The sequence below is a fragment of the Patella vulgata genome, chromosome 7 (genome assembly GCF_932274485.2).
Source record: "Patella vulgata chromosome 7, xgPatVulg1.2, whole genome shotgun sequence".
NCBI lineage: Eukaryota > Metazoa > Mollusca > Gastropoda > Patellidae > Patella > Patella vulgata.
In genome coordinates this window covers 5,052,439-5,124,527 of record NC_065885.2, presented here as the reverse complement: position 1 = coordinate 5,124,527, position 72,089 = coordinate 5,052,439, and the positions used below count along the sequence as shown (strand labels likewise).

General features: G+C 38.1%; 2 protein-coding genes and 1 long non-coding RNA gene across 4 annotated transcripts; 2 read left to right on the top strand and 1 right to left on the bottom strand.

The window, feature by feature from the left end:
• Positions 1-32,441: 32,441 nt before the first annotated feature.
• LOC126827121 (ATP-binding cassette sub-family F member 3) lies at positions 32,442-56,174 on the bottom strand. Of its 2 annotated transcripts, none has more exons than XM_050556331.2 (19): positions 56,098-56,174; positions 54,347-54,500; positions 52,489-52,627; positions 51,187-51,287; positions 47,678-47,797; positions 46,789-46,893; positions 46,240-46,401; positions 45,535-45,684; positions 44,532-44,588; positions 44,086-44,108; positions 43,556-43,611; positions 42,325-42,525; positions 41,956-42,032; positions 40,942-40,986; positions 40,287-40,416; positions 39,317-39,497; positions 38,302-38,434; positions 36,937-37,024; positions 32,442-35,606 (listed from the first exon to the last, which is right to left on the bottom strand). In XM_050556331.2, exons 1-19 carry the CDS (start codon positions 56,168-56,170, stop codon positions 35,454-35,456), a joined length of 2,148 nt encoding a protein of 715 aa, XP_050412288.1. In that variant the 5' UTR covers positions 56,171-56,174; the 3' UTR covers positions 32,442-35,453. The 2 variants fall into 2 exon arrangements, with proteins under 2 accessions (XP_050412288.1, XP_050412289.1); XM_050556332.2 differs by having other exon boundaries at positions 45,535-45,681.
• A 416-nt stretch (positions 56,175-56,590) lies between these two features.
• Positions 56,591-67,578, top strand: LOC126828114 (phosphoinositide 3-kinase regulatory subunit 4). The gene is made up of 11 exons (XM_056102218.1): positions 56,591-56,754; positions 58,844-58,957; positions 59,720-59,844; positions 60,463-60,518; positions 61,616-61,765; positions 62,393-62,494; positions 63,315-63,505; positions 65,368-65,494; positions 66,371-66,543; positions 67,348-67,472; positions 67,562-67,578. Exons 2-11 carry the CDS (start codon positions 58,866-58,868, stop codon positions 67,576-67,578), a joined length of 1,158 nt encoding a protein of 385 aa, XP_055958193.1. The 5' UTR covers positions 56,591-56,754; positions 58,844-58,865.
• A 308-nt stretch (positions 67,579-67,886) lies between these two features.
• LOC130013648 (uncharacterized) lies at positions 67,887-69,714 on the top strand. Its single transcript, XR_008788858.1, has 3 exons — positions 67,887-67,990; positions 68,796-68,890; positions 69,675-69,714. It is a non-coding gene; the product is annotated as an uncharacterized LOC130013648 (long non-coding RNA).
• The last annotated feature ends 2,375 nt before the right edge of the window (positions 69,715-72,089 follow it).

Here is a 72,089-nt window from a genome sequence, read left to right as displayed (position 1 = left end):
AGGAACCAGCCTGACGTCATTTAGAGCAGGTTTTCCAGTCTATACGGTGTTCCTTACCAATTCCTCCATCCTGCACCACTGTCAAGAGGAAGTCACATCAGAAAATACCAATGAACTTCCACGGCCAACAACGGGACCGAATCCGAGACCCCATAGTTAGCGAACCAGCGTCTTACTCACTAATCCACTGAGGCTACCTAATGTTAGACTGGTAATGTCAGACTAGACTATTGCCTGTAGAAAACGGGTTCTTCTAATAATACCAGATTAGAGAGAGAGAGAGAGAGAGAGAGAGAGAGGGTGTTAACGTCCACTCAACACAAACTAGGTCATTTCGGGACTAACATATGATTCACTTTTATTTCAATAATTCGCTCATTAGGAACAAAGTTATTTCAGAAGGGCCTGTGAACACGAAGTGTCGCATGAAGATATTTCAGAAGGAGCAATGAACAAGCAGTGTCACGTGAAGATGCTTCAGAAGGAGCAGTGTCACATGAAGATACTTTAGAAGGAGCAGTGTAACATGAAGATACTTTAGAAGGAGCAGTGTAACATGAAGATACTTTAGAAGGAGCAATGAACAAGTAGTGTCACGTGAAGATGCTTCAGACGGGGCGATGAACAAGCAGTGTCACGTGAAGATACTTCAGAAGGAGCAATGAACAAGCAGTGTCACGTGAAGATGCTTCAGAAGGGCCTGTGAACACGAAGTGTCGCATGAAGATACTTCAGAAGGAGCAATGAACAAGTAGTGTCACGTGAAGATGCTTCAGAAGGAGCAATGAACAAGCAGTGTCACATGAAGATACTTTAGAAGGAGCAATGAACAAGTAGTGTCACTTGAAGATGCTTCAGACGGGGCGATGAACAAGCCGTGTCACATGAAGATACTTCAGAAGGAGCAATGAACAAGTAGTGTCACATGAAGATACTTTAGAAGATAGTGTCACCATGAAGATATTTCAGGAGGTAGTGTCACCATGAAGATACCATGAAGATATTTCAGGAGGTAGTGTCACCATGAAGATACTTCAGAAGGTAATGTCACCATGAAGATACTTCAGAAGGGGCAATGAACAAGTGGTGTCATCATGAAGATGCTTCAGACGGGGCAATGAACAAACAGTGTAACATGAAGATACTTCAGAAGGAGCGATGGATAAGTAATGTCACCAGGAAAATGCTCAATGACCCAGATACCCGGTAGATACTTCACAATGGACGATAGACCAGTATGGGCGCCTTGAAGATAACTCAAGGAGGAAATATGTAATCATATTGTTACCATGACAATAGCTTGAATTGGAAAAATGGACCAGCACAATGGAGATAGTTCCAGGAGAAATATTGAAGATACATCAGAAGCATGAGCTTAATATGGGGCTTTAAAGACACAAGGAATATACCAAATTGATCGTGTCCTTAATACAGGTCTCCTCTTTGTACCAGGAAACCTCCCGATAAAAAAAATGTTATAAATCATTTGCTTTCAGACGAAACCCTACTAAAAATCTTTTTACAGTAAAAAGGTTAATGGTAAAGCCTAACGGGCTGTTAATACATCTTGTAGAATTCTTTATCTCTTCCTGATATTAATAGAGTTTTTATACAATGTACTATTTGACAGATCAAAGGGTTATTATGAAGAAAGAGCGGTGTTAAAATAATATCTCCAGGGTTATTGTATCAGACGACTTATCTTTTACCAAACTTATCAATCCCACCAACTTTTCTATAAACAAATTAATACAAGAGACATATTTTACGGTGTTATAGCTTTTAGACTGAAGTAGATTATTTCTAAAACATTTTCATAAACCGCTTTAACATAACAAAAGGATTTACCCTTTCCTACATACTGATCAATGCTTTGAAGACATTTTAGGTTCAAAGGAGATTCCATTTTCAAAATCTTCCTGCCCATTATTAAATTTTGTTTGAAATATTAAACAAAACGTTTTCCTTTGTTCAGATGAGATTTTTAAGCTTTGTGTTATGAAGTAAGCGACTCGGAATAAGGTGTGTTATGGTGGCGTTACTATAAACAAATATGTCGTCAAAAACATATTGACGTTGTTGTTGGGGTGTACGGGAGGGGAGAAAGTAATTGGTGATTTTTTTCAAGGGGATGGGGTCTGACCAGGAACAGCGTCCAGTCATACAGACGAAAAGCTCAAATGCGGTACCGTGTACACGTTGGTCTGTGCGTACAAGAACCCTGGGATTGACGAAGGACAGACCCCGAGTACAATATTTCTCATAGCACACCGCTCATTAGTCCTGTCGGTACAGTAAAATAGGACGTTAAAACCCATTTGATTTTATCATCAACATTTTTCAAAACCAGTAGTTAAATCATCCACTTTAAGGGATTCATCGATACAATTGTATTTTCAAAGTAGAGGGGTTTTGCGTATTGGAAGTGAACCCCCAACCCCAAACAACCCCTCACGGAGTCTACTGGGGAAGAAATTATTAATTAATACCATATTAATTGACCCAGTTGTGTCCATTTCTAGGTCCCAAATATTAGCGATTTAGCTCCTTTAATTATCTGAAGCTATACTTATTTTAGTTAGTCGTTCGGATGGGACGATAAACCGAACTCCTGTGCACATTTTAATGCACGTAAATTCGAGTAGTATAGCGCCAATGTCCGGGCAATAGTTCCCTCATACTGCCATCTTCATTAACCCTTCTAGAGCCGAAAAGTAGGATGGTAAACCGCCATTTAATTGAATTTCGCTTTCTCTTAGAGAATTAAATATTGAAAAACAATCTAGACATATTTAAGTATTCGATCTTATGTCATAGCCGAATCAGACGTGCCTATATTAGGTTCTAACCGGGTTTCTTTCTTCCTTGTCGCGGACTCGAGTGGAGAATTTTTATTTGTTCTTAAAGACCACTTCAGCGAAAAGATTAATCATAAGTTTTTGGCTCGTCCGCTTACAGGAATAATTGTTACTTTATATTCAAATAGTGTAATAATGGATAATCAAATATACTTAATTCCGTATCGCATTATTACCACAATGTGCGGCAATTGATCGGCTATTAAATTATCAAGAAATCAATACGCACCACGTCGCTCGAAAGTGGAAGCGAAAAAAGTAGACGAAAACTTCATTTGTGTAATTGGACAATTGGGGTTCCAAATGCATTGTAAATCTTGTGGCAATACAAGAACTTGGAAGACCTTTGACATTATGGAGCAAAGATAATCGACCACAGTATGTTAACTATTATCATGGCGGCATAGATTTACAGCCTGAATTAGAATATGCAAATAACTCTAGCTATGGAAGGATTGCCAATACGTCTGATGCGATTTGGTTTAAATTGACTTGCAGTGATGGTCGTCGAGGGCTGCCGAGATGGTGGAAGGGTGGGTTGGTGAGATCTTCTTGCTTATTCTACCATTTCTGGGACCAGAAACGGCTAATCCCATTGAAGACTGGGTTGTAGTTTAATGAGGCTTGTTGGGGTGGGGGTGTGTACAGAGGGGTGGGATTGGGCGGGTCTTCAGATGCTTAATGCTATCGGTTCTAGCCACGAGACCGCTAATCTTATTGAAATTTTTTTAATTCACTTTAGATTTAGTCTGGATAGGGAGGGTTAAGTGAGGGAGCGTATATATATGCTACCAATTCTAAGCGGGGGTTGAAGGGGAAATCAGATCCCATTCCAATCACATTAGTTTTAGTCATTATCGGTTGGAATGAATAAGCAGGGGTTGGGTGGCTGTCTTTATGTTTATACTAACGAGTTTTAAGACAAGGGGGCGGGGGGTGGGGGTGGTCGGGGTCAGAGCCCCTTGAGAGCTGAATAGTAGCTTAGTTTGAATATGGACTAGATATTCTTTAAGGGGTTGGAAAACTTGGAAGGGAAACCAAATTCCATTCCGAACACATTAGTTTTAGTCGGTTGGATTGGGATTGGGTGGTTGATTTTTAAGACAAGGGGGCGGGGGTCAGACCCCATTGACAACTCAATATTATCTTAGTTTGAATGGCCTATAGACTAGATATTCTTTAAAAACAGAAAATATAGTCGTTGTCATCGTACATGGAGGATCTGACAATAATCCCGTACTGAAATAGTCTCTAACGTAATCTACACGTAAGTGGGATTCCACCAACAACCTTCCATCAAACCGCGACTGTTATAAGACTAAAATACCTAATACAAAAAAAATAGCATTTTATTAAGTTTTCCAGCCATTACTAAAAGACATGAACACTGAATCAAGCTGGTGGTGGTTAATTTTGTCATTGACATCCCACACACGCACGCAGTAAATGAAGATTACAAATGAAACCTCACATGTGCATGGTCTGGCTTTAACAGGATTATACTGACGGTATTAAGCTCTGGTGAAACTAATTCTAACCAACGTATGACGTAATGAGAGAATGACAGCTCTGTTCGGTGGCTGATATGTATGGACGTTTCATCAATATTCACATTGGATATTATTCTCTCCCAAATTCATAAACAGCAAGACATTTTCGCCGATAAAAGACAAACGAAAACTATACAATCGAGCATTTAAAGGATGCAGTCCACGATTTTACAGGGCGACAAATAAATAAAATAAATATAAATAGATTTAAGTGTCTAAATTAAACGCCAAAATATATGTGTGAAATAGCTTTATTTAAAATACAGATGTGACGTCATCCTTTGATATTGGCGGACCATTATTTCACATAATAGTACGGGCAATGTGCCAAGCGTACATTATTTATACTAGTTAAAATTTTGGACCCGCGTGACGTATTTCATTTCAAAGCAAGTGCGAGTGTCTGTATTTTAAGTTGTTTAATGATCTCGAGCTTAAAGGCTCAATACCACTCTTGTTGTAACTGAATAATATGTCCCAATCTTTATTCTGGTCAACAAATTGTACTATTTTACAATATTTCAATTAATTGATGATACAAATTTCATCTTAACACGCCTTATTTAAAATTTTTGAAAAATTCAACATAATGGTTTGAAACGTCTAACGTAAACCTTTTCAAATGAAACACAATGGACAAGTAAAATAGGATTTAATGGATAATTTACACCACAGGTAGGACACTAACACATCTAGTACTTAGAATAAGGCTATTTTTTATTTTCTGGAGCTGTCAAGCCAGCAAGAGTGTTATTGTCCCTTTAAGATATTGCTCTCGACTAGTAAACCACACCTAACGTCCGCTTCCACTGAAGTGAGCCGACAATTTCATTATTATATGAAATTTATTTACATGCGTGATTGATGGATATAAAAGATTGGTACATGTATTGGATAACCCTTATATAACACTGATGGAAACAGGAAAAAACAAACACTCACTAGAAATTACAGAAATGAAATGAAATGGGGTTACGTCCTACTGTTCTGTCCCGACTGGGCTAATAAGCCACCCCGGCTCCCAGTCTTTCACCTCGAATTATTCGGTTTTATTCACTAAAATATACTATTCAAAAAAAGTAGGGGATATTTGATTTTTAAGTGTTATTAAAGTCACCTAATGAAACTGACGAAGAAACAAATGACAAAATGAAATGAAGTTCACATTCATCGATTTATTCCAAATGATTTTTAGACTAAGTAAGGCACAGACTGACCATTATAAGGGTAAAATGATACCCGGGGTCAAACAGCAAAGTTACCACAGCATCACAACCAAGTCAGTAACGGGTAAATCCTCCTCTGTTTGCCAAACAAGCATTGATCCGACGTGGCATACTCCTAATGAGACGTCTAAGGTCATTTTGGTCCAGATTGTCCCATTCCTGTTGCAACGAAGCAGCAAGTTCTTGGACATTGGCAGGACGTTGTTGACGTTGACGTAACCTCTGTCCAAGCATGTCCCAGACATGCTCGATGGGGGAGAGGTCGGGACTCAGTGCTGGCCAAGGTAATGTGGTGATGTTCTGTTGTTGGAGGTAACCTGTAACGATCATGGCCCTGTGACATCTTGCGTTGTCATCCTGGAAGATGAAACGGCGGCCATGACGTCGTGCGAACGGCACAACATGGACTGCCAAGATGTTGTCCCGGTAATACTGACCTGTAACACGCCCTGCAACAACATGTAACGCCGTTCTTCCAGCAACAGTGATGCCTCCCACACCATAACAGAACCACCCCCAAATCGATCATGTCTGATGACGTTAACGTCTTGGAAGCGCTCGTTTCGACGACGCCACACCCTCCTACGTCTGTCCAAAAAATCAACAGTGAACCTTGACTCATCTGAAAACATCACATTGCTCCAGCGTCGATTATCCCAGTGTTGACGATCCCTACACCAACGACGTCTTGCCTGAATGTGATGATCTCTCAAACAAGGGATCACGCGAGGACGTCGGGCGCGAAGGTGACCCCTATGCAGTCGATTCCGAATCGTCTGGCCACTCACTCTCACACCAGTGTCTGTTTGAAGACGAGCGCTGATCTGATTTGCTGTGATGACACGATTTCTCAAGGCCAAGGTACGGATAAATCGATCCTGGGCTTGAGTTGTCGCCCTTGGTCGACCTGAGCGTGGTCTGTCCTGTACAGATTGTGTATCACGGTATCTGGACCATAGCCTGCTTATGACAGACTGAGAAACATTCATCGTCCGCGCCACAACCGCCTGTGTTGTGCCGATCTGTAGCATGCCAAGGGCACGTAACCTTTCATTTTGGGTAAGCCGACGCATATCAAAATTTGTTTTCTGGTCACTAAAACAATTAAACTGATGTTTCCACCCTGGAATTCAATGCCACAATGACTGTAACATTCAAAGTCAGAGTCGTGCAAATCTTGGGTTGGACCCCATGATGATCCCAAGCATCACATGCATTCCATGCGGTAGCTATTGGTGCGTTTGGGCGTCACATGTAACTGGAAATGTTTCTTCTGTTAGGTTCTATAGTGACTTTTTTCGTAGTCATTTGCATATTTTAGTATTATGCCCCCAAAATCAAATATCCCCTACTTTTTTTGAATAGTATATATCTTGTCCCAAGTTTACAAAACATTCTCAGGCTTGAATTAAGAATTTACTCAAAACTGTTTACTTTTTTTTAACTAAAATATAGCCCTTTATAAAACTTCTGCTGTTTTCATGCACCAAATACATCAATAAGAAACTAAGTGCAAAGTTTTGTGTACCTGGATCAAAGATATTTTTCATAAACAGTGATTGAAAATTGAGTAAATTCTTAACTTAAGTCTGAGAATGCTTTGTGAACTGGGGGCCTGGAACCGCTCCTTTAAATAGATGAAGGGAAATGAAGTTTGACGTCCTAATTTTCTACAAGATCTGTTGGTTCTGAAAAGTAGGGTCTTAAACCCTATTTCATAACATTTCTACTCGAGCACACGTCATACAAAAATGAAATGAAATGAAATAGGGTTTAACGTCCTACTGTTCTGCTCCGAACTCTGCTAATAAGGCGGCCATGCGCCATACAGTGTGCTATGAGAGAAATTTTGTCCGGATAGCGGTACTACGGCCTACTCTTATATCGAATTCCAACTGTCAAGGGATCTTTTACGTGCACACGGGACCTCCGGTTTTCGTCCCATCCGAACGACTAGACAGCTGCCCTTGTCAGGCCCTCCGACACGTCATACAGTGTGCTATGGTGGAAATAAAAGGCCCTATTTAAAGATACATTATGGAAGATTAGATAAAGAGCTGACAGTTCTCACTATATAAACTAGATAATGTAAAGGAAATATGCTGAAAATTTCAGTCAAATTGATCCACTCTGAACCGAGATATATAGCGTTTGAATTTTAGACCTAGCCTCGATCATCATTACTAAAGTCGGTACGATAAAAAAAATAGCTTCGAATATCCATTTTTGGATTAAAACATCAATGAGCGTTGAGCAGCAAATCTGATTCAAATCCAGGGAAAATCCGACACATAAGATGGCATCGAGAGTTGATTGAGGCCTTTTTATGTTAATAAATGTCTAATTATTAGTTTATTTACTATTTCAGGCCTAAAGAAAGACCTGCAATAGGCAGATTTAGATCTTGTATAATGTATGTTTAAGATTTCATTTGATTAACGTTTGGGTCGTCAAATACTATACATTATGTTATCCCCGCGTGGGAGGAATCGAGACTAGCAACACCTGTCATCAACATTTGGCCGTCCAAATAATATGTACTAATAACGCGCGTGCTATAAAAATGTGTCATAAAATACAGAGCTTGATTGTCTGGTATTTTAACAACAGATAAAATCAGCCTTGAAATTTCACCAACAATTAATTACACAATCGACGCTTTCATCAAACCAAAGGGCATTTTATTCTAACTCAACTCCTATAGCCTAGATTCAATCTACGTCTTAAACAACGTAATCGTCAAGACGACATTACATAGTCTTATAAGAAAATAAAAATCGATTGGAGAGAGGCTGCAAATATCAACTTATTACGACACACTCGCTACTTGTAAAAAAATAAAAATTAATTTACAGTAAAAGAGAGGATTGAAACCTAATGTTACCATGACAGTAAAGAGAGGTTTTTTAAACCGTCCATCACCGTTATTAAGTTGTTGTTTTGAATACGCTAGTGGGTCTACTTCAAATACGCTTGAGCAGTACAGAGGATATCGCTTTCCCCATTTGATTGTTGATTCCTTTTTATTTATGTCGTTGAATCATTATTTATATTTTTATAATTTAAAAGGATCCACGCTCAACAGAATCACAACAGACGTGGTAGAAGTAAAGATCGGTTAATATGACAACGTTTCGGCTATAAATAGTAAAGATTGTTTAATATGACGATGTTTCGGGTATAAATACTTCTACCAAGCCTGTTGTGATTCTGTTGAGACGGGGATCCTTTAAATTATATATTATTCTACTACTTCGCCCCGCCGGTATCATCATCTTTTGATCCAGTCTCCACACAGATGTATCAGCCTGTTCAGCTTTAACTACTTATTAAGGGAGTGTTGCCGTACCCTTTCCTGTTCCCTTATTTATATTTTTGTATGTCCAATAAAGAGGCGGGGATCACGTGGCTAAGTGGGTAAGGCGCTGGCTCGCTAGCCTGGAGGTCGGGTGTTCGATCCCTGCATTGGCCGAGAAAGTTCATCTCGATTTTCCGGCGTGGTTTCCCCTTGTCAGTGATGCAGAAAGGAGGGCCTGACAAGGACAGCTGCCTAGTCGTTCGGATGGGACGAAAAACCGAGGTCCCGTGTACACATTGGCGTGCACGTAAAAGATCCCTTGGCAGTTGGAATTCGATATAAGAGTAGGCCGTAGCGCCGCTGCCCGGGCAAAATTTCCCTCATAGCACACTGTATGGCGTATGCCCGTCTTCAATTAGCCCAGGTTAGGTGCAGAAGAGTAGGACGTTAAACCCCATTTCATTTCATTTCATTTCCAATAAAGAGGCATTTACGTTTTGGCGATCTTTTTTCCAGAATATTTACTGTCAAATAGTGGTCACATGGGTTATCCCACCTTTGACCACATATTGAATCTTGTGCAACATATTTACTGTTCTGTCAGTCAGTTTAGTCTATTTCAGAGAAATAGGTTATTCAAAATATGGATGCACTTAACAGACTAATGGAAACAGGCCTATGTTATTCATTGTGTTATGTGGGACATTTTGCTCGGACAGTGTCATCCCACCTACTCTTTCCATCGTCTAATGTTGTTTTACATGCTAGGTTGAAAGATACCCAAAACTCGAACCTAGAACTACTTAACAAAGTAGGGACAGCCACACCCATGACACTTTCTTTAGTAATTTTACCCCGTCGAATTATATAATATGTAATTCTACGCGAGAATGGTAAATGAACTTGCAGAAATATTGTTATTTGTTATGAGGTATAATTACACAGTATGTGTTTTTAATAAAAATAAATACACTTATATGGATATACTACTTCTGAATTTTATTAACATGCTACGTTTCGATACACATACAGATATCGTTATGTTTGGTTTCTACCTGTTGTCTATATATTACATCTTTCATCTTGTTAATCAATTTTGTTGTTATTGTTTTATCTGCTATATGGCTCCCCAGGTGTTCATCTATATATTGCATCACATTTTTGTTAATTAATCATTATTTGCTTGCTAACGATACCTGTATGTGTATTGAAACGTAGAATGTTAATAAAATTGAGAAGTAGTATATCCATATAAGTGTGTTTATTTTTAGTAAAATCTATTTCTGTATGTCTTATAAGGATTATGTTTTTTTAGTGTTATTTTACCAATTTATGTAAATTAATTTCATGGTAATTTTACATGTACTCATTTACAGACACATAAATTTACGTTGGATGTATAATAGCTAGTTACATTAGAGGTAAAGTTACATTATATACAGACAGTGAAATAACATGCATTGTTAAAATACAGTTATAACGATGGCAATATTTCTGCCAGCTTAAAAAGGGTAAAAATACATAATGATTTTTTACAGTGTAGTCGTCGAAAAAACGAGGTCCCGTGTACCGGTACATATTCTAGTGCATGCAAAAGAACCCTTGACGGTTGGAATTCGAAATTTAATTAAAACAAAGAACTACGTTGATACACCCGGGGTATTTTAAATTGGCATATATGCAGAATTGATCTATTTCTACAGGCCAACTCAATTTTCGTCACGGTCGCTGAGTATAGAGCACGTGATTGTTTGCGAGATTGGCCTTAAGGTTAGAGATAGGGTAAGCGTTTGGGCAAGGTCCACGGCTAGGGTTAGGGTTGGGATTAGTGCTAGCCCTGTTTACTTGTGACTTTTGAGCAAAATTAAAGTTGGCTTTATCAATTAGATCTACCCTGTATGCAGAATTTGGGACAGATCAGGAGCCCAGATGTATAAAATTAAAACAAGTGGTTTTTGCGGGGTTACGATAATTCTGTACGACTATGGATATTAAAACTGATTGCGGTTGGTTAAGGTTGATGTTGGTGAATCTTTAAAAAGATGAAGAGAAAATAAGAAGCTTTCGATCAAAAAACATTCCATGGGAAGTAGATTGCCTACTAGTTGTCAAGGAAACCAAATACATGCACATGCTTCTGCCCGAGGATGTGGTGAAAGATCACGATCCACTTTATGAGCTGGTTTAATAGTGAATATTATAAGAAAGTGTTACAAATGGCGACGAGCAATCAGACTGTTATATAATTTAGTTTAAACAATATTTTATTCAATGAGAGAGAGAGAGAGAGATCGGAGAGAGAGAGAGCGAGAGAGAGAGAGATTATCCCCGTCTATCTTCATATTCTTTAATAATGACGGTAAATCTCTTTTAATTCTGGAAACAAAAATTCAAATGTTATTCATAAAATCATTTCCGAAAATCAATCGTCTAGAGAAAGAGAGGGGGGGGGGGAGAGTGTGTTTTAAGGCCAACAAATCAGGTAATTTTGGGACTAACATATGTATCAAGTACAAGGCCTAGATCTAGGGGGGGGGGGCAACTTGTACAACATGTGAAGAAAGAATATCCTTAATATTATTTCCGTTTAATTGGATGCTCCCTATACAAGCGGTTTCGAATCCCCGGTTGTACGTGACAAGGAGTAGGGTTGCCTGTCCAACCTCGTGGGTTTTCTCCGGGTCCTCCAGTTTCCTCCCACTACTAAAGACCCCTACGCGCAAGCGAATTATTGAAATAAAATTAAACCATATATTAGTTCCGAAATGACCTAGTTTGTGTCAGGTGGACGTGAAATATCTCTCTCTCTCTTTCTCTCCCTCTCTCTCTCTCCCTTTCTATCTATCTATCTATCTATCTCTCTCGCTCTCTCTCTCTCTCTCTCTCTCTCTCTCTCTCTCTCTCTCTCTCCCTCCCTCCCCCCCACTCTACATGCCCCCCACCCCCGGACTCGTACGCTACTGTCTGTGGGTTTGTTTACATTACGTTATTGATTTTTAATGCTGACAGGTTAAACCTGGATCCGGACAAAATGCCCACGGACAAAATGGCTAATCACTAGATTAGTATTAAAACATCACTTCCCTGTTCGTCTTCTGACATTAAGTCTTGACTTCAAGTTCTAGTTTGGTCCTGAATGAAATATGTAACATGTGTGTGAAATAGCTTTATTTAACGTCCGCTTCCACCGAGTGATATCGCAGAACATAATATGTGACGTGCGTGAAAGGGCTTTATATAATGTCCGCTTCCATGTGTAACATGGTGTATGGTCGGATTATAATGCACATCGTGTAGTAATATCACATCAAGAGGTCCTTCCACCTGGAAATATAGGATTAAATATCTTTGGAACATGATTAAAGGATTATCGGCAGGTTGTAAGCAACATCAAAGTTTAATCTGGAGATAATCTGGATGACACGTGTGTGAGTGAGATTAAAGATAAGGCGAGATTGTATCTATTAGAAAATTAAAAAATAATACTCATAGAAACCATTCCATTCAATCATTGTGAAACGTAGAAAGATGTTGTGCTTGTAGTAAGGCGGGACGATTTACCCAAAACTAGCCAATACCACCCAATACCACCGGAATACCAATCAAATATCACCACATACTACCCACTACTACAACATAATGGTGCAAAATGAGCATATTACTTGATTCTTTTTAAAAAATAGTGAGATATATCGTGGGGAATGTACTGCAAATGTGATTAACGATGTCTGGCTCTTCTATTTGCCTTCCTATATCACCCAAATCAAGCAAATAATAACCCAAAACTACCAAATAATAACCAAAAAACTACCAAATATTATCAAATTCAAATCTAATATCGTCAATTAGCAGTACACCAGTAAATATTCGATAATTTGCAACCATTTAGCGCAGAAAGAATACCAGGCTTTCCACCGTCCATTTAATGCATATATTCCACAGGTAGGTTCGGCTTCCGGATTGAAGTAATAATAGACCTGAGAAGTCCACATGGTACTGGGAACCGCCGTGGCTTACTAACTAGGAGATTCAGGGTTCGCTCCAGCTGATAGCCGTATATATGGGACGTTCGGATGGGACGAAAACCTATATCTCAAAAGGCACCTTTAATCAAGGGGATGAAAGCAATTAATTCTCTTCCTTGCCCACCCATTCCAACCTTCTCTTCTCATCTTTTGTTTTTACCTTTCTCGTCCACTCATTTCCACCTTAATTCTCGCCTTTGCCCACCCATTCCCATCTTATTTATCTTCCTCGCCCACCCATTCCCATCTTATTAATCTTCCTCGCCCACCCATCCCCACCTTAATTCTCTTTCTCGCCCATCCATTCCCACCTTCTCTTCCTCGCCCATCCATTCCCACCTTAATTCTCCTCCTCGCCCATTCATTCCCACCTTAATTCTCCTCCTCGCCCATTCATTCCCCCCTTAATTCTCTTCCTCGCCCACTCATTCTCACCTTAATTCTCTTCCTCGCCCATCCATTCCCACCTTAATTCTCCTCCTCGCCCATCCATTCCCAGCTTAATTCTCCTCCTCGCCCATCCATTCCCACCTTAATTCTCTTCCTCGTCCACTCATTCCCACCTTAATTCTCTTCCTCGCCCATCCATTCCCACCTTAATTCTCTTCCTCGTCCACTCATTCCCACCTTAATTCTCCTCCTCGCCCATCCATTCCCACCTTAATTCTCTTCCTCGTCCACTCATTCCCACCTTAATTCTCTTCCTCGTCCACTCATTCCCACCTTAATTCTCTTCCTCGCCCACCCATTCCCACCTTAATTCTCCCCTTCGCCCATGTGGTCCATGTGGGATGGGTTCTTACAAATAAATACATGATGCATGTATTCCAAAATGCTACATATATATAATATACAGGAATTGAACATTTTAATCATTGTTTCTATGGTTACATGTGTAGTACGAGATAGAAGACTTTTGCCCGGTTAGCGGCGATTCTGCCAGCTCCCCTTGTGTCACTTGTGTGTAGGGATCTTTGACAGTGGAAAGAAATCAGGGGACCTGGAGAAAACCCACAATGTTTAATATCCACAAACTAGGTCATATCGGGACTAACATATGATTCTATTTTATTTCAATAATTCGCTTGCGCGTAAGAGATCTTTAGCAGTGGGAGGAAACCGGAAGACCCGGAGAAAACCCACGAGGTTGGAAGACGACCCTACGCCTTGTCACGTACAACCGGCTAATCGAAACCACGCCAGTTGACTCAATGACAGACCTTATGAAATAACGTACACGCACTAACCTTTCGGCCATCCACCCCCCCCCCCCACCCCAACAAACAAGAACAATAACAACAAGAACAAGATTACCGACTGCATGAAACCAGTTTTGGATTCAGAAACATCCTGGCGTGTTTAAACATTTAGTTTAGGGATAATGTAGGTGTCTGTAGACAACTATTGATAACCCACGTGCGTCTGACTTGACTATTCCTTTGAAGAAGTCTCTAGAATTCACTATCTGTTAAACATGCGTTATGCAAGAGGTAAATTTGCCTTTAGCGTTGGGAGGAAACCGGAGAACCCAGCGAAAACCCACAAGATTGGACAGGCAACCCTACTCCTTGTCATGTACAACCGGGGATTCGAAACCACAATGACAGGCCTTGTGATACAGCGCGCAATTAGTTTTTCTGCAGTGTTCTGCTATGTACTGGGCCCTGTTTCACGAAATTTTAACTAAAGATAAAATCCAAATTTTAGTAGATACTTCAATTTTGATTGGCTAAGCACTAAAATCAATCTAATATTATCCAATCAAATTATTAAAATTTGGATTTTATCTTAGCTAAAATTTCGTGAAACAGGTCCCTGGTTAATTGGGAATAATAAAATCGTGAGTCATGACGTACCGTTATGTAACATATTGGTCCAGTTTGGAGCTCTGTTTTAAGCGTAATGCTTTTGTAACGCAGTTAGCTATTGGTTGTTAATCGGACCATTGACCAGTCATAATTTGGAACAGAAATTTGCTTCCCTTAAAGCAGTGTTTAGTGGGATTAGGTATAATCAAATGAAACACTGCGAGGAGTACGTTGAGTGGCTGCTTAATACAAATTATACTGTACGTTTGTTGCTTGCAATGTTAGTGTAGTTCGTGTGTCATTGTCGAATCGGGTTTGTTTGTGTAGTGCGGTCCTCATGCACTTACTATAATAGTTCTCATTTCTAATTTATTTACTGACATTGCGTTTTTAAAATAAACTACGTAAATTGAAGAAGAGAAAACTGATCTGGCTATAAATAGAAGATACATTAAGGTGACTTCAAGGTGCAATCTTTAACGGAATTAATTGAATTGGACAGAACAGTTGTGTACGTAATTGGTAAATGAAATGAAAATAGAGTTTAACATACTATTTTCTGTACTAGGTTTGCTAATGAAGACAGGCATACGCAATGTAGTGAAATGAAATAAAATGAAATTGGGTTTAACGTCTTACTGTTCTGCTCCGACTGGGCTAATGAAGTTTCAATGACTCGATGACAGCCCTTGTGTTCGAAAATGTGTTAAACCAATCGACCACCTACTGCCCCTATAATTGTATTAAATGAAATGAAATGGGGTTTAACGTCCGAATGAGCAAATGATGACGGGCTTACGTCATACAGTGTGCTATGAGAGAAATATTGCCCGGGCAGCGGCACTACGGCCTACTCTTGTATCGAATTCCAACTGTCAAGGGATCTTTTACGTTCACGCCTATGTGTATACGGGGACCTCAGTGTTTCGTCCCACCCGAACGACTCGACAGCCAGCTGTTCTTGTCAGGCGCTCCGTCCTGCACCACTGCCAAGGGGGGGGGGGCACGCCGGAAAACTTTATCGGCCAAAACCGGGATCGAACACACGACCTACAGGCGTCTTATTCACTAAGCCACCATAATGTAGTGTGCTAGTGGGGTAATTTTGCCCAGATAGTGGCATTTTCGCGCTTTCTACTCATTGAAATCTGACTTTCGGCGGTTAATCGTACGGATGGGACGAAAAACTGAGGTTTAGTGTACTTGTTGGAGTGCACGTAAAAGAACCATTGGTACATCGATGAGGGAACACCACAGTTCACTGCATGACGTATGTCTATTTTCATTTTCCCGGTTGGTGCAGAAAGAAAGGCGTTAAACCCTATTTCATGTCTTATTATACATATGCGTCCAAAGAGGCTAAATTTATTTGTTAAGGCCAACTCAATTTTCGTCAAGGTCACTGAGATGTAAATACGGTTAGGGCACGTGATTTTAGGTTAGGTTTAAGAATTTGGGGGAGAGGTTAAGTCTTCACAAAAGCACTGACCTAGGATGATGAAAATTTGGTTCGTGATATTTCCAAATATCTTTGACCAAACTTATAGTTGGCCTTATCAATTAGATGTAACCCTTCCAAACAGCATGGGATGAGAGCTGGGGGGGGGGGTGTCCGAATGGATAGCACGAGCGCGCTGTATCATAAGGTCTGTCATTGAGTCAACTTGCGTGGTTTCGATTCCCCAGTTGTACGCGACAAGGAGTAGGGTCGCCTGTCCAACCTCGCGGGTTTCTCCTCCGGTTTCCTCCCACATCTAGAAACCCCTACGCGCAAGCGAATTAGTGAAATACAATTGAACCATATGTTAGTCCCGAAATGACCTAGCTTGTGTCGAGTTGACGTTAAACCCTCTCTCTCCCCCCCCCCCCTCTCTCTCTCCCCCCTCTCTCTCTCTCTCTCTCTCTCTCTCCAAAGATCATTGGCATGTCATATTTAAGATCACCGACGGCGCCGTCACTCGTTGTTCCTTCATTTAAAACTAGATACATCTGTTAATTTCATTAAGTTAATAGACGCTGTCAATCAAATCTCACGACGTCTTCCGTTTTAATTAAATGCCGCCTGAGACAACCTTTATTAAGGTGGCAAATTATGTCACTTCAGTAGTCAGAATTTCTAGTAAAGGTTCCCGGCGGTATTGATTTAAGGTTGTTATTTTGAACAGTTATGGCCATTTTCGTCTTTCACTGAAAATACTTCTCTTTTGGTGTCTCCTATATAAATCACTTCAGGCTCCACTACTAAATCTGTATGAATTATTTCGACATAAGTATTGTCAATGGGTCCGTGTGTGTTGAAGAAGATTTTTTATTTGTATTTAAATTACGGATTAAATTTATTTACATGTTTCGGACAATACTTAATTTTACACGATTGAATCCACTGATAAAACCTGGCACTTAGTATGACGTCATCGCCGCCATCTTAGAATAGAAGTACCTCAATCTATTTACAATTTACATGTTTCGGACAATAATTTTACAGGACTGAATCTACTGACAAAACCAGGCACTGAATAGGACGTCATCGCCACCATCTTAGAATTGTGAGGTCTTATCGAAAATAGAAGTACCTCAATTAATGCGCAATCATCCGAGGAACAAACATGCCAACTTTCATGTTCATGGTATCTGAATTGGAGGAGCCGTGGGATCTTTGCGAAGAGCTTCGCATCCAAGAAAAACAACAGCTGGTTCCAAAACAAAATAATAATATCCACAGTTTATACTTTCAAATATCATAATATCCACAGTTTATACTTTCAAATATAATTTTACCACAGAGAGCATTGCTACGATAGATGCGTAATGAAGGTTTCAACAATCGAAAGTGACGAACGCAAAAGGAAGACACGAGTTATCCCTCTATATAACTGACTGAAGTGAAGATTGATAACAGATACACAGGCCAATTTCTACTCACTAATAATTCCTTCTAATTATATAGAAGGATAACTCGTGTTTTTCCTTTTGCGTTCGTCACTTTCGATTGTTGAAACCGTCATTACGCATCTATCGAAGCAATGATCTCTGTGTTAAAATTATATTTGGAACGTGTTTAACGAGTTCTATCACATATGTGATAATGACTGACACCAATATAGTCCTTTAAAACAGTGATGGCAGACAGTTAGTATTTGTGCTGATCGTTCATTCATCTCTGCTGCTAACTTTATTTCAAACTCTTTACCACAAAGTATAAAAACGGTGACATTTAAAAGGAACTTAAAAACAGAACTATTCCGACAGTTATTCTGTTAATGACTTTAATGAAACTAATTTGCGTCAATGAGCAGCCATTTGGTTGGGATTCCAGCGCTATATAAAATGATGGTTATTATTATTATATGACTAAACGCCTTCCTTTGCCTAGTTCTCCATCCTGTCTTACTTACAAGGGGGAAACCACTCTGAAAACTGTCTCAAACCGAGAAGCCAGCGCCTTACTTACTATGCAATCGTGGCTCCCTTCCCTTTAAGCAAACAAAGTGGCTATTGTTACGAGTCTGAGCCAAGTTTAGAACGAATCCCAAAATGGCTGCCAATCTTCGAAAAAGGAGCAGTATTGTCAACGTTTTCAGAACTGAAGGCAGCAATTAAGAGATGGGAAGGGTTAGGGTTAGGACTATTTTTACGACTATTCAGTTTTTAACTTCGCCGATGGAGGGCTGTGAAAGCATCGTCGTAAAAATAGCCTGAGGACTATTTTTACGACTCGTCGTAACAAGAGCCACTGCCTTTAGCAAAACTAGACATAAATATCAATACCAGCAACTATGGCATAATCAAATTAATGAAAGCTCTAAAATGTGCAAACTATCTTTAAGTCTATGTTTGGATTCGAAAAGTATTTACTTCAACCTGCCATTGCTAACTTGATAATTCCAATTTGTAAATATCGTTGCAGAAGCCATAAGTTGCTAATCCAATTAGGTATTTTTCTTAAAAATCGCCAGAGAAGACCGGATTTTCACCTCTGTAACTACAACAACTTGAGAGACGAATATCATTATCCTTTTGAATGTCAGTTCTTTAAAACGGACAGAAGTAAATACATTGCTACAAAATATGTGATGCGTTGGATCGCCGTATCATAAGGTCTGTCATTAAGTCAACTGGTGTGGTTTCGATTCCCCGGTTGTACGTGACAAGGAGTAGGGTCACCTGTCCAACCTCGTGGGTTTTCTCCGGGTCCTCTGGTTTCCTACCACTGCTAAAGACCCCTACGCACAAGCGAATTATTGAAATAAAATTGAACCATGTGTTCGTCCCGAAATGACCTGGTTTGTGTCGTCGAGTGGACGTTAAACCCCATTTCTCTCTCTCACACAAAAATGTAAATAGACCACCATCTTTAAAGATGAGCAACTTATTCAATAATGAGGAGTAAATCTTAAATTTATGTCAATTTGTCAAACTTATTCTTAGACGTTTTAAATAAATGAAATGAAATGCGGTACCTCCGTCCTGCATCACTGACAAGGGGGTACGTTTTGAATAACCAGGTTATTATTCTGGACATGATTATATTGTATAATATACACTGTTTATTTCATTGTCGATAATATAATGTGAATATATCTTAAACATGCATTATGTCGACAGATGTCTAGTCCTTCGGATGAGACGAAAAACCGAGGTCCCGTGTATACATTGGAATGCACGTAAAAGATCCCTTGGCAGTTGGAATTCGATATAATAGTAGGCGATAGTGCCGCTGCTCGGGCAAAATTTCCCTCAGAGCACACTGTATGGCGTATGCCCGTCTTCATTAGCCAGTATAGGAGCAGAACAGTAGGACGTTAAACCCCATTTTATTTGCATTATGTCAGAGCTAAATCTGCCTATTGCATGTATTTCTTTAGCCCTGAAATGTTATCTAAATTATTTATTAGACATTAATTAACTTATCCAGACCATAATCAACTCTCGATGTCATCACTAACCTACGATATTTACTGGATTACAATCCGATCTGCTGCTCAACTCTCATTGGTGATTAAATCGAAAATGGATAATCGAGACTATGTTTTTTTTTAGTCGTACCGACTTTAGTAATGATGATCGAGGCTAGGCCTAAAATTCAATCACTAAATTCCCTTTACATTACATAGTTTTTAACTATTATAGTTAGAATTTCCGGCTCTTTATCTAAATATATCTTAATATTATTTATTGTAACTTGCTATTGTTAATACCATTCATGTAACTTCATAGAATTTTTTTTTTTTTTTTTTTGAATAAAGACCCCTACGCACAAGCGTGGTATCGAAATAAAATTGAACCATATGTTACTCCCGAGATGACCTAGAGTTTGTATCGAGTGGACGTTAAACCCCATTCTCCTGGACCTCTGGTTTCCCCCTACTGCTAAGGTCCCCCTACGCGCAAGCGAATTATTGAAATATAATGGTACCATATGCTAGTCCCAAAATGACTTGGTTTGTATCAAGTGGACACGAAAAACAATATTTCCGTCTCTATGGCTTACTCTTTTCGCAACACAACATTACTATAACACCAGCTGCTCTACGTCGAAGTAGACGTGTAATATTGTAATACTATGGTCCTTACGACCATATTTTATCTTTCACTAATTATTTGGTTCACACTTTCAAATCCCCAGGGGCGGATCCAGGAATTTTTGCAGGACGGGGTTTGCCAGGTTCCTGAGACAATGTATCTCCCCACCCCCCACATGGTCTCTATCGCCTTTTTGGCGTATATGCATACACATTGAGCTTTTTATTATGAATTAATACAATGACATTGTGATTCAATTTCATGGATGCAAAGCATTAATTGTGATATCACATAATGTCTATATCATTATCTCGTGCTTTGAGTGCCCATCCTATCCCACATCTGAGGATAAAGCACACGGCCGAGAAACTTTTCTCATAAAAAGTGTTGATTTACAAAAATATTTATGTAGCTGAGCAGGGGGTCGACCCCCCCCCCCCCCCCCCTCTGGATCCGCCCCTGGAATCCCACGTATGAATTGAATGATATATTTATATATATAAAAAACAGCGATATCTTGGTAAAATCCTTACCATTGCCAAAATATCCATCAAATACTATCTTGTTTATGACGTGTGTTTGGTAGACCAAATAAGGTAATGTTCTCCTCTGTCTTCGGGATATGGGGATGTTTCTTCCATATTTGGGAAGGAAATTAACGTCAAGGTCAGTCTATGAAATAAGGGGGTTATAAAAGAGGGTTTTGAGCGAAATTCAGCAGAACTCACCCAGATATTCCGAGCAGCTACCACCTATGCTTTATTGAGAACGAGGAACATAGAAGCCTTGCAAGCAGTTTAATAGTAAAGCTGTAGAAACAAACTAACGTGTAGTTTTATTTACGATCACAAAGAAAACACAACATGAAAGTCCGATATTATTACAGACGTGCGCTATTTTAGCCTTTTTATTTATTGTATTTACGGACTGCATGATTTTGATTGCCCTTTAGGATAGAAGCTCTATTCGTTTATATAACTATTTCAGTCTGAATTGCGATTGCATCTTCTTCTCGTCTAGGCCATATTGTTTAACATTCTCGAATCTTCAGCAAGCTACGTGATTGTCCTTAAATGCTAGCTTTATTAATTTGGTCTGAACTGAGATTCTATCTTTTCAGCAAATTCTATAGTTTAACATCCTGGATTCCAGAGAGAGAGAGAGAGATGGAGTTCAACGTCCACTCGACACAGGCTAGGTCATTTCGGGACTAACATATGGTTAAATTTTATTTCATTAATTCACTTGCACATAGGGGTCTTTAGCAGTGGGATGAATTCGGAGGACCTGGAGAAAACCCACGAGGTTGGACAGGCGACCCTACTCCTTGTCACATACAACCGGGGATCCACTCGACACAAACTATGTCATTTCGGGACTGACAATATTCGCTTGAACGTAGGAGGAATCGATGGACCCGGAGAAAACCCACGAGGTTAGACAGGCGACCCTACTCTTTGTCACGTATAACACGTCATTTGTTTCAATGACTCGCCTTAGACCTTTCGACCACCCACCCCCAAACATTCGAGAACGCGGAATCTATTTTATGATCTGAAATGAAATGGGGTTTAACGTCATATAGTGTGCTATTATGGAAATTATGCCCGGGTTGTGGCACTATGGCCTGCTCTTATATCGAATTCCAACTGTCAGGGGGTCTTTTACGTGCACGCCAATGTATAGACGGGACCTCGGTTTTTCGTCTCATCCGAATGACTAGACAGCTGTTTTTGTCATGCCCTCCGTCCTGCATCACTGGCAAGGGGGAACCACCTCAGAAATCCCGATGAACGCAATGCAGTGATCAAACACGTGACCTCCAGGCTAGGAGCCAGAGTCTTACCCACTTAGCCAATATTTTATGATCTGTTTTTTTTTACCCATGCATGAACTACCTACACATCCATATAGAATGGTGTCCATTCCATAGTCTTATTGTTATTCTTGGGGGGACAATTATTGTCCTATACCAATTCGAGTACGGTCGCCATGATACTTGGCAAGCTCGTACTATGGATAATTGCGCATCGATGTCTAATTATGATATTACGATTCCAAGATGGTGCCGATGACGCCACGAATATAACTTTCTGGTTTATAGGCCCACGGTTCTTCTTTTTCTATTAGTAATTAACGTCTGCTTGGTGATGTGAAGTAAAAATCACACGCTTTTTGGTGATGGAAAGTAACATAATAAGGCAAACATCGCACTTGTATCACACGGCGTTCATATCCCCAAACTCATATACGCTATGTCGCGATTCAAACCCTTTCTCTAGTCGGGGCGGTCTTCTTTATTAGCCCAGTCGGAGCAGAACATTTAAACCCCATTTCATTTCATTTCTCTAGTCGGGGAGGAAACCAACCTTCCCGACTGTCCAATGCCTGGTCGAAGCCGTTACCGGCCACCAAATATCCAGTTGATAATATACTTAAAGACGCTAAATCTATATTCCTTGGCAACTATTGTTAATATTGGTCACCTAGAAATGGACACAACACGTGGGTCGCAACGTAGATAATAATGTATTATAAATGTATATAAACCGATTTATATTATATCGTTTCTGTTTTAACTGTAATTTCTGGCGAAATACGCTAAGTGCGAATTGAATGACAGTCTACCGTCAGGTTATTCCTGTCTACACCGATAGTATTCTCATACATGGGATATGTTTAGTCTCGTTCATCGCGTCGCTTCATTACAAATGGCACCCGAAAGCATTCGTGTGCCAATTTTAAAATGTTCCCGGTAAGATAACAACATCAATGTTGATTTAAATTGACCAATACGTCGTGTTAGCAATGTCGAAGACTGGATGGTAATGAGGTAAAGCCTTGTCTCCTTTAAGGGGCCAATTCCGATAATATTTTGGAGAATAAAACTGCTTAATTTTGTGATAAAATCCCTTAAAATCCCCTACTTCAGGGCCAGGCAACTAACTCAATATATGTGATACGTTTTCAAACAACGTAATCCCGTCAGACTTCATCTGGAAATGGAGTGCGGTGTCTGGATAAAACCAGACTTTTATTTTATAAAATAATGTGTAGGTGAAATTTAAATTTACCTTTCGTTATCAAGTACAGCACATGGGTCATTTACCGTATAGACATCTAAAGGAACGGGAATCGATTATTAGGTCACCCAACGAAAAAATTGACACGAAATCTTAAAGGGGTTACGTGTCCTGATAAGCAGTTTTGACGTTCATGGATATTTTGAGTTAAAATTTTGAGACAGGGTAAATACACCATTCCTCTATATTTTGGGGCTTAAATTTCATACGTTCTTGGACTTTTATTTTTGAGACTCTGTTCAAATCGGGATAGTCCCTTTAATAGACCCCATATTAGGATAATTAATTAAGACATCATACTCGCTTTCTATAAATGATCTAAAGATACGTAAACCATGTGTAAATCTAGAATTACCTGCAATCCTTCTTATGAACATGAGATACACACGTGAAGCAAGCTGTATTTATATCCCAGGTGTAGAACGATCCACAGCTTATAATTGTATACAACTGTTTCATCCTTGACAAGGCATGAAATTAGATAATCCTTGTTAAGGCCTTAGCTAGGCTGTACATCCGTGAACATAAAATTATATATTTGTGTATCAATGAAATGAAATGAAATGTGGTTTAACGTTCTACTATTCTGCTCCGGCTGGGCTAATGAAGACGGGTATACGCCATACAGTGTGCTATGAGGGACATTTTGACCAGACACGGACGCTACGGCCTACTCTTATATCGAATTCCAACTGTCAAGGGATCTTTTACGTGCACGCCGATGTGTACACCGGACCCGTTTATCGTCGTGCCATCCGAGCGACTATACGTTGTTTCTGGCCAGGCCCTCCGTCCTGCATCATTGACAAGGGGTTACCACGCAGGAAAATCCCAATGAACTTTCTCCGCCAACGCAAGGATCGAACACGGAACCTCCAAGTCTTACACGCTGAGCCACCGTGGCAACCGGGCATGTGTATCGTCTGAAGGAATAACCACAGACTGTCGCAAAGTTCCATCACATGCGCCCAAACGAATATATCTCGACCAGCAGGCATTGATTAACCAATCAGCGTTGACGTTTCTAGTGGTTTACCCAAAGTTCCGTGCACCTCACGCCAAGAACTCGCTGTAACAAACCGTTTCATTGGCTAATCCGTCACATCAACCAGAACGCGAGTTATATAACAACTCTTCCAGATCCTAGTGTAGTAAAGACAAGTAAAACGAAATTTTAAACTATAAAAAATGAAACGAAATAGGATCTCTGTTTTAATCAGATTTTGTAAAAACGCTTAACATTAGAAATCATGGGATCGCGGTGGCTCGCTAGCCTGCAGGTCAGTGCATTTGCCGAGAAAGTTCATCCAGATTTTCCGGCGTGGTTCCCTCTTGTCAGTGACGCAGGGTGGAGGGCCTGACAAGGACAGCTGTCTAGTCGTTCAGATGGGACGAAAAACCTAGATCCCGTGTACACATTGCCGTGCACGTAAAAGATCCCTTGACAGTTGGAATTCGATATAACAGTAAGCAGTAGTGCTGCTGTTCGGGCAAAATTTTCCTCATAGCACACTGTATGGCGTATGCCCGTCTTCATTAGCCCAGTTCGGAGCAAAACAGTAGGACGTTAAACTCCATTTCATTTCATTTCATTTCATTAGAAATCATGGCATCCTCTCATGGCATCCTCTCTCCATCGTGTCTCTTTAATAATCTAGAACTTTTATATTGCGTCATGTTTTTCTTATTTATAAAAATACTTCTGACGACTTTTATCAAAAGGCTTTTAATCCTGATAATTGTATTTCATTGTCAAAATTCGTAAGAAAAATATCAATTAAAAAAAGCTGATCTCCATTTCTTTCATCTGCAGTACAAAGTTGAGGAAAATGTTCAATGAAGATGTAAATAGTCGAATGTTTTATACGATAAAAAGTATTTATCCCAAGAGAGAGAGAGAGAGGGGGGGGGGGGGGTAACAACCACTCGACACGAAATTTCGGGGATTGACAATATTATTTCAATAATGCGCTTGCGCGTGGGAGAAATCGATGGATCAGGAGAGAGAGGGGGGGGGGGGCGGAGAAAACCCACGAGGTTGGACAGGCGACCCTACTCCTTGTTACGTACAACCGTGAAATCGAAACTACGCAGGTTGACTCAGTGGCAGACCTTATGATGCAGCGCGCACGCACTAACCATTCGCCCCCCCCCCCCGTTATCCTAACAGGAAACTAAAGAGTTGAAATGGGTTTAACGCCCTAATGTTCTGCACCGATTGGGCTAATGAAGTCCGGATTACGCCATAAACTGTGCAGTGAGGGCAATTTTGCCCGGACGGTGGCACTCCGGTCTAGTCTTATTTCGAATTCCAACTGTCAAAGTTTCTTATCCGTGCAAGCTAATATATACGGGGGACCGTGGTTTCAATTCCACGGTTGTACGTGACAAGGAGTAGGATCGCATGTCCAACCTCGTGGGGCTTCTCCGGGTCCGCCGGTGTTCTCTCTACGCGCAAACGAAGTATTGAAATAAAATTGAACCATGTGTTAGTCCCGAAATGACCTAGTTTGTGTCGAGTGGACGATGCCCCCCCTCCCCCTCTCTTAAAGTAGCTAAATCTCTAACTCAATATCATCCAAGGTCTTCGACATTGAAAACATGAATTATTTGTCAATTGATATCAACATTGATGTTGCCATCTTACCGGGAAAAGATGGGCTTCTGATATTCAATATTTAAGATAAAACAAATATTTTACCATTGGTACACGATTACGATGGGTTTTAGCGCCATTTGTAACAAGGGACTCGAAGAACGAGGCTAGACATATTCCACATTCATATTACATTATTATATGCGTTGCGACCCATTTGTGTCCATTTCTGGGTCCGGGGGTGGATGGCTGAATGGTTAGCGTGTGCGCGCTGTATCATGAAGTCTGTCATTGAGTCAACTGGCGTGGTTTCGATTTACCGGTTGTACGTGACAAGGAGTAGGGTCGCCTGTCCAACCTCGTGGGTTTTCTCCGGGTCCTCGTACTGCTAAAGACCCCTACGCGCAAACGAATTATTAAAATAAAATTTAAACCATATGTATGTCCCGAAATGACCTAGTTTGTGTCGAGTGGATGTTAAACCCCATTTCTCTCTCTCTCTCTCTCTCTCTCTCTCTCATTTCTGGGTCCCAAATATTAGCGATTTAGCCCCTTTAATCAACGTGATAAATAATAATTCACGTAGAAAGCAATTTTAATACTTTTCACGTGTACACTATCTGGAATAAAAGGGTGTGATATTTGATTTAATAGAACACCTGCATTTCTTATAAACTAATTAACTTCAATCTGCACGTAATTTATATTGGAACATTTAAACTACACCTGCACATAATGGCCGATATATCCATGCCATGCGCATTTCTAAAAGGAAAAGAAAAAAAACAACCCAGAAGCAGAAACGATTGAATGTCTAACATATGATATCTAGGCCAATGCCCATAACACCACTCACACGATATATATACTGAATAATAGACCGCTAATACCTTCTTTAATTTGCATATAATCGGGTTAGCAAAATTCCCTTTACTATTACGTCCCTTTGAAAAGATACACGAATATCGTGTCGGTCTCGCCATGCCCGCAAACCAGAATGTTTACAGTGTTGCGTGCAGACGACATTTTGATATAATTGGGCAATATGGTTAGTGGCGTATGACAGGTTTAAAGGCTGGTATGCAGTCGTGTTGTAATAATTATACGGTGTACTATCATCTCCTGTATCGGTACAACACTTTAATAACAAACCCACGGATAACCTTCCAGGCAATGTACGCGTTTCGTGACTAAACAAGTCGCTAGGTTTTTTTTCTTCTTTCAAAACGGGAAACGAAGAAAAGATTGGCAGAACATATTCCAGACCTTGTACGACCTTCACGCAATTACATCATGTAATGTTTTTTTGTTTTTGTAGGAATTAAGCTCGTTTTCTTAACTAAAAGCAATCGTGATGCTGCAATTTCTTGAAACAGGAAGAAGAGGATGTGGTTGATGTCCGATGTTTAATGTACTATATTGATCAAATACCACAGCAATATTTTCTTCCGCAGTATCTCATCATCCATCAAATTTGGGAACTGTTTTAATTCTTCTTTTGATTTTAATTGAACAACATGGCGGTTATTGTTCCATGAAATCAGACATTTTTTACCCGATAATTTTAGAAAGCTCAGAATAGTATGACGTAGACTAACGACCAATGACGTCTTAATGGCGCTCAGAAGGAGGCGACTTCCTGTTTCTATTTCTGGAGCATGTCCATTGACGACCTTTTCTCATGTTCAAAATGAGTTGAGGGTGGTCTGCTTGACTCGCAAGCGTCTATAAATATATGACATCAATTGGTGACTCGTTTTAAATGCATTCCTTTTTACAACCAGACGAGCAATTTCAGCGAGACTGAAAAAAGGGACAATAACGAGCAAGGACAATAATTAACGTCGACGAGAATTGTTAGCGTAAAGAGTACTTGTAAGTCACAGGTGACAGCTCTGGTACCATCTGGACGAGAAGTACGGCAGCGAGGAGCCGACGGGCCTCAAGTTTTATACAATTCGATAATTTTCTTTTTTTTAGTTGTGGAGGGGGCGAATGGTTGTCATAAGGTCTATCATTGAATCAACTGGAATGGTTTTTGGTTTCGATTCCCCGGTTGTACGTGACAAGGAGCAGGGTCGCCTGTCCAACCTTGTGGGTTTTCTTTGGTTCCTCCGGTTTCCTCCCACTGCTAAAGAACCCTATGTGCAAGGGAATTATTGAAATAAAATTGAACCATATGTTAGTCCCGAAAGTGATGTCCCCCCCCCCTCTTTCTCTCTCTATCTCTCCTAAATCTTAGATAATCTGGCCACATTTTAATGTGATATTCTTATTCTGTAATTATATAGCACCACTTCCATAATACAACGTCGACAATCTGTTTTGAAATCTGTTTCACAGAGGATTACGAAAGAGGATTACGAAAGTCTTCTAATATCCCTGTAAAAGATGACTGCTTTCAACATATGACGTCACATCACGCGGCGTCAATCATTGGCTCAATGGCGCGTGAATTGTTTACATAAGACGTAACTGAATCGGGCAGAATGCTGCCTTTTACTTATTTTAATACCCATTTACACTAAAATAGGAAATAATTTTTACCTACAAATACTTCAAACATCTTTATTTGTTTTTCTAATACATAAAAAAATGTTTAGAATTTAATTTGTCGGAGGAAAAAAGTTAATATTTGGGCTCATTAAGCCGCATCGATTTCATCCTTATCAGTGATAGTAGCAGCCTAGCAGCAAATATTCACTGCTGATCAGTGTGTCTGTTTTGGTGTCTGCTTTTATCACACTGATCCGCAGTGAATATTCGCTTGGCCGCTACAATCACTGATAAGGATGACATCGATGCGACTTAATGACTAAAAAATATTAACTTTTTTTTTTCGACAAATTAAATTCTGAAACATTTTTTTTTAGTATTAGAAAAATAAATAAAGGTGTTTGAAGTATATCTTGATGAAAAAATATTCCATATTTAGCGTAAATAGGTACAGAAAATAGTACGCGGAGGCGTAAAATGGGTAAAACGATATAATTCTGCCCGTACCAGTTCATATTACTACGTTCGATGTAAACAACGCACGTGTGACCATCAATTTGACGTTTTTTCTGTTTGTTTACTCTGAATTCTTTCAGAAGTACATTTTTTACTGCCTAATCTGATTGACCTGCTCGTGTTTGTTTTAAAACAACAAAAACAAGCCACAGAAGTAATATTTTTTTGGCGTTATCGATGCCATCTTGCTTTGTTGGTAAACATTGTGATGTGACGTCACCCTTAGAACTACAGCGGTCTGATCTTTTAAAGGTCAGTCATCTTGGACAGAGATAAAAGACGGATGTCGAATTAGGTCTGTAAAACAGATTGTGCTTTTTTACTGGTAAATGCGCTTAAAGGGAGGTAACTATAAATAGGTGTATTCTCATCAGGGGTCAGACTAGTAATTCTCTTCCCATACATGACTGTAGTAACTGATAGGCCTACACACAAAGTGAATAAATCACTACAGGGCGATAAACCACTGACACATCAAAACTTGATCGAGGACATCTTTATTACCAGAAGCACATGTTACACTAAAGCACTATGAGTAAAACGAACATCAGAATATTCTACCGGTATGACGTCGTACATCACATAATAATAATAATACGAAACGTAGTCATAGGTAAAACTCGATTGAACATTCCGGAATTAAATTATCTCTATTCCCTAAATAGTGTCAATTGAGTGAATAGGAGAATTTCAGAGTACAACGCATGTGCCGACTGCATAAAAAATTTCTCAACCAATCATGGCAGCTGAAACATATTTGTTACTTAAAATACGTCACGATTCTACTCACACCACCTCAGCTGTCGGGACTGGCAGAACTGTGACAGGACTGAATTCCGTATCACTTGATTGCAATTCTGTCAATTCGGGACGTTCTGGCCTGACAATCGAGCACTCCCAAAAATACTACAATGACCAATCACATTTTTTTTTGAAACAACAAAGAGCCCAATCATCAGATAAAAATATTTCGTTGGCGATTTCCCCAATTCATGTGTGTTTAGTCCCTAATCCTCAAACTTATGAATATTCACCAAATTATAAATTCATGAATATTCACCAAATTATAAATTCATGAATATTCACCAAATTATAAAACCCTTTTTTTTTTATCTAGACCAAAAAGTCAGCAAAAATCCTCATGCAAAAGCCGCAAACAGGGGAAAAAGAATTGTCATAAATTCATAAACTACATAAGGGGTAGCAGTCCTTGTCCATCACATTGTCACATTTAAAACTTTACAAAATTGGTGGAATAAGTTACAATTCCCAGTAAAATTTTGACTCAATTTGATCTATATTTCGTTTCGTTTTTTTTTTATACTTTCAATGGCCTACACTACATGAAAATCTGACCAGTGTACTAGGAGCTCGCATCAGGGGTCATACGAGCGGCTTTTGACCCCATGATCTTATGGCTTTTGATCTTATGAAGCCAGACATTGATTAATTAATCAGTGATAACTTTTCTAGTGGTTTACCCACATTTCCGTGCAAAAAACGCCAAAAACTCTTAACAGACCGTTTCGTTGGCTAATTCCTCCAGCAACTAGAACGCCTGTTATATAACAACCCTTCCAGATCTCAGTGTTGTGAAGACAAGTAAAACAAAATTTTGAACTATAAAAAACGAAATGAAATAGGATCTGTGTTTTAATCAGATTAATTTTGACTAGTGTTATCTTGAGACCAACCCCAAATTTACTGGTACAAACATCAGTTAGCTCAGAGTTCAGACCCCTCTCCCAATGGTAAAAATAGTGGGGTTTTGTGCCCCCCCCCCCGACCTTGTGCCTCACGCAAAATCAGCAGTCACCAAGCCCCTAATCGAAACCAGAGACACCCCAACTTCATCAGTAATTTGTCTTTCACTGACTGCTGCTCATGAAGCGAAAATACAGAGGGAGAGATATCAATGGAGTTTTACACACGTTCGACATAAACTAGGTCATTTCAGGACTAACATATGAATCATTTTTATTGCGCATAGTGGTCTAAGCAGTGGGAGGAAACCTGGGGGAAACCTTTGAGATTGGACAGGTGACCCTATTCATTTACAGAGCTTACGATCTAAACCACACACATATGATCACTTGATCAGAGAGAGAGAGAGAAATGGGGTTTAACGTCCACTCAACACAAACTAGGTCATTTCGGGACCAACACATGGTTCAATTGTATTTCAATAATTCGCTTGCAGTAGGCATCTTTAGCAGTGGGAGAAAACCGGAGGACCCAGAGAAAACCTCTGAGGTTGGACAGGCGACCCTACTCCTTGTCACGTACAGCCGGGGATTCGAAACCACGCCAGTCGACTCAATGACAGGCCTTATGATACAGCGCGCGCACGCTAACCATTCTGCCATCCAACCCCCCTCACTTGATCAGAAAAACACGGAAAATTTCATCATCGTTAAGCATCATTTTTATTTTACAAAATTCATGATTTCACATTTAAATATAACATACACGTATTATATATACTATTTTACATGTGGAAGTTATTACTTGCAAAAATATACCATCCAAATATAAATTAAAATGGTGAAGAGTGTGGTCAAAAAAATTGAAATTTCGATAAGGTTCCTTCAAATGACAAATGAACTATACCATCAAATTTTAAAATATTCCATTGAAAACTTTTGTTTGGGTTTTTCATTATACCCTAAGGAACAACCTCATTACGGTTTAAAACATTTCATTGAGAACTTTGTCCTGTATCCTATGCATAAGTTTTCATAAGGGGAGGTAACTCTAAAATTTGCAATGGAAGTGTGGAATTACAATATGGTTGTTTCTGACCACTCAAAGGAACAATCGGATCCCAACAAAAATTGCCATCGAGAGGTGACGGCAGATTGCGACTACATCAAATATGGCACATCAACACAAGAATTCAGAATGAAAACACTCAAACACACCAGCAACATTCCTCAAACATGAAACATCTTTCACATCTCTGGATCATTTGAACATAATTCAAGGATTTTTCAGAATATAATTCCCATCTTTAAAGAGATTTTATAAGTGGATCTGAATTGAATTGAAATGGACTCCATATTTATAAACCAGTATTTGATTATTTCATCCACATTGTTCAGTATTCTTCCATTCATTATAAGGCCATATAAAACAATACTCTGGGGCCCTGTTTCTCGAAATCTTAACTAAAGAAACAATCCAAATTTTAGTAGATACTTCAAGTTTAATAGGCTCCGCACTAATATTAATCTAATATTATCCAATCAAATTACTAAAATTTGGATTTTATCTTAGTTAAAATTTCGTGAAACAGGCCCGTTTATATGCCTAATTCATTTAGAAGAGGACAAAATCTTATCGTCATTTTTGATCGTCACAATCTGATTAAAATACAGATCTATATTTCATTTCATTTTTTTTATACTTTCGATGGCCTACACTAAATGAAGATTTGACAGGCTGTACTGGAAGGTTGCGCCAGGGGTCGTACGAGCGGTTTTTTTTTACCTTGTTACGTCAGACATTGATTAATCAATCAGTGATGACGTTTCTAGTGGTTTACCCACAGTTCCATTAACTGGCTAATCCCTCATGCCATCCAAAAATGAAATGAAATGGGGTTTAACGTCCTACTGTTTTGCTCCGAACTGGGCTAATGAAGACGGGCATATGCCATACAGTGTGCTATGAGGGAAATTTTGCCCGGACAGCGGCACTACGGCCTACTCTTATATCGAATTCCAACTGCCAAGGGATCTTTTACGTGCACGCCAATGTGTACACGGGACCTCGGTTTTTCGTCTCATCCGAATGACTAGACAGCTGTCCTTGTCAGGCCCTCCGTCCTGCATCACTGACAAGGGGAAACCACGCCCGAAAATCTGGATGAACTTTCTCGGCCAATGCAGGGATCGAACACCCGACCTCCAGGCTAGCGAGCCAGCGCCTTACCCACTTAGCCACCGTGATCCCCCTCATGCCATCCAGAAAGCCTGTTATATTACAACTCTTCCAGATCCTATTATAGTACAGACAAATAAAACGAAATTTTGAACTATAAAAAACGAAATAAAATAGGATCTGTGTTTTAATCAGATTTTGATGTCATTGGTTGAATTCATGCAATATTTACACAGATACAATGAATTAAAATATCTTACAACATTTATCATAATCTGCAGTTCCAAAAAAATAAAGACAGAGAGAGAAATGAGGTTTAATGTCTACTGAACATAAACTAGGTCATTTCGAGACTAACATATGGTTCAATTTTATATCAACAATTCGTGTGTGCGTAGGGGTGTTTAAAAGAAACCGGAGAACCTAGAGAAAATCCACAGGGTTGGACAAGCGACCCTACTCCTTGTCACGTACAAGTGGGGAATCAAAACCACTCGACTTGAATCAATGACATACCTTCTGATCCAAGGAGCATGGATTAACCATTCAGCCCCCACCACCCCCCAAAAACCTCCCTATAAAAAATATTTTAATGGGCCTTTTCAAATTCGATTTTTTGGGAGCTGGTTTTACTGTTAATATTATAATTAAGGGTTAAATGTTAAATTATTTTAGCTTGGATTAATCCATGGAAAGTTAATATTGTTCTAAAAATACAAATAAGAATCAGCATCTATCACATATTTAAAGTTTAGATCTGAGACATATCAGCATTATTAACTTGAAAACATGACCAGTTATTAAATAACAGAGAAGCAGTTATATCTATATATACCTGGGTTGTCTTTTATTTCAGCATTTGTCACTTTAAATTCCTGAATGATTTAAAACCACAGATAAAACTATAAATGACATATATTGTGACATACATACATTGTAATATGACATACATACATTGTAATATGAAATAGACATTGTAATATGACATACAGACATTGTAATATGACATACAGACATTGTAATGTTGCATACACACATTGTAATGTGACATACACACATTGTAATGTGACATATACTCAGTGTAATATGGCATACATACATTGTAATATGACATACAGGCATTGTGATATGACATACATACATTGTGATATGACATAGACATTGTAATGTGACATACATACATTGTAATATGACATATATATTGTAATGTGACATATACATTGTAATGTGGCATACATATATTATAATGTGATATACATTGTAATGTGATATACATTGTAATGTGACATACATTGTAATATGGCATACATTGTGATGTGACATACATTGTAATATGACATACATTGTAATATGACATACATACATTGTAATGTGACATACAGACATTGTAATGTGACATACAGACATTTTAATGTGACATACATACATTGTTATACAGGGGAGTATCTAAGACCAATTTGGTTCTGAAAAACATACGGGCGCCCAAATTATTTTACGCCCAAATTCTATGCTGACAAAAGTCAATTATAGAGATGTTTACTCTTTATTTATTACCAAATTTTGCTTTTATAAGAAAACACAGCAACATGGTTCAAGTCTGCCTCAAATCTTATTTAAATTCGCTATACTATGCGGTAAATTGCTCTCGATGGTGCGACCCAATGTCGATATCAGCCAGGGCCTATGGCCTCCGGACCCAGTTTCAAGCAGCTAGGACTTAATAATTCGAGATCAGAACCTCTCAAAATTTTCTAGACCCCCCCTCTTCCCCGTCGGTAATATGACATACATTGCAATATGACTAACATTGTAATGTGACATACATTGTAATGTGACATACATGCATTGTAATGAGACATACATACATTGTAATAAAATGGGGTTTAACATCCTCATTGAAATATGACCTACATTGTAATGTGACATACTGTAATATCACATACATTGTAATGTGGCATATTATTATATTACATATATTGTAATGTGGCAAACATTGTAATGTGGCATACTGTAATATCACATAAATTATAATATGACATATACTGCAATATGCCATATACTGCAATATGCCATACATTGCAATGTGCCATACATCACAATATGACATATACTGCAATATGACATATACTGCAATATGACATATACTTCAATATGCTATACATTGCAATGTGCCATACATCACAATATGACATACACTGCAATATACCATATACTGCAATGTGACATACATTGTAATACGACATATGACAAACATTGTAATGTGATACAAAATATGACATGCATTGTAATGTAACACATATTGTAATATGACTAACATTGTAATGTGACATACATTATAATAGGACATACAAGGCCATATGACATAAATTGTAATATGACATACATTTCAATATGATATATGGATTGCAATGTGGCATACAATACTTCTAACATGACAAATAATGGCACATCATTTTGTGTAGTAATATTATACGATCCATCTTCTTCTTCTCCTTTAAAACATGTCCATATTTATATTAAATAGTTTATTTTATTTATAACTGTTCTATGTACACTATTTATAGAGTCATATTTCCTAAACGAATTTTATCATCAACTCTTGACAGCTAATTCTGCTTCTACTATTTTCTTGTACTCATCAATACCACCTTCAAGCGACGTCACAGTGCCGTTAGCTACTACCCATAATTCTTTACAAATCTTTCTAATCAGTCTCTCGTCGTGAGATACGAGTACGACACCTCCCTGTAATATTAATCATATCAATTTGTGTATCAGGCAACCGCTCTTGACATTTAATTACCTAAGGATATGAATTGGGAGGGGGGGGACGAGAGAGAGAGAGAGAGAGAGAGGGAGAGAGGGGGTGGGGGAGACTCAGGGAAAACCCAAGAGAGATTGGACCGGCAACCCTAATTGTCAGGTACAAACAGGGAATAGAACCCTGCCACTTGATGCAATGACAGATGTGTTAAACCACTAGACCCCCCCTAGTTACTATACTTGTTTGTTTAACGTTACAATTGATACAGTCTAAGAATCCTTACGCAAGTTCAAATAGGTTCAAACGCACAATTGTCAACACATATCATTACAGTTTGTATTGGAATAAGTAATTCTATGACAAATAGTGAAGACTTGGCCACTAAACAGTTACCGAACAGTTTTTCTTTGTGGTTATGCGTTCTACATTTGCATAGCAATGTTTCTTGTAATGACGTATTACACACAACAAGCCGCCATGGCGGCCATGACACGCCAGTTGAAATTTCGCGTAACAGTTGAGTTTCATCAAATCATATAATTATGCGGTAAGGATTCACCTTTTTTTCAATAGGAATTGATTTATTATATGTTAAGCTAGGTGCAGTACTGTTTTGGGTCAGTTTATGTGTAAATTAAGGGAGGTATAGGCCAATAACCTTTTTGTAGTGATTTCACTAAAAAACTTGAGCAAAGGAACTCTCGTAGGATGAGCCACTACTGTGGCTGGAGTAAGGCGGAAGACATCAGTAGTGGAACCATTTCTAGACCCCCCCCCACCCCACACACACACAGATGAAAAGGAGTTTGATGTCATGCTCTTCTGCTCTAACCCAGTTCTAGAAGATGGTTTAACGAGGGGAAAAATTGCCTGGACAGCAGTGTTACAATGATTTAAATGGGAGGTTGTTTTTTTACATCCCATCCGAAAGTTATGACAGTTTTCTTTGCAAATCCATCTATCCTGCACCACAGAAAGTCCTGAGAAACTTTCTCAGCCAACACCGGGCTCAAGGAGCTAGTAACAAAACTCAACAAGCCGACTTGGCTCTCTGTTGCATTACTAAATGGTATACAAAGAGAATGGTTTTGTTTATTCTCCCATTCTCCATTCCACATTCAAAACAGTTACTGCTGAATAAAAACATCAAGTTTATTCAAGTTGAGGATTACACAAACTGACAAACACAGAGATTACTCAAGCAGGAGATTACTCAAGTTAACAAACATTGAGGATTACTTAAATTGAGGATTATCCAATATGACATCGAGAACTACAAAACTTGACAAACATTAGTGAATATTTACTGACCTTGAATTTATTTAAAGCATGTCCTAAAGCTTCAATAGTTTCCATATCTAAATGATTTGTAGGTTCATCAAGTATAAAGAAATTCGGACTGAAAAATTAAAAAAAACAAATTCTCATAAGAATGAAATAACTGGGAAAATGAAGACGAGCATACACCATAAATTGTGTTATAAGGGATATGTTGACACGACAGCAGCTCTATGGCCTACTCTTACTCTGAAATCCAACTTTAAAGGGTTATTTTAAGGACCTCATGTTTTTGTCCCATCTGAACGACTAGACACTGTCCAAGGCCCTCCATCCAGCACCACTGAAACAGGAAAATGCTGAGAAACTTTCTCAGGCAGTGAACCTGTGATCTGGTTAGGGAAAGAGAGTTAGAAATGGGGTTTAATGTCCACTCGACACAAACCAGTTCATTTTAGAACTAACATATGGTTCAATTTTATTTCAATAATTCGCTTGCGCGTAGGGGTCTTTAGCAGTTGGAGGAAACCGGAGGACCCGGAGAAAACCTACGAGGTTGGACAGGCGACCCTACCCCTTGTCACGTACAACCGAGGAATCGAAACCAGGCCAGTTGACTCAATGACAGGCCTTATGATACAGCGCGCATGTGCTAACAAAACCATTCGGCCATCCAACCCCCCCGTGACCTGGTTGGCGCGAGTCACCATCTTACTTACTAGAGAGAGAGAGAGAGAGAAATGGGGTTTAACGTCCACTCGACACAAACTAGGTCATTTCGGGACTAACATATGGTTTAATTTTATTTCAATAATTCGCTTGCGCGTAGGGGTCTTTAGCAGTGGGAGGAAACCGGAGGACCCGGAGAAAACCCACGAAGTTGGACAGGCGACCCTACCCCTTGTCACGTACAACCGAGGAATCGAAACCAGGCCAGTTGACTCAATGACAGGCCTTATGATACAGCGCGCATGTGCTAACAAAAACCATTCGGCCATCCAACCCCCCGTGACCTGGTTAGCGCGAGTCACCATCTTACTTACTAGAGAGAGAGAGAGAGAGAAATGGGGTTTAACGTCCACTCGACACAAACTAGGTCATTTCGGGACTAACATATGGTTCAATTTTATTTCAATAATTCGCTTGCGCGTAGGGGTCTTTAGCAGTTGGAGGAAACCGGAGGACCCGGAGAAAACCCACGAGGTTGGACAGGCGACCCTACTCCTTGTCACGTACAACCGAGGAATCGAAACCAGGCCAGTTGACTCAATGACAGGCCTTATGATACAGCGCGCACGTGCTAACAAAACCATTGGGCCAACCAACCCGCCCCCCCGTGACCCGGTTAGCGCAAGTCACCATTTTAATTACTGACTCTCCATACAATTTAATACTTACTTGGCTAAACTCATAACAGCAAATGCTACACGACTCTTTTGTCCTCCAGACAGACTAGCTACAGGTCTCATGGCTAATTCACCACTCACACCAAATGATCCTAGTTGAGTTCTATATTGTTCTATTGGTTTACCTGAACAAACAATACAATATTTACAGATCGTATACATGTTGTTTAAATACAAATAAAATGGGGTTTAATGTCCTACATTTCTGCAAAAACTGGGCTATTGAAGACGGGTTCATTAGCCCAGTAGGAGCAAAACAGTAGGACGTAAAATCTCCCCATTTCATTTCATTTTGATTAGCACAGCTTTAAACACCATGAGCGAATAATAGTACGCGTAATGGGATAATGGTATATAACCCTTAACCGGTCATTGTCGACTATAATCACCACAACGTTATACAGCTAAGTGGTCACGGTCAACTAAAGTCGACCACAGCAAGAACCTTTTTATAAGCCCCATTTGAGTATTTAGTTTCGTACTTAATTGACATTTTTGGACAAAAACATAATTTAACGATGTCGAGAAGGTTAAAGACTCTCAAAGTGGTTGAAATGCTTATGAATGATTCCGACTCAATTCTGAAGACGATATTTCTGATGAAAATGATTTAGAATGATTTGCGAATTATACAACAACTTATCCACTTCAACTTTTTTATTGGGGTCAAGAGTCTATCACTTATAATTATCCGGCGGTATTCGATTGAAATAGGCATACAAAATATTTCACTTTAGCCTTTATTTAGCCTGACCACTTGACGTCATGACATTAAAATGATGTTGACCGGTTAATGGTTAAACTCTGCATGGGTTTTCTTTTGTGTTACAGTTGGATCGATCTAGCTTTTAGCCAGATGGCCTGAACTTTTTGAAACATATAAATAATACCTACCGGGAAACCTTGATGCTAACAGTTCTACTGAGCACATGTTCATCTAGCAATACAACATATTAATATAATAATACCTACCTGGAAACCTTGATGATTAATATAATAATACCTACCTGGAAACCTTGATGCTAACAGTTCTACTGAACACATGTTCATCTCAAGTTGATCCACGTGATGCTGACTAAAATAACCAATCCGTAAACTACGATGAGCGTGTCTTAAACCATTCACGGGAGATAACTCTCCTAATAAAATCTTTAATAACGTTGTTTTACCGGCTCCATTTTCACCAACCTAAATAAACAATAAAATAGATAGATTTAACATCCCATATAGTTCATTATATCTTTATAATTACTGGGACCTACGGTGGGTAAGTGGGTAAGATGCTGGCTCGCTAGCCTGGAGTTCGCGTGTTCGATACCGGCATTGGCCGAGAAAAGTTCATCAGGATTTTCCAACCTAGTTTCCCTTTGTTTATGGTGCAGGATGGAGGGCCTGACAAGGACAGCTGTCTAGTCATTCGGATCTGACAAAAAAAACCCTGAGGTTTTGTGTATGCATTGCCGTGCACGTAAAGATCCCTTGGCAGTTGGAATTCAATTTAAGAGTAGGCGATAATGCTGCTGCCCGGGCAAAAGTATCCTCATTGCACACTGTATGGCGTATGCCCGTCTTCATTAGTCCAACAGGAGCAGAACAGTAGGATGTTAAACCCCATTTCATTTTATAATTACTGCACGGAATTTAACCATTTTTGGGCTGATATCTCTATTAGAGATTCATCTTTCACAATATTGTAGTTTACATGGGATTGCTATTGCACAATGCACATTTAATTAATAGAAGACACAACCAATATCAACAATATTCTTCTGGTTTGGGTTCAATTGGGAGTGAGGGGGAGAGAGAGAGAGAGAGAGAGAGAGAGGGGTTTAATGTCCACTCGACACAAACTAGGTCATTTCAGGACTAACATATGGTTCAATTTTATTTCAATAATTCACTTGTGCGTAAGGGTCTTTAGCAGTGAGAGGAAACTGGACCACCCACTGCCCCTATAATTGTATTAAGTAATCTTACTATAGATATTCTGGAGTTCATCAATGCATTAACACAGATATTTTTAAATATTGGTTGATCTTTTGAATAATAAAATTCTACTTCATCTAGTTGTAATATTGGCGGAGAAAGAGATTCACATTCAGGAAATCTGAAATATATAATATAATAATAAAATAACAGCATGACAGGACATAGATCCCTTCAACACCATTAACTGTAACTTATTTAGTATGCAACAAACTGATCTTTCCTTAGAGGGAGAGAGAGTAGTCTGCTTGCACGTAGGTGTCTTTAGCAGTGGGCGGAAACTGGAGGACCCAGAGAAAACCCACAAGGTTGGACAGGCGACCCTACTCCTTGTCACATACAAACGGGGAATTGAAATATCGTTAGTTGACTCAATGACAGACCTTATGATACAACGCACATATGCTAACCATTCGGCCATGCCATCCAATCCCCAGGTGAGAGAGAGAGAGAGAGAGAGAGAGAGAGAGAGAGAGTCACTTGTGTGTAGGGATCTTTAACAGTGGATAGAAACCAGCAGACCTGGGAAAAACCCACAAGGTTCAGCAGGAAACCCTAGTCGTTGTCATTTACAAGCTGGGAATCAAAACCACACAGTATGACTCAATGACAGACCATATGTTCTAACACACATGCGTTAACATACCTTAATATTACTTCTGTTTCTTTTACTATAGGAACAAGTGGAGGTCTGAAAAAAAAACAAAAAAAATAAATAAATAAAATAACAAAACATTGAGAGAAAATTCAGTTTGGAGACAATATAATTCAAACACTGAGAGAAATCATTGTGTTTATAAAATGTCTACATGACTTGAATGGTTGTTTGTCTACTAAGAACCCCATGGGAAATTTCACTACAACCCAGGTATTATGTAGTTGTGTTGTTTTGGCAGGAGTTTCTGTATTTTTAATGTTTAGTTTGAAACCATTGTTAGAAAACTGATCAAATCCATTGAGAATTATAGAAAACTATTTAGTTTCTACTGTTGTTTAGTTTAAATGGTCTGTCTAGATTTGATAATGAGTGTTGGGTTTATAACTGTTTAGTTTCTACAGCAGTGTTGAGTAATCAACAGATTAATTTATTAATTTGGTTTGAAAAGTGCATATTGTGTAATTTTTGCTGGTTTGAAGAGTTATCCTTTAGAATCAGATCATTTGTTTCTTAGAATAATAAATGTTGTTGTTCTTAGTGTTTAATGTCCGCTTCAACCAAAGGTGATATCGTAGACAAGTCTTATTTTTCATTTTTAATAACTTAGCGCACTCGCAGGGGACTTTCCTGTGGGAGGAAACCGGAGTACCCAGAGTAAACCCACGAGGTTGAGAAGGCGCCCCTATCTCCAAGCCACATACGCTCACACCAGGGATCGAAACCACAACCGCAAGCCAGAGGTGACCGGCCAGCTAGAGGTCAAAGCGTGACACTCTAGACCACTAGGCCATCCCAACCCCCAATAATAAATAAATCTAGGTCAGTTTTTAACCACAAAGGCTGAGTTTGTTTAAGGTCTTGGTGATGTAGACTATATATAATGTCTTGGTGATCTAGACTACGAAAACAGAATTTAACCTGATTTACAATCTCAGGGGACGTTTTATTTCAAATTGTGTATCTAAATTTAACCAAATACAAGCCAGTGATTTAGTTACTTACAGTTTTTCTAATATCTTTAACTTGCTTTGTACTTGGGCAGCTCGGTTAGCATTATATCTAAATCTATCTATAAACACCTAAAAATACATATAAACAAAAAAAAAACATTATACAAAATACAAATCTTGGCCACGGCAGTTGACTCAATGACATACCGTATAATAGAGCGCGTGCATGCTAACCAATCGGCCAGTGCTACTAGATACACAAGATTAAATGATACCCGGGTTACAGTGTCCAAGGGCAGAACTACGTTATAAATCTGTATGCAGATACGATTCACACCAAACAAAGTAGGAGAGGGTGTTATCGTCTAAAAGATGATGAATTTAAGCCAATCAGAACCAAGATATCTTGCGATCACCGTACCTGTAAATGTTCTCTATAATCTTTCTGAGCTTCGTATTCCTTCATCTGGTTCTTTAATCTTTCTTCTCGAGTTCTCTTAAAGGCTTCAAAATCACCACGATATGTGTCTAATTTCGATGACTGTAAATGAACGATGTCTGTAGATACTGAATTTAAAAACATCTGGTCGTGGGAGACTACTAAAATAGTGGATGCCCATTGCTGGAAAAAAAAGAAATAAAAAAGAGCGTTAAGGGGTGAGGCTACCCGAACAATGTTTTCTGAAATTCTAAAGCTATTGAATTGAAAATGGCACAAGTAGTTAGGAAATGTAATAAACAAGGGAAAACTAACATAAAAAAAAAAGAAAAAAAAAGTTGTTGCTAGGGTAACACATTTTTGGGAAAAAGTATGAAAAACGTAGGTACACCAAATCTCTGATAATAATAAAGATAAATATCTCATTTTCGGACTGCTTATTCTTTAATGATAACCCTAAAACCAGACTGAGAGGTTTTCTCTATAATTTTTATAGTTTCTAGGAAAATGATGTTTAAAACATTTGCCTCACTACAATATTTTTGTCTTTGGGAGAAATATTTTGATAACTTTGGAAATATTATTCAAACTGCTTTCTGTCTGATTCTGTGGTAGATATTAGTTTATATACCCTGCAAATTTGATGAAGATATCTTAATTAGTTACAGAGATATAGCGTACCTATGTTTTTCATAATTTTTTCCCAAAAAATGTGTTACCCTGGCAACAACTTTTTCTTAATGCTAGTTTTCCCTTGTTTATTACATTTCCTAACTACTTGTACTATTTTCAATTCAATAGCTTTAAAAATTCAGAACAAACATTTTTGGATAGCCCCCCCCCCCCAAAGATACATTAGTTAAAAGGTAAATCTGCATATTGCAAGTCTTTATTTTGGCTTCAAATGTTATATTAACTATTATTTAGACATTTATTCACCTGACAAGCCTATAATAGACTATCTAGAACATTGGATGGCAGAGATTTAAATGGATTGAAATATGATTTAATTTATGAATGGTGAATAAAGGATTAGTCTTGATTAACAAGTATCGTTGTTACAATAATAAACAATCAATGCCACATCTTGTCAAAACTTAAATCAACATTAAATTAGCTATATTATAGAATGATTCAATTGATTGGGAGTGAAGGAAGTGACGGGAGGGGGTATGTTAATGGAGGAGGGGGAGATTATATTAAATAGACTAACCTGTAAATAATTCTCTAACCATATAATGGCTTTCATATCCAACATGTTTGTAGGTTCTGAAATAAACACAAGATATTATTTATTGTATATGTAAAAACTACATAGAGATCACTCTGGGACTAACATATGGCTCAATTTTATTTCAATAATTCGCTTTAGCAGTTGGGGGGGGGGGGGAACCACGTACAAGCAGGAAATCAAAACCCCGGCACTTGAATCATGACAGACCTTTTGACTGTATGTTTTATAGTGGGTTACCCACAGTTCCATGCACCTAAAGGCAAACACCGTTTTAGACTGTTTCATTGGCTAATCCCTCACATCATCCAGAATGCGGGTTATATAACAACTCTTCCAGATTCTAGTGTAGTAAAGATCTGTGTTTGACAGGTGACCCTACTTCTTATCACGTAAAACCGGGGAATCGATGACAGACCTTATGATACAGCAAGCACAAGCTAACCATTCAGCCATCCAGCCCCCAAGAAAAATAAACTCATGTTCTCTGTCAAGAAGAAAAGAAAACTTACCATCAAGTAAAAGTAAATCTGGCCTGAAAGAAAACAAAAACAAATTATAAAGTGAATTGATTGTCCATTTCGACAAAATTCAATAGTTTTACATTCCGTTATTGCAGCGTGACTATGTGTGCACTTGTGGCATCAAAAAATAATTACAATTGTTATGGGATGGGGTTTGGATTCTTGGCCAAACAATCCAATTTATATTTCCATCATAGTGCAATGTGAGATATGATAATATTGCCCGGACAGTAGCCTTCAATCTACTCTTCTTCAATTCCCAACAGTTCTTAACGCGCATGGGTGGATCAATGTTTTTCGTACGAACAGAATGGCTAGGCACAGTTACCTCCCCAGAGAAGTACTTCTCAGCCCACCAGATACATTCTCATCGTGAGATCAAGGGTGAACCTTGGTTTATCATCTCATACCGATAACTAGGTATTTAAACTTACTTGGTAAACAACGCTCTTGCTAATGCCAATCTCATTCTCCACCCACCAGAAAACTCTCTGTACAATAAAAGAACATTTATAATAGATTAACTCCAGTAAACTCTATGTATAATTAATAAAATAACAGATATGATGAATTACCACCAGCAAACTCTTGGTATAATAAAACAAGTCAACATTGGGGCTGATGTCCCCCGCCGAAATCCAAAATAAATAGATGACACATTTTACTTTATCGCATATTTTTTCTTTTTTTCAAAAGTATCAAGCAAACTATACACTAAGTTTCATCACTCTCTATCAGATAGAATCAAAGTTATCTTGTCCTAAAGCATTGACCAATGCAATTGCTTAGCTCTGCTTAGCGTTAGCTTGAAATGACAGACAGACAGACAGACAGAGACAATGACAGATATAGTGAATTACCACTATGGCTCTTGTTAGTGAATTATAATTAATTCTAACTTTAATAAAACACAATCAATACTGTTGAATTCAGTTTTTATAATTAAAAACACTGAAACACAATCAATACTGTTGAATTCACAGTTTTTATAATTAAAAACACTGAAATACAATCAATACTGTTGAATTCAGTTTTTATAATTAAAAACACTGAAACACAATCAATACTAATGAATACTTTTCTGCACCCACTGGGATAATGAAGACAGACTTTAGCTATGCGTGAAAATTTGCCTGGACTAGGATCGAACCCTAGACTCACTGAGTCACTGTGGCTCCCAATCAATTTAACTCCCAAGAAATTACTGGCCCTAAGTCCACAAAGCAAAATTGTTTGCCTTATTTTAACTAAAATAAAACCATTTATAAAACTTTTGTTTTAATGTATCAAATACATCAATAAGAAACTATGTGCAAAGTTTTGTGTTTCTGGATCAAAGATATTTCTCTTATAAACAGTGATTGAAAGTTGAGTAAAATCTGAGATTGCGTTGTGGACTCGGGGCCAGGTCATCAGTAAATGAAACTATAGACTTACTTGGTTGGTCTGTCTTGTGAACCTGGACTGAAACCTAAACCTGACATTATGACGGCAGCTCTAGCAGGTGCTCTATCTGCTTCTATAGCAGATAATTCATGATAAACTTCGGATAATTTATTACTTAAATTACTATCATTATCACCACTGCTAATAAAGAAAAAAATTACATTTTTATTTTAATTCCACATAATTTCATTTAGCCTAGATTCTCTTCATGTCAAATGTTTGGTGTATGGTTAGTAAAGTATGTAGAATCAAAGAATAAAGAAATGAAATGAAATGGGGTTTTATGCCCTCTGTTCTGCTCCGACTGGGCTAATGAAGACCGACATATGCCATACAGTGTGCTATGCGGGAAATTGTTCCCGGACAGCGGCACTTTGGCCTACTCTTATATCGAATTCCAACTGCCAAGGGATCTTTTACATGCACACCAATGTATACACAGGACCTAGTTTTTTTTTTCATACCATCCGAACGACTAGAGAGCTGTCCTTGTCAGGCCCTCCATCATGCATCACTGACTAGACAGCTGTCCTTGACAGGCCCTCTATCCTGCAACACTGACAAGGGGAAACCACGTTGGAAAATGCTGATGAACTTTCCCGACAACGCGACCTCCAGGCTGGAGAGTCAGCGTCTTACCCACTTAGCCAACGTGGGCCCTGGCAAAAAGAAATGATGAATAGAGGAAATTTTTACCCAGCAGCGTTTAACTTGGCGTTTAATTCTCGTTCTTGTTTTAGTAGACCTTCTCGTTTCAAATCACATTCGAGGACGCTCTGTATAGCCGGCGTGTCGTCACCAACCACTTCCTGTTCTACGTGTAATACTGATATATGCGATGGTATCTTTAACTGACCACTGAAAAATAAGATTCTTGCTATAATAGTTTCAAAAGAGATAATGCAAACTGAATGTATTATTTAAAGTTATGTATCTTTGAAGTCTTGCCAAGAGAGAGAGGGAGAGATGGTGTTTAACATCCACTCGACACAAACTAGGTCATTTCAGGACTAACATACGTTTGATTTTTATTTCAATGATTTGCTTGTACGTAGGGGTCTTGAGCAGTGGAGGAAATCGGAGGACCCAGAGAAAACCCACAAGGTTGGACAGCGGACCCTACTCCTTGTCACGTACAGGCGGGGAATCGAAACCATGCCACCTCTCTCCCTCTCTCTCATTATCTGGGGTAATCAATATCTAAAGTGCTAAAGGATTAAAACATCAATAAACCAGAGTAATTACCTGGATATCATTTTCAGAAGAGTTGTCTTTCCTAAACCATTTCTACCAATAAAACCATATCGTCTCCCATACACTAGATGTAGATCGGCACCGGCTAATAATAATCTGAGAAAATAAAAAAACAGGAAATATCTTATATTTACATCAACTCAACAACAAATTATTCTATACTAAAAGTAGCTGACCCCCCCCCCCCCCACCCACCCAAAAAAAAGACCAACAGTGCACCATAAACTAATAAAATAACAGTAAACCTGTCTCCAAAAAAACCCAGTGCACTTTTCTCAAAAACATATTAGTTTACTATGCTCCCCAAAAAATAATGACAAAAAAAACAGTGCACCTATCTCAAAAACAACAGTGCACCTTTCACCCAAAAAAACCTGTGCATTTTTCTCAAAGAATTATTAGTGTTCCTTTCTCCAAAAAATAATAGTGCACCTTTCTCCCTCAAAAATAACTGTACACCTTTCTCCCTCAAAAATAACTGTTCACTGTTCCCTAAAAAGAACATAGACCCTTTCACTAAAAAATAATAGTGTACCTTTTTCCCCCCCCAAAAATACTATTGTCCTTTTCTACCAAAAAAATAAATAGTGCACCTACTCCCCCAAAAATAACAGTGCACCTTTCTCCTTCAAAAATAACCGTACATCGTTCTCCCAAAAATAACAGTACCCCTTTTTCCAAAAAATAATAAATAGTAAACCTTTCTCCCCCCTAAAATAACATTGCACCTTTCTCTAAAAACATAACAAGAGTTCTTTTGTCCAAAAAATAAGTTCAAGTTTCTCAAAAAAGTGATGGTGCACCTTTCTCCAATAAATAACACATTTTCTCTCCTTTAAATGTTAAAAGAACAAAATAAAGGAGAAGAAAAACGGTTTACCTTTCTCCAAAAGCAATATCAAAATTCTCAATTTTTATATCTAAACTTCTGTTGGTTCCAGAGGCATCCATTTTGGCATCTCTTCTGTTGATCTGTTGTGAAGCTGATGCTAGTTCTATACTATAAATATAATAATAACATACTTTTAGTTACATTCTATAAATACAAGTATAATTTATAGCACAAGTTTTATGAGTTAAATTATTGGAGTCACGAGGGGGCGTAGCCCCCGAGTGTCTTCAATAATTTAACGAATAAACGTGCTATAAAATACTTGTAACATATTGATTGACAGGTGACGTATAGACAAGTGAGTTGTTCTTAAAAACTACACGTGCATAACGAGCGGCGAACATATTAAAATAGGTCATCAACACCTGTATACATCAGTTGATATATTTCAATTCGCGACGTACAGACGCAATGTCGCATTGTTTATTTAGTGATAACGACGATGAAGATATTATTCTTTCACAAAATTTAGACGATATAGAAAAGGAATTAGCAGTGATAAATAATATTGAGAACGACGATGATGATATTATTCTTTCACAAATTTTAGACAATATAGAAAAGGAATTAGCAGAGAAAAATAATATTGAGAAAGATGTGGATTACGGCGAATTGAACCTTATTTCTACTGCAGAGGAATTTGTTAAAACAGAGATGGAGAAAGAATCTGATTATGGTGAATTTAACCTAATTTCTACAGCCGAGGAACACGTTAAAGAGGAAGTGAAATCGGTTGTGGTTGAAAGGTTTCAAACGCCAGTATCTCAGGTTGAAATAGACACTTTAATACATTCATAAACAAACGCTAATACCAGAAAGAATACTAAATGGTCACTAAATATATTCAATGAATGGCGGAAATGTCGATCGAAGGGCGATAATGATATACCTGAATTGCAAGATATGACAGCAGAAGAATTAGATTATTGGTTACAGCGATTTCTTGTAGAATTGCGTAAAATGAACGGAGATGAGTATTCCCCTAAATCAGTTTATTATATCATTTGTGGGCTTATGAGACACTTGAAGGACCATAATATTTACATTAACATTCTAGAGGAAGCTGATAAACGTTTTGTGTTAACCAGAAAGGTGTTAGATGCCAAGATGAAGGAATTAGTAAGCAAAGGAGTCGGTTGTAAACCGAAAACCGCTGACCCCGTATCAAACGAAGATGAGGATAAGTTGTGGAATTCTGGTGTCTTTGGTTTTACCAACTCAACAAGTTTACAGTACACAGTATTTTTTTTACGCATGTAAACTTTTTGGACTACGAGGAAGAGATGAGCACCGCCATTTAGAAGCTGACCAGTTTGAATTGGGTAATGATAAAAATGGTTACTACATACGATACATAGGAAGAAACAACAAAACATTTACTGGTGGTCTAGGCCATTTGAAGTTCAAGAACAAAGATATAAAGCACTATTGCACTAATTACGGAGGTGAGTTCTAAAATCTGTATAATAAAATAATCAAAGTAATCATACACCACAAGGTTATGTATCCTTATCAAAGTGTAGCCTGTAGAAATGTTAAAGGGATAATATGCGAGATTTTTGACAAAATTACTCATTCTGACTTTTATGTCCTTTTTAGTCACATTATGAAATTTGTATGCTGTCTGACAATTGGTATCCTTTCTTATATGGGGGCCCGGTGTGGCCGAGTGGTTAGGACGCTTGTCGCTCATGCTGGGGGGTCCCGGGTTCGCATCCCGGCGAGGCCGAGGTCAACCTTGTGGATTTTTCCGACTGGGTTCCTCCTTGTCAGGTGAGGGCTGACATGGAAAAGCGTTCTAGTTCATCTGAGACGACGATAAACGGAGTCCCGTGTTCATTCGATCGAGCACGTTAAAGACACCTCGGCAGTTAAAAATCGGTTGTAAGAGTAGGCCATGTGCCGCTGCCTTGGCAAAATTCACCCTCATTGTACACACTTGGCATATGCCCGTCTCTAATTAGCCTTACAGTGCATAAAAATGGGACGTTAAACTCCATTTCATTTCATTTCATTTATTTCTTATATTTGTGTATTTTAGGTCAAAGATGTTTGTATACAGTATTTAAAACCTATTTAGACGCGATAGAATCTGGAATTTTTTATAGAAAGCCATTACAGAATGGCATAAGATACGGAAAGCAGCCTGTTGGGATAAATAAATTAGGTAATTTCATGAAAGAAATGTGTCAACAAGCTGGTTTAGTCGGATATTACACTAACCACTCCGGTAAGAAGACCTGTGCCACTGAAATGTACCGCAATGGACAAGATGAACAATCCATCATGGAACGCACAGGTCATAGATCTGTCGAGGCGTGTAGGGTTTACAAAATTAAATCCGACGAAATGCAGAAACAGATTTCAAGTGTCTTAGAGGCGCCAATAAGTGCTAAAGAAAATAGCGAACCTGTTTCTAAAAAAGCGAAAATTTCGGCTTCCTCACCCCCACTGAAGGACACACGTTTTAACGAATTTATCAACACTTGCGGACCAGTACATTTCAATAATTGTAAATTTACTTTTATGTAATAAAATACTGTTTATGAGGTGTTGAAAAAAACACTGTTTTGGAGTTCATTTATTTTGAAAAGTTGTCACCTTGAGTTAACAAGGTTTGACTTCAAGCCAAGTAAAACTGGGCGGGACCTTGATGCTTTGCCAAGACACTCCCAAAAAATGGCCACCGTGCAACAACTAGTGAAATTTCGAAGTTGTAGCACACCTAAGCCCCTCCCCATGAAAACTAATGATTGTAGCATGGGTATGAATAAGAAAAAATCTACTGTATATGTTACAAATCTTATTTCATTTCATTTTTAATAGTTCAAAATTTCGTTTTATTTGTCTTTATTACACTAGGATCTGGAAGAGTTGTTATATAACCTGCGTTCTGGATGGCATGAAGGATTAGCCAACGAAACCATTTGTTACCGCGACTTCTTGGCGTGCAATGCATGGAACTGTGCGTAACCCACTAGAAACATCAATGCTGATTGATTAATCAATGTCTGACGTCATAAGGTCAAAAACCGTTCGTATGACCTCTGACGCGACCTATCGCTACAACCGGTCAGATCTTCATGTAGATTAGGCCATTGAAAGTATAAAAAATGAAACGAAATATAGATCTGTATATTGATCTCATAGTACACTGTATGGCGTATGCCCGTCTCCATTAGCCCAGAACGGAGCAGAACAGTAGGATGTTAAACCCCATTTCATTTCATTTCATCAAGTTGCTTGTTACTGTATCCAATTTATTCATATTATCTCCTTCATGATTGTACATATGAATTCTGAATAAATACTTTTTAAATCATTGTCTTTTATCTTATAAATATGTGTGTATGTGTTGCATAGCAACATCTGAAAAATTTCATGAATGATGTGCAATATTAATGATTAATAATGATGTTTAACTACCAGATTTCAAAACACATATTTTAAAATCTTGTTTTTGATATTTGACAAAAAAATATGAATTATTTACTCACCCAGAATCCACTTTTTTCAAAGTTGTGGGCATCAAGTCTCGTTTTTCTTTCTTCATCTGTAGTTTAGCTTCTGCCTTCTCTAACTTTTTCTTATCAACTGTCTGTATGAATAAAATGAAAGTAAATAAATTTTTACTCATTCAAAACTCTTGAAGGGATAACACTGTAACCCATGTATCATTTAATCTTGTGTATTTAGCACTAATTTCTTTCACATTCATTCAATTGTGATAATGTTATAAATTAAACAACCAAATTGATTATTGAAGTATAATGATTATTTTTTAAGAGTGGTTGAGAAATTAAATGCTTGTAAATTAGACACTCATTATCAAAATTGAATGGTCAGCTTTAAACTAGACACAAGTACAAATTAGATGATTTTTGATGATTTTGAATGATTTTTATGAATGTTTAAACAAAGATTTGATATTAAATGAATGTGAAAGAAATTAGTGCTAAATACACAAGATTAAATGATACCCAAGTTGAAAGGGGTTAATTTTTTATTAAATCTGGTCAACATCCAAGTTTCCTTTCAGATATATGAATATCTTTCTCTAGACAAAGCTTGGATATTTGTTTGTCAAGAGATAGCTGATGTGTGGTTACACACTTTGTCAGTGTGGATATCTTTTTTTATTCAGAAATCAATGTTATATGAACATTCTTTAGGATTATATTATTCTAAAAGAAGTGCTATCTGCAAACTTTAACCTAGTCTTTCTACATGTTAAACTTATATGCCTTTTCTCAAAAAACAATGGAAGACAAAGAGAGAGAGAGAGAAGAGAGAGAGAGAGAAGAGAGAGAGAGAGAGAAAGAGAGAGAGATATTTTTAACTCCATTCGACACAAACTAGATCATTTTGAGATTAACATATGGTTCAACTTAGTTCCAATAATTGTTGGCTAGCTAGTGCGTAGGAGTCTTTTAGCAGTGAGAGGAAACCGGAAGAAATGGAGAAAACCCACGAGGTTGGTCAGGGGACCCTACTACTTGTCACGTTCAAGCGGGTATTCGAAACCATGCCACTTGACTCAATGACTGACCTGGTGATTTAATACCCATGCGTTAAAATACTAGAGCGCCCTATGTCTGTAACAGACTATAGGCACAATACTCGGAATTAGCCAAAGTTTAATGTATTTTTGAAAGAGTTTGAAAAATGCAGATAAAAGGTTATTTTTCGAATCAATAGCGAAAATGTTTGGTGACCGTCAGTGGAAAAGCCCATTTTGAAGACTACATGCAAACAACAAAAATATATTTAAAAAAATAATTAAAACAAGGCATATATACCGTCAGACCAGAATCTCTTTTATTTAGCCAGATACTGGATGCTTCCTCCGTGATTTCATCTATTTTTACATCACCAATAACAACAGGTGCTCCCAATATCTTATGCTGTCCATTCATCTTACCTCTACTAGTTGAGTCACTTAAAAAAAACAAGAAGAAAATACATTATGTATTTAGTTAAGTGGATAAAAATGTTTTTGGTAATATCTTTATCCCACCGGAATGAAATGAAATGAAAAAAGAACGTCCTACTTTTCTGTACCTACTGGGCTAATGATGAGAGAGAGGGGAATGGGGTTTAACGTCCACTCGACACAAACTAGGTCATTTCGAGACTAACATATGGTTCAATTTTATTTCAATAATTCGTTTGCTTGTAGGGGTCTTTAACAGTGGGGGGAAACCAGAGGACATGGAGAAAACCCACGAGGTTGGACAGGCGATCCTACTCCTTGTCACGTACAACCGGGAAATCTAAACCACAGCAGTTGACTCAATGTCAGACCTTATGATATAACTCGCACATGCTAACCATTCAGTCATCCAACCCCCTTGCTAAGAACATAGTCATACACAGGGCTGTCGGTAATTTTTCACAGTTGATTAGCAGCACTGCTAATCAAAAAGTCCAATTTTGCCAAATTTGATTAGCAAATTTAAAAATTGATTAGCAGTTTTTCAGTTTGAACATAAAACACCTAAATAACAAGATATTACTTTAGTTCATAACAAATATGATTAGATTCCATTCTTACTATTCTTAGATTTTTTTAGCACTGCCACAAGTACTTGTGACAGTTTGTGAATGTGATGTAGACATTTAGTTAGGTCTTATGTCTAAAGCCAATTCTTAACAGTGACTTCCGAAGCCCCAATCATTTTAATTGTTATTTTTTGTTACGTTAGAAATCTTCGTTAGAAAACAATTTCGTCTGCTTTTTATCGTGTATTGCTACTTTTGTTAAATCGGGCGCACTTCGATTAACTAGACACACGCGATATTTTACGGGAATTTTTACTTTGATTTATCATTTTACAATACGTTAACATATATTTATTTTTTTATATTTTATTTACAATACGTGGGGGATACACTGGATTTATTTCTTTCAAAATGAATATGATATAATTACTTGATGTCTCGCAACGTGAGTGGTACTACCTGAATCCCTATTTCCGGTTTAATAGTCCTTATTCATAGAGTTATGTCCCTGTATTATATAGTACCGTATAATGAATTGTGTCTGGGTAGTTCGAGTAGAAAATGTCACTCGGAGAATTCAGTTTTGTTTATAAAATTTTATTCAACATTTTATACACGTTGAAAGTGTTGAAAAAGCCTTCTAGTCTTCAAATGCGGATTATCCTTGTGTCAATATCCAAAATGACAGGCATATTAATGATTCGCAGTTACTGCGAATCAAAAACTTTAGAGTTTAATTTTTGATTAGCAACGGACAAAATATGTATCGCAAATTGCGCTGCGATACTGGTTGTTGGCAGCCCTGGTCATACAGTGTGCTGTGACGGTCATTTTGTCTGGCCAGCAACACTACAGCCTACTTTTATCTCAATTTCAAAATGTCAGGAGATCTTTAACGTTCTACCACTGGTATTTATGGTTTTCTGTCCAATCCGAAGATATTTTTACTTAACAGACCCTTTTGGCCAACACCACAAACAAAGGGAATCCGGGTTACTTCCTCAGTGAATACTGGGATTTAACACAGGACCTCCTAGTTAGTGAGCCTGCTCTTTGGAGTTTAGATATAAAAATTAGTGAATTTTGTTTTTAATTAATAACACAGAAAAACATTTCTTATTCAAAATTGTACAAAACTAAACAAAGAAAACTCACTTTCCCCCAGGAACCATGATGTTGTATATCTTTTCACAAATCTCACGAATTTCATCTTCTGATTTTGAATCATCTACTTGATGCAGCATTTCTCCAAAAGCCTCGTACAAGTCATCCACTTCTTCAAATTCATTGGAAGTATCTTCAAGGATTCCTGAAATAAAAATCAATATAAATGAAATGAAATGAAATGAAATGAAATGAAATGGAGTTTAACGTCCTACTGTTCTGCTCCTAACCTGGGCTAATGAAGACGGGCATACGCCATACAGTGTGCTATGAGGGAAATTTTGCCCGGACAGCGGCACTACGGCCTACTCTTATATCGAATTCCAACTGCCAAGGGATCTTTTACGTGCACGCCAATGTGTACGCGGGACCTCGGTTTTTCGTCCCATCCGAACGACTAGACAGCTGTCCTTGTATAGCCCCTCCGTCAAAAATCAATAGAAATGAAGTTAGAGAAACAAGAAATTTTGCTAACATCTACACTTTAAAGTTGGTATCAATTACTTATAAACACATGATTATCAAAAATATCTGCCACGGACATTCTATACCTTATGTGTAACATAAAATAGTTACCATAGTTAAATTGGTTAGCAATCATTAGCACATTTGTTATTCGAAGTCAATCATTTCTGTCTATTTTACTATTGTCTGTGAAGTCAAATACCTGACAACTCATCCCAAAGACAACTCATCACAAGACAACTCATCCCAATATAAGACAACTCATCCTAAGTTAAGGACAACTCATGCTAAGGTAAAGACAACTCATCCCAAGATAAAAGATAACTCATCTTATATCTTGACCCATGTTTTAAAGTTGGGATGAGTAGTCTTTTATCTTGGGATGGGCTGTCTTCTAACTTGTGATGAGTTGTCTTATATTGGGATGAGTTGTCTTACATTGAAAGGGGGGTTGGATGGCCGAATGGTTAGCACGTGCGTGCTGTATCATAAAGTTTGTCATTGAGTCAACTGGCGTGGTTTCGAATACCCCGGTTGTACGTGACAAGGAGAAGGGTTGCCTGTCCAATCTCGTGGATTTTCTCTGGGTCCTCCGATCTCCTCCCACTGCTGAAGACCCTACGCGCAAGCAAATTATTGAAATAAAATTAAACCATGTTAGTCCCGAAATGACCTAGTTTGTGTCGAGTGGACCTTAAACCCCATTTCTCTCTCTCTCTCTCTCTTATATTGGGATGAGTTGTCTGTATACCGTGAAGTCTACCCCGATAACATTCTTTCTGGCTGTCAGCAGTTGACGTGAATGCACAGTTTGGATCGGATTACAACAGTGTATTGCCTGGACTCAAACCTCACTTGTCACTATATTTTGACCTGTAACAGAAAGCCTCAAAAGATGCTCTGCATGGGAATAACATTGAATGCATGCTCTTGGAATTGCAACAATGACTCTTGGAAATTAATGTTACAGTATCTTTCATTGACATTGTGATGGATTTACTAGTATTTATTTGAACTCATTTTAACCTCTTTGGCAATAAAATTATGTGACTAAGCCTATAATCACAACCTTAATTTCTGAAACCATCCGAGTAAAAACAATTGCATAATAAGAACGAAATTTCAATGAATCTGTCATCTGCAAAAATGACACGTGACATTTCCATCTCTATACTTTCGTTTTAAATGCCATCAAACACAGTATATGTGTAATCATAAAAATTATTGGAATATCAGGTTGGATTAAATTTAGATATTTTCATTTACAAAATAAGTACCATTGAGATAATCAGCGATAGCATTATCAATCTCCGGTAAGGATTGGCGTAAAACTTCTCCCACAGCTGCCATTTTTCTTGCTATGTAATCGCTAATCCAAAATGATGTTTCGCGCACATCAAACTCAGACTTCACATCGAACTAAAATGGATTTGTCATATATGGTAGTAAAATCTATGATTAAAGAAAGAATTATTTTTATTGTCACAAATAATAAGTTCTCATTATTTCCACTGCAAGTGTATATCAACTTTAAGTTAGAGATTAATATTCATATAAAATATAGATTTGGATCAAATTATTGAATTACGGGCTTTTTCAGAATGTGGTGATGTTAAAATTAAACGGAATTCAAGACATAATTAAGAATATCGGCCTTTGCTTTTATCTTATGTATAATATCCAATATCTGTGTCTCTAACAAGAATCATTTGATCCACGTATAAAATAGATATTCAACCAAACTTTGATCATTCCGGAAGTTGACATTTTTCTTGTCTTTCGGTTTCGCAAAATTAATAGAAGTCCTCCCCCTTTTGTGCAATATTCAGAATATTTTAACCCCCCTAATATTCTCATAGCTTATCCGTGGAAGTAAACCTTTTTATTATACATGTGACGTAAAACAAGAATATGGTTTGAAAGACAAAAAACAGGTAGGTTAGTTTTAAGACCAAAAAGTGTTCAGTAAAAAAGCAAAGATTAAATTTTTTTAAAATATTCAAGCAAAAAAAAGAAAAAAAAAACAACAAACAAAAAACACCCGCAGTTAAATACTAGCCATTAAGACCAAACAATCCATGGCATGGTTAGTAATATACACAGTGCGAGACTGTGGATGAAGAACTGCTGCAACTGAAATGTGTGACACTGCTTAATCTGCCAGTCATGCTAAAAAAAAGGGTAGAATTTTGATGTAATAAAAATCAGTGAATTGTAATGCCTGATATATTTTGATGTGATTTCAGATACTCTCCATGTATATTGGATTGGTATCCAATCTGGTTAAAACATAGATCATATTTTGTTTCGTTTTTTATAGTTCAAAATTTCGTTTTACATGTCTTTACTACCACTATGATCTGGAGGAGTTCTTATGTAACCGGCGTTCTGGATGATGTGGTGAGGGATTAACCAATGAAACGGTCTGCTATGGCAAGTTTTTAGCATGAGGTGCACAGAACTGTGGGTAAACCACTAGAAACTTCAATGCTGATTGATTAATCAATGTCTGGCGTCATAAGATCAAAAGCCACTTGTATGACCCCTGACGTGACCTTCCACTACAACATGTCAGATCTTCATGTAGTGTAGGCCATCGAAAGTGTTGAAAAACGGAACGAAATATAGATCTGTAATTTAATCAGAATGATTTAGTATCTGGCCTCATTTCGTATTCTGAGTATTCAGCAGGTGCTTGGTCCCAATAAAATTAAACATCCCTATAAAAGTCAACCATGATCATCCAATTTATGTTAACTTGATTGTCTCATGTCCGTTGGGCACCTTTTTTGATCAAAACTTGTTAGAACTGCTGAAGAGTAAAACCCATTTTTTACAGTTAGAAAATAATTTTCTGCACCAACTGGCGGGCGTACTCTTATATCAATTCTAACTGTCAAGTGTTCTTTTACATGCTCACCATTGTGAACACAGGACTACAGTTTTTTGTCCAATCCGAAGGACTAAATGTGTTCATTGCATATCAGTATATAAGTTTAATAATATTTATATCTGTTTCGGTTATTGATGCCTTAAAGATAATACATTTAAGGGAGCGAAATTGAAATGGACTTCTGTGCTTGGAGCCACGGTGCGTCTGGGAATATGGCAGTGGCTCACTAAACAGGTGGTCCCAGTTCGATCATGGTATAGACAGAGAAAATACATCATGATTTTTCAGAGTGGTTTCCTCTTGTCAGTGGAGTAAGATGGAGGGTTTAGCCAGGAACAGCGGCTGTCCTTCCGGATCGAATGGAAAAATTACAGTTTGTATAGGTTGGAGTACAATTACCAAACAAGCGGTTGCCAGGCACGATACGCCCACATTTTGCAAAGATGGACAGAGAATAAGCTGTTTGTGTATAAAAAGTTGGCAGTTGGAATTCAAAAAAGAGAAGTGGACACACCACTGCCGAGCAAAATTTCCCTCATAGCATACTGCATGGCATATACCCAGTTTGATTGCAAGAAAATGGGGTGTTAAATTCCTACAACCTGGAATAAAATTATCGATCGTATTTAGAAATCGTTAAAGATATCTGCAAAGTTTTGTAAACCTCAAATGTATTATATACCAGTAGTAGTAGAATTGAGTTAGCTTGATTAACAAAACAAACAAAATTCAGAAATTTATATCACACACAAACACCATAGTAACAAGGTCCTTTGTGCACTTGCAAAGTTTATGATGGATCTTCAGTTCATAAGTGCAACTGGAACAGATATGTTTTTAGTCTACGTTTGAAAATGTCAGTTGATTTTGAGTTTTTAAGGGGATGATTAGGATCGATCGAGTTCCATAATACAGATGAAGTATATCTAAAAGAACGTCTACACATTTGGAGATTCATTTTTGGTACATGTACGACAAGGAGGTTTTTGTCATTTGATCGCAGAGTTCGAGAGTGTTGTGGTTTGACAAGTAGATCCGTAGAGCTCTTGTCTATAAGTATGTGTATGTGTTATAGATTATTGCTCTATCCAGTTACTAAATGCCTCTAATAAAGATTGTTTATATTTCAGAAATAAAGTAAAAAGATAACAAATGGGTAATCAACTGACAGGTATAGCTCCGTCCCAGATTTTACCTGTCGAACAATATCTAGCTGATATAGGTGATTATGAATATCAAACTAGGTAAGTTCATATAAATTTACCTGTACCATACATTCAAGCCAGAAAATAAGCCATGTGTCACACAATCTAATTAAAACACAGAGTTCAAAATTTCGTTTTGCTTGTCGTTACTACACTAGAATCTTGAAGAGTTGTTTTATACCCACTTTCTGGTTGATACGAGGGGTTAGCCAATGAAACGGTCTGTTGCGGGGAGTTCCTGGCATGCGATACAAGATATTTAATCACTGTACTATGGTTGTCATTCATTGATAAAGACAAGAGAACCCTTGTAGAAACGTCGCCAGATATAAACATTTAAGTAACCTATATTCCATATAATTGTGTCATGTGTTATCACTGTAACCCGGGTATCATTTAATCTTGTGTATTTAATATAGCATTAATTTCTTTCACATTCGTTTAATATCAAATCTTTATTTAAAAATTCATAAAAATCGTTTAAAATAACCAAAAATCATCTAATTTGTACTTGTGTCCAGTTTAAAGCTGACCATTCAATTTTGATAATGAGTGTCCAATTTACAAGTGTTTAATTTCTCGATCACTGTTTAAAAATAAACAACCCAACTGATTATTGATGTGTAATATAATGATTAATTTTTGAACAATGATCAGGGAATTAAATACTTGTAAATTTGATATTAAACGAATGTGAAAGAAATTAGTGCTAGATACACAAGATTAAATGATACCCAGGTTATAGTGTATATACAGGGGTTTGTGTTTTGATTGTATTAAAACATGTATATTTTTTTTTAGTTTGGGAAGTACACGATTTTTTAAAGTTGCTCGTGCGAAGTATAAAGAAGGCCAGTTAGTTGTTAAAGTGTTTGTTATACACGATCCCTCGTTACCGTTACAAATTCATAAACATAAATTAGAAGGTAAGATACGCTTAATCTGCTCCAGTGCCCACCGACACTATATATAGAGGGCCAACGCACTGCCTCATTTAAGCCTAAAGAGTTCGAATAAGAACGAAACTAGTAGCTGAGAGAAATCTGGGAAGGCTGTTCGCCTATTTACAGATTTTTTACGCTTATTCTGATTAAAATAGATATACGATCTTTCGACCATAGAGGAGCTACTGTGGCTCGGGTAATAACTTGATGGCTTGCTAACTGGGAAGTTCCGTAGACACGTGCGTAACTATATGTGAGACATCTATATAGATCGAAATGAAATGAAATGGGGTTTAACGTCCTACTGTTCTGCTCCAACTGAGCTAATGGTGACGGGCATACGTCATACAGTGTGCTATGAGGGAAATTTTGTTCGGATATTGATTGGCACTACGGCCTAGTCTTATATCAAATTCCAACTGCGAAGGGATATTTTAGGTGCATGGCAATGTGTACGCAGGACCTCAGTTTTTCATCCCATCCAGACAACTAGACAGCTGTGTTCTTGTCAGTCCCTCCTTCCTGCACCACCACGCAGGAAAAACCTGATGAACTGTCTCGACCAACATTTTATTCAGAAATATGATTTTTGTTTTTCAGAAATTGTACAAAGGTTGAAATCTACTTCAAATTGTTTACCTTTTCAAAAAGCTATTGTAAGTAAATTTTTATCTCAACAAGGAATGGATGGGTGATTGAATGATCTAATGTCTATACTTTAGATTATAAGATCTTTTATTGGGTCAAGTGGCGTGATTTGGATCCCTAACTTTTATGGGACCACTTTTCTGCACCAACTGGGTTAATCAAGACTTGCATACACTGTACAGTGTGTTATAAGGGAGTGGCACTATGGCCTACTCTTATATCGAATTCCATCTGTCAAGGGTTCTTTTAAGTGCACACCATTGTGAAGACAGGACCACAGTTTTTTGTCCCATCCAAAGAACTAGAGAGCTACCATTGTCAGACTCCACTGTCCTGCACCACTGACAAGGGGGAATCCATGCTGGAAAATCCAGATAAACTTTCTCAGCCAACTCTGGGAGCGAGTCCAAGACATCCAGGCTATCGAGCCAGCATCTTATTCACTGAGCCACCACAGCTGTTATATCCTAGAGAAAATAATTTTAAATAATTTAAATCATGTGCTAAATTTGGTAGCAATCTGATTTATTCAGATGGAAATAAGTTTGTAGGTTTGAAGAAATGACCTGATTATGCTAGAGGGAATATTTTAACATTTTAGATTATATATTAAAGCTTGATGTTATTTGTAGCATCTGTCTTTATTAGCTCAGTCAAAGCAGAACGGGGGATTGGGTGGCCGAATGGTTAACGCACTCGTGTTACATTATAAGGTCTGTCATTGTGTGAGTGGACTCAAGCACAAGCGCAAGCGAATTAACGAAATAAAATTGAACCCAATGGTAGTCCTTGAATCTCTCTCCCTCTCTCTCTCTCTCTCTCTCTCTCTCTCTCTCTCGGTTGGATAGCCAAATGGTTAGCAGCACATGCATGCTGTATCATAAGGTCTGTCATTGAACTGGCGTGGTTTCGATTCCTTGCTTGTATGTGACAAGGAGTAGGGTCGCCTTTCCAACCTCATGGGATTTCTCCAGGTTCTCCGGTTTCCTCTCACTGCTAAAAGACCCCTACATGGAAGCGAATTATTGAAATAAAATTGAAGCATATGCTTGAGAGGCTTGAGAGAATATTTGAAATGATGTGTTAAATTTGATGTTATTTATAGCAATCTGATAAAGCTGGGTTGATTTTTCGTCAGTATGTAAAGGATAGTTTGTATGATAGAATCAGCACCAGACCATTCCTAAATATGATAGAGAAGAAATGGATAGCTTTTCAATTACTCTGTGCTTTAAATCAATCTCATAGAGTCAAGGTTAGTCATAATCTTATTAAAATACAGGGCCCTGTTTCTCGAAATCTTAAGTAAAGACAAGTAAAACAAAATTTTGAACTATAAATCAATTAGCGTTGACGTTTCTAGTGGTTTACCCACAGTTCCGCACGCCAAGAAGTCGCCATAACCGATGGTTTCATTGGCTAATCCCTCACACCACCCAGAATGCGAGTTATATAACAACTCTTCCAGATCCTAGTGTAGTAAAGACAAGTAAAACAAAATTTTGAACTATAACGAAATAGTATCTGTGTTTTAATCAGATTGGGTTAGTCACATACATTTTATCTTTAGCGTTAAATAACAAATATGAAGATGGTAATAGTCTTATACAGACTTCGGTGGAATAAAACATTAGGGTCAGCAAACATTTGTTATTGATTTTATTATTAATAGTTAAATTTATATTTTTGGAATATTATTAGGTATTTGATTGTGATATCAAATCTCTATTGTATAATATTATTAGGTATTTAACAGAGATATCAAATCTCTATTGTATAATTGTATAATATTATTAGATATTTCACAGTGATATCAAATCTGGATTGTATAGTATTAGGTATTTCACAGTGATATCAAATCTTTATTATATAATATTATTAGGTATTTCACGGTGATATTAAATCCGAAAATGTGATGATAACTGGATGGACATGGTTGTTATTAACAGATTTTGCCAGTTTTAAACCAACATATCTACCTGAAGTAAGTCAACTTATATTTTATGGGCTATTGTTGATTGTATATTGGGGAAAGCGATTCAGCGAATAAGGCTAATGAGGAGGGGAGCCACGATGGCTAAGTGGGTAAGATGCTGGCTCGCTAACCTGGAGGTCGCTGGTTCAAACCCAGTGTTGCCCGAGAAAGTTCATCAGGATTTTCCGACGTGGTTTCCCCTTGTCAGTAGGACGGAGGGCCTGACAAGGACAGCTGTCTAGTCATTCGGATGGTATGAAATGAAATGAAATGAAATGGAGTTTAACGTCCTACTGTTCTGCTCCTAACCTGGGCTAATGAAGACGGGCATACGCCATACAGTGTGCTATGAGGGAAATTTTGCCCGGACAGCGGCACTACAGCCTACTCTTATATCGAATTCCAACTGCCAAGGGATCTTTTACGTGCACGCCAATGTGTACACGGGACCTCGGTTTTTCGTCCCATCCAAACAACTAGACAGCTTTCCTTGTCAGCCCCTCCATCCTGCATCACTGACAAGGGAGAACCACGCCGGAAATCTGGATGAACTTTCTCGGCCAACGCAGGAATCGAACACCCGACCTCCAGGCTAGCGAGCTAGCGTCTTAGCCACGTGATCCCCCGGATGGTATGAAAAACGATCCCTTGGCAGTTGGAATTTGATATAAGAGTAGACCATAGTGCCGCTACCCGAGGAAAATTTCCCTCATGGCACAATGTATAGTATATGCACACCTTCAATAGCCCAGTTAGAGCAGAACAGTAGGACGTTAAAACCCTTTTCATTTCATTTCTTTTCATTTTTATATTTTTTATTCCATTTCAGGACAACCCTTCTGATTTTTCTTATTTTTTTGACACATCAAGACGTCGTACGTGTTACATAGCACCAGAACGTTTTATAGAAGGTGGCTGGCGGAATCAGGAAGCAGCAGGAAATGCTAATAATATAGATTTAACATCTAGTGAAATAAAGATTGGTGATCTGACTCCAGCTATGGATATATTCTCAGCAGGGTAAGGCCTTCATGCTCATCTTTACAAGGGAGGTTTTACATTACCTCCCATTGGATTAATTACATTGGACAATATGCTGGGTTACACAGCATGTCGGAATACTTAATTGCCTCAATACCAGAAGTATTATATTGTACCTTTGTCCATGCCCTTAAACCACTTGTGCGTCATTCTGTTGATGTTTTGGGGGGGTTGGATGGCCGAATGGTTAGCACGCTCGCGCTGTATCATACGGTCTGTCATTGAGTCAGCTGGCGGGGTTTCGATTCCCCGGTCGTACGTGACAAGGAGTAGGGTTGCCTGTCCAACCTCGTGGGTTTTCTCCGGGTCCTCCGGTTTCCTCCCACAGCTAAAGACCCCTACGCGCAAGTGAATTATGGAAATAAAATTGAACCATATGTTAGACCCAAAATGACCTAGTTTGTGTCGAGTAGACGTTAAACCCCATTTTTCTCTCTCTCTCTCTGTTCATGTTTTCTAACTTAGCGTTCAAGTACAATCGTTTCCATTTGAATTCATCTTTACTCTTTAAATTGTCTGATACAATAGTACGGCCAGTTGAATACTTAATGACTAATTTCTGCTGTGTAGGTCATGGAACTTTCTCAAAATCTGCTATAATGTCAAAACCATACGGGCACACTTTGCAGGACCATCACACATTATGAATTGACGTGAGAAACTCAAATCAAATACCAAGCGCTCTCTTACAAGAGATTATAAAAATTATCAAGGTAATCAACAAAGACCGACATGTGTTTTATGCTCACAGATAATTGATTGGTGATTGCTTGACGGTTAACACCCACTGATTAAAGGCCGGATTATCCAATGTTAATTCAACGCAAACTGTGTCTTAATTCGGAATATTCAGAATCTGGACTACTCAAAACTTTTTTGGTTGAAGTAATAAGGAAATAAATCGGAACATGAAAATTATGTCGGATTTCACAGAATGTCGTAGTATTCCACTGTAGTGTAATTTGACACCTATTTTAGAGGTGATGATGTCACCTGATTTGAAATAAAATTGTCCAATATCAAGCAATATAAATCTATATGAAATGTGGCATTGGTTAACTGTTTGCCTTGAAATGAGCTGATGTACGTAATAATGCCCACTCAGCAGATGTACAAAACAGACTTTATGTAGAACAGAGTGGTAATTCATAAATTTAATCATGATATTTTCGGGTCTTGTAACCCTTTTTAAAATAATACCAAATGTTTGATCCCAAGCTTTTATGTGACAAGTAGTATAGTCGTAGGCCCATCCTAATGGCTTTTCTCTGAGTCCTCCAGATCCCCACCCCTCCACTGCTAAGACCCCTACATGCTAGCGAATTATTGAAATAAAATTGTACCATATACTAGTCCCAATCAATCTGATTAAAGTACAGATCTATATTTCGTTTCGTTTTTTATACTTTTGATGGCCTACACTACATGGAGATCTGACCGGTTGTAGCGATATGTCGTGTCAGAGGTCATACGAGCGGCTTTTGACCCTATGACGTCAGACATTTGATTAACCAATCAGCATTGATGTTACTAGTGGATTACCCACAGTTCCGTGCAAAGCACGCCTAAAGCTCGTCGTAACAGACCGTTTCATTGGCTAATCCCTCACATCATCCATAATGTGTGTTATATAACAACTCTTCGAGATCCTAGTGTAGTAAAGACAGGTAAAACGAAATTTTGAACTGTAAAAAACGAAACGAATAGGATCTGTGTTTTAATTAGATTGAATCCCAAGATGTCCTATTTTGTGTTAAATCCTATTTCGCTCCCTCTTCGTATATGGATATATGTATTTTTATTTCCAGGTGTGTTATATATGTAGGTATGTTTATTTCCAGGTGTGTTATTACCGAATTATTTACAGATGGTACAACACCATTTGATCTGTCTCAATTATTAGCCTATCGTAGTGGTGAATATAGTCCCTGGAAAATACTCGAAAAAATACCAGACCAACATGTTAGGGTAAGGATCTTATCATTGGTGGTTTCACATTGTTTTTTATTATTGGTGGTTTCACATGGTTGTTATTATTGCTGGTTTCACATGGTTGTTATTGTTGGTAGTTTCACATGGTTGTTATTATTGGTGGTTTCACATGGTTGTTATTATTGGTAGTTTCACATGGTTTTTATTATTGGTAGTTTCTAGTTTCACATGGTTTATATTATTGGTGGTTTCACATGGTTTTTTATTATTGGTGGTTTCACATCTTTGTTATTATTGGTAGTTTCACATGGGGACTTTATCCAAATAAAAGCCTTTATAAAACTACTTCTTTTCTTATTAAAGATGCATTATGTAAGATTTAGATAAAAAAACTGATCGTTTTGTCTATAATAGTTCCAACATAGATAATTCAAAATGAATCTATTGAAAATTTTAGGCAAATTAGCTCTTGCATAATGCATCATAAAAACAACAAAACAAATCGATTGTAAGGACTGCTGTTTTATGCCTTAAACTTCGGTTTCAAATTTTACAATTCAATTATCAACTTAAAATGTAAAATAATTTTTATTTTTTTGTAAGAGTTCGCCATGTGATACAATCTGATTAAAATACAGATCTATATTTCATTTCATTTTTTAAAACTTTCGATGGCCTACACTACATGAAGATCTGACATGTTGTACAGTTCCTTTGGATTTTCAGATGTGGTTTCCCCATGTCAGTGGTGCAAGAAACAGCGTGTAGTAGTTTGAAAAGGAACAAAAACATAAAAAGGTCCTACGTACACATTAGACTGAACGTAAGAGTAGGCCGTAGCACTACTGTCCGGTGTATGGAAAAATATTATCAAATGAACAGGTAAAAATAAAACATGTTTATTTTTTGTAGGAGTTGGTTCGTCATATGATACAGAAAGATCCTAAACACAGATTATCAGCGGAAGAATATTTAGTTAAACAGAGAGGCAAGGCCTTCCCGGAATATTTCTATACATTCCTAAAGATTTATTTACAACAATTCGCAGCCTCACCTATTATACCTGCAGATGATAGAATTACATTGTAAGTTTTATTCTTCATCTGGATTTTCCGACGTGGTTTCCCCTTGTCAGTGGTGCAGAACGGAGGGCCTGACAAGGACAGCTGTCTAGTCCTTCGGATGAGATGAAAAACCAAGATTACGTGTATACATTGGCAGTTGGAATTCGATATAAGAGTAGGCCGTAGCACCGCTGCCCGGGCAAAATTTCCCTCATTGCACACTGTATGACGTATGCCCGTCTTCATTAGCCCAGGTTAGATGCAGAACAGTAGGACGTTAAACCCCATTTCATTTCATTTCATCATTTAATCTTGGGTATCTACCACTAATTGGAATAACATTAACCATATTTTAGTACCGATATGACCTAGTTTGTATTGACTGGACATTAAACCCCATTACTTTCTGTCTCTCTACTCTTGAAGGAGCTGTCTACCAGTATTTAAAAATAACTAACGTTGGTCATTTATTCTATTTCCAAGGGGGTGTTGGATGGTCGAATGGTTAGCATGTTTGCGTGGTATCATAAGGTCTGTCATCATTGAGTCAACTGGCATGGTTTCGAATCCCCAGTTGTACATGACATGGAGTAGGGTCGCCTGTCCAACCCCATGGGTTTTCTCTGTCTCCTCCGGTTTCTTCCCACTGCTAATGACCCCTACATGCAAGCAAATTATGGAAATAAAATTGAACCATATGTTAATCCCGAAATGATCTAGTTTATGGCGAGTGAAGTTAAACCCCATTTCTCTCTCTCTCTATTTCAAAAGACGACCGATTTTCGGAAATGATTTTATGAATAACATTTATATTTTTGTTTCCAGAATTAAGCGAGATTTACCATCATTATTAAAGAATATGAAGATAGACGAGAATAAACTGGAGAATAATGTGGGATTAGTTTTAATCATTTCTTGTGTTGGATCTTGTTGTAGGAATTTACACGTAAGTAACACTGAAGGGGTCGTTGTTGGCTATAATACTACAGGCGAGTACCCGAGCTACCCTATGTATACAGAGCTCCCAATCTGTATACAGACAAGTACCATGGTTAACACGTGCGTGCTGTATCATAAGGTCTGTCATTGAGTCAAATGGCTTGGTTTCGATTCCCCACTTGTACGTGACAAGGAGTAGGGTTGCTTGTCCAACCTTGTGTTTTTTTTTTCTGGATTATCCGTTTTCCTCCAACTGCTAAAGACCCCTACGCGCAACGAAATAAAATTGAACCCTATGGTAGTCCTTGAATCTCTCTCTCTCTCTCTCTCTCTCTCTCTCTCTTTAAACACTGATATTGTAATTTGCAAAGGATTAACAATATCTCAAATGACAATTAAAGACTTTAAATGTTTTTTTCAAATATATTTTCAGTTCTGTAGTGCGAGAGTGTTAGCGCTAGAACTTTTGTTAGAATTATCCAGATATGTTACCTCTGACATTATATTGGATAGAATTATTCCATATATGGTATGTTGGTTTATGTATTAGTCTATAGATTTATGCGGTACAGGATGGAGGGTCTGACAAGGACAGCAGCTAGTCATTTGGATGGGACATAAAAATGAGATCAAGTGTAGCTACACATGGGTGTGCACGTAAAATAACCGTTGATAGTTGGAATTCGAAATAAGAGTGGACCGTAGTACTGCAGTCTGGGTAAAATTTCCCTCATAGCACACTGTATGGCGTATACCCGTCTTCATTAGCCAAGTTCGGAGCAGTAGGATGTTGAACCCCATTTCATTTTATGTATTGATTTTTCCGAGACTGATTCCCACTCGTCGAGACATAGTGCCGGTAGCGTTGACGAATGAAGTGTTGCCAAGTAGTTTGGATGGGATGAAAACTGAACCCCACCCCAGTTCATGTTGGCGTGCATGTAAAAGAACATTGACTCCATGAATTCGCCGAAAAGTAGATTGAGATGAAATTGTCCAGGCAAGATCCGTTTGCTTATGATTGTACATGTGACCGTCGGAAACAAATAACACTTCTGTTAATCTCAAAGTTTCCTTCGATTTGGGGACAAAGCAGTTGTGCCCGAAACCAAAAGTTCTCCAGAAGCGGTATTGCATTGCCACCAGACCTATGTTACTCTATGGTCCGAGCTACCCCTATACACCATATTTCAGCCTCGGGACAACCCTAGTGTAGCTGCCAACACTGAACAGACAGACAAACAAACGACAGTCACAAATATTAGTATAGATACTCCTATTTACATCACAATAAGAAAAAACAATTTGAAATTTTCACAAAACTTTATTTCCAGCTTTATTTTGTGTCTGATTCGTTTCCCCGAGTTCGCGGAGAAACAATATCGACAGTAACCAGATGTTTAGCCAATATTAGAAATATTCCTAGAAGGTAAGTGATATACAGAACGATTATTGTTTTATAGAAATATTCCTAGAAGGTAAGTAATATACAGGATAATTATTGTTTTACTGGGATACTCTAGTCTTTATTGTCATTAAGGAGGCGCAGCGGCTCAGTGAGTAAGATGCTGACTCGCTAACCTGGAGGTCCCGTGTTCGATTCCTTCATCAGGATTTTCCGGTATGGTTCTCCCTTGTCAGTGGTGCAGGACAGGGTGTCTGGCAAGGGACCAATACCTGAGGTCCCGTGTACACATTGGGTACATGTAAAAGACCCCTTGACAGTTGGAATTTGATATAAGAGTAGGCCGTTGTACTGCTGTCTGGGCAAAATTTCCATCACTGCATACAAGTAACTACTTGTTTACTTGTTTATCTTCCTAAGCCAATTAACAAGGCAATAGCTTATCTTCCTAGGGCTAACTGGGGCGGGGATTGGATGGCTGAATGGTTAGCACGCTCGTTGTACGTGACAAGGAGTAGGGATGACCTGTCCAACCGCGTTGGTTTTCTCTGGGTCCTCGGGTTTCCTCCCACTGCTAAAGACCCCTGCACACAAGCAAATTCTTCATATAAAATTGATTCATATGTTAGTCCTGAAATGACCTAGTTTGTGTCAGTGGATGTTAAACCCTCTCTCTCTCTCTCACTCTCTCTCTCTCCCTGGGGCTAACTAAAGGAATAACCATTAATCCCATATATTGCAAAGAACAAAAAAATAACACACAAACTATTATTCCAGTCAAAAAATATTAATATATTCAATATTTCAGTGATGGTAATGTTTTTCCAGAATACATTTTTCCTAATCTGGTAAGTTTCACTGTATATAAGGGGAATATCAATTTTTCCTGAATAATACGGCAGTGTTTTACAATGGGTATTTACAGTATATTCAAAATATTAAATGTGTGTAATACCTTTAATTCCCAACATTGTACAATACCTTTAAAGAAAGGCAATACCTTTGATATAAGGGGAATATCAATTTTTCCTGCATTATGTGGCAGCCTGTTACATTGGGTGATTACGGTATATTCATAATATTAATTAAGGCCCACTAATGCCTTTAAAGGTCTGTAATACCCTTAATGACCCACATCGTACAATACCTTTGATTTCTTTGATTGTTAAAAATAACACTATATATTTTTTGTACAACTTTCGTATCTGAAGAATTTAGCCAGATTTCTATTTATATGTTTTCTTCCAGTCAAATCTAGTCCATGACGAAGTTGTAATGGTTCGAGCAGCATATGCTGAAAACATCGCTCATCTTTCAGAAACAGCTTTAAGGTGGGTACATTCAAATAAATATTGTGTGTCCAACAGTCTGTAGTTATGTGTACTAGTTTTGTTTCTTTAGAGAATTTCCCCACAAGTACTCGTATTTAGAGGATTTGTCCACAGATGTTGGTAAATCCTTTAAATGTGTAGATTTATAATGCTAGGCTCCCACTATCACCATTCGTGTTACAACTGAAATCGTGGTTTAAATCTTGGAGTTATCATAGTGATCCTATCAGGTCTTATCATATAGTGAGGCCAGTCGTAACAATCGTCTTGATCGTATGGAAATGTATCCAAATGTATCTGCACATACCAGATCGTGGACCGATTAGGGACAATTCTATCGTAACGCATCGTACGACAGTAGGAAACTAGCATAAGACAGTAATATATGATTTCAATGTGCTTCTAATATTCTGTAGGGCCTACATATCAAATTTAAAAAGCAAGATATGTATCCAAAATATATATAGTTATGATGAGGTTGCAATATATATATATAACATTAATAATTTTTGGGGTCAAAGATTAAAATATTTAGCTTGGAAAAAGATTTGAATTTGAAACTTTAACATTGACAATTTCTTGGTTAAGGATCAAAATATTTTGCCTGTTTTTGACATTCTGAATGGAAAACTTTTTGATTTTTTTTGACACTTTGCTGTGAAAATTTTTTGATATTTTGCCTGGAAAACTTTTTGATATTTTGTCAGGAAAACATTTTGATATTTTGCCTCAAAAACTTTTTGATATTTAGTTGGGAAAACATTTTGAATTTGTTTTTATTCTATGGATATTTATAGTGTGTTAGAAATGACTCAGTTATGTAAATTAACTGAAGCTCATTCGACAGATGATTCATCAGATAATGTGCAATATGAGGTAAATAATCTAGTTTATATTCTTTATGTCTTGTGTTGTATCCAATAACTTTGGGGGTGGATGGCCAAATGGTTAGCGCGAGTGCGTTGTATCATAAGGTCTGTCATTAAGTCAACTGGCGTGGTTTTGATTCCCTGGTTGTATGTGACAAGGAGTAGCATCGCCTGTCCAACCTCGTGGGTTTTCTCCAGGTCCTCCGGTTTCCTCCCACTGCTAAAGACCCCTATACGCATACAAATTATTGAAATAAAATTGAACCATATGTTAGTCCCGAAGTGACCTAATTTGTGTCAAGTGGACGTTAAACCCCATTTCTCTCTCTCTCTCTCGCCATATCATCTGGCATTCTGCAGTTCTCGAAAAATCAATGGAGCTGCACACCTCACACATCGGCCAAAAATCGAGATTTACTTTTCCAGTTCAGTTCAGAAGATCGAACCATAGTAAATCATGCAAAGTTAAATCTAATGAATCTTGCAAGGTGAAATCTAGCAAAAAAAAACAGGTAAGGACATCACAGAATGGCGATATGTTACATGTTACTCTGCAAATTTATATTTTAGATGGAGTCGAGTTACGATTCTGAGTTACAAACGTTACAGACGATAATACAACAGAAAGTTGTAACGTTACTCAGTGATCCCGATAATACCGTCAAACAGACATTGTTAGAGAGTGGTATAACCAGATTGTGTGTATTCTTTGGAAGACAAAAAGGTAAATTCACTATCAACATGCTTGATTTGTTGGGATGACTGGGTGTTAAGTGGTCAAATGTGTGCGCTTTAGGTCATAAAGTCTGTCATTGACTATATCAGCTAACTTGATTAGTTGGGTTGACTGGGTGTTGAGTTTAACCTCCTCTTCCACCTTGGGTGATATTTCGAGTGAAACCAGGCAATAGTGAGGGGCTCGTCTAGGTCAGAGATAAATCAGAGTTAGTGAGGGGCTCGTCTAGGTCAGAGATAGATCAGGGTTAGTGAGGGGCTCGTCTAGGTCAGAGATAGATGATGGTT

What these genes read in the sequence shown, in the direction of transcription:
- LOC126827121 (XM_050556331.2), bottom strand. Translation starts at nt 56,170, where the DNA reads ATGGCAGCTGTGGGAGAAGTTTTACGCCAATCCTTACCGGAGATTGAT. An exon ending in TATCGCTGATTATCTCAATG is followed by an intron (nt 54,501 to 56,097) that starts GTACTTATTTTG and finishes TTTTTATTTCAG; the next exon opens with GAATCCTTGAAGATACTTCC. An exon ending in GAAACAGAAGTAATATTAAG is followed by an intron (nt 40,417 to 40,941) that starts GTATGTTAACGC and finishes TATATATTTCAG; the next exon opens with ATTTCCTGAATGTGAATCTC.
- LOC126828114 (XM_056102218.1), top strand. Translation starts at nt 58,866, where the DNA reads ATGGGTAATCAACTGACAGGTATAGCTCCGTCCCAGATTTTACCTGTC. An exon ending in TACCAGACCAACATGTTAGG is followed by an intron (nt 65,495 to 66,370) that starts GTAAGGATCTTA and finishes TATTTTTTGTAG; the next exon opens with GAGTTGGTTCGTCATATGAT. An exon ending in GCAGATGATAGAATTACATT is followed by an intron (nt 66,544 to 67,347) that starts GTAAGTTTTATT and finishes TTTTGTTTCCAG; the next exon opens with AATTAAGCGAGATTTACCAT.